Here is a 72,089-nt window from a genome sequence, read left to right as displayed (position 1 = left end):
TCAGAACATTGCAGATATAAAAGCGAGGCTCTGGTCTAAAGTAGTGCACTAAAGAGAGAATGGGGTTCCATTTGGGACCCATCCTAGTTATAAAGAACACAGTGCTGCTGTCTGACCATCATCCTCCTGGGGTTAATTAGTTAGTTATAAAGAACACAGTGCTGCTGTCTCACCATCATCCTCCTGGGGTTAATTAGTTAGTTATAAAGAACACAGTGCTGCCGTCTGACCATCATCCTCCTGGGGTTAATTAGTTAGTTATAAAGAACACAGTGCTGCCGTCTCACCATCATCCTCCTGGGGTTAATTAGTTAGTTATAAAGAACACAGTGCTGCCGTCTCACCATCATCCTCCTGGGGTTAATTAGTTAGTTATAAAGAACACAGTGCTGCCGTCTGACCATCATCCTCCTGGGGTTAATTAGTTAGTTATAAAGAACACAGTGCTGCTGTCTCACCATCATCCTCCTGGGGTTAATTAGTTAGTTATAAAGAACACAGTGCTGCCGTCTGACCATCATCCTCCTGGGGTTAATTAGTTAGTTATAAAGAACACAGTGCTGCCGTCTGCCCATCATCCTCCTGGGGTTAATTAGTTAGTTATAAAGAACACAGTGCTGCCGTCTCACCATCATCCTCCTGGGGTTAATTAGTTAGTTATAAAGAACACAGTGCTGCTGTCTGACCATCATCCTCCTGGGGTTAATTAGTTAGTTATAAAGAACACAGTGCTGCTGTCTGACCATCATCCTCCTGGGGTTAATTAGTTAGTTATAAAGAACACAGTGCTGCCGTCTCACCATCATCCTCCTGGGGTTAATTAGTTAGTTATAAAGAACACAGTGCTGCTGTCTGACCATCATCCTCCTGGGGTTAATTAGTTAGTTATAAAGAACACAGTGCTGCTGTCTGACCATCATCCTCCTGGGGTTAATTAGTTAGTTATAAAGAACACAGTGCTGCCGTCTCACCATCATCCTCCTGGGGTTAATTAGTTAGTTATAAAGAACACAGTGCTGCCGTCTCACCATCATCCTCCTGGGGTTAATTAGTTAGTTATAAAGAACACAGTGCTGCCGTCTCACCATCATCCTCCTGGGGTTAATTAGTTAGTTATAAAGAACACAGTGCTGCCGTCTCACCATCATCCTCCTGGGGTTAATTAGTTAGTTATAAAGAACACAGTGCTGCTGTCTGACCATCATCCTCCTGGGGTTAATTAGTTAGTTATAAAGAACACAGTGCTGCTGTCTGACCATCATCCTCCTGGGGTTAATTAGTTAGTTATAAAGAACACAGTGCTGCCGTCTCACCATCATCCTCCTGGGGTTAATTAGTTAGTTATAAAGAACACAGTGCTGCCGTCTCACCATCATCCTCCTGGGGTTAATTAGTTAGTTATAAAGAACACAGTGCTGCCGTCTCACCATCATCCTCCTGGGGTTAATTAGTTAGTTATAAAGAACACAGTGCTGCTGTCTCACCATCATCCTCCTGGGGTTAATTAGTTAGTTATAAAGAACACAGTGCTGCTGTCTGACCATCATCCTCCTGGGGTTAATTAGTTAGTTATAAAGAACACAGTACTGCCGTCTGACCATCATCCTCCTGGGGTTAATTAGTTAGTTATAAAGAACACAGTGCTGCCGTCTGACCATCATCCTACTGGGGTTAATTAGTTAGTTATAAAGAACACAGTGCTGCTGTCTGACCATCATCCTCCTGGGGTTAATTAGTTAGTTATAAAGAACACAGTGCTGCTGTCTGACCATCATCCTCCTGGGGTTAATTAGTTAGTTATAAAGAACACAGTGCTGCCGTCTGACCATCATCCTCCTGGGGTTAATTAGTTAGTTATAAAGAACACAGTGCTGCCGTCTCACCATCATCCTCCTGGGGTTAATTAGTTAGTTATAAAGAACACAGTGCTGCCGTCTGACCATCATCCTCCTGGGGTTAATTAGTTAGTTATAAAGAACACAGTGCTGCTGTCTGACCATCATCCTCCTGGGGTTAATTAGTTAGTTATAAAGAACACAGTGCTGCTGTCTGACCATCATCCTCCTGGGGTTAATTAGTTAGTTATAAAGAACACAGTGCTGCCGTCTGCCCATCATCCTCCTGGGGTTAATTAGTTAGTTATAAAGAACACAGTGCTGCCGTCTGACCATCATCCTCCTGGGGTTAATTAGTTAGTTATAAAGAACACAGTGCTGCCGTCTCACCATCATCCTCCTGGGGTTAATTAGTTAGTTATAAAGAACACAGTGCTGCTGTCTCACCATCATCCTCCTGGGGTTAATTAGTTAGTTATAAAGAACACAGTGCTGCTGTCTGACCATCATCCTCCTGGGGTTAATTAGTTAGTTATAAAGAACACAGTGCTGCCGTCTCACCATCATCCTCCTGGGGTTAATTAGTTAGTTATAAAGAACACAGTGCTGCCGTCTGCCCATCATCCTCCTGGGGTTAATTAGTTAGTTATAAAGAACACAGTGCTGCCGTCTCACCATCATCCTCCTGGGGTTAATTAGTTAGTTATAAAGAACACAGTACTGCCGTCTGACCATCATCCTCCTGGGGTTAATTAGTTAGTTATAAAGAACACAGTGCTGCCGTCTGACCATCATCCTACTGGGGTTAATTAGTTAGTTATAAAGAACACAGTGCTGCTGTCTGACCATCATCCTCCTGGGGTTAATTAGTTAGTTATAAAGAACACAGTGCTGCTGTCTGACCATCATCCTCCTGGGGTTAATTAGTTAGTTATAAAGAACACAGTGCTGCCGTCTGACCATCATCCTCCTGGGGTTAATTAGTTAGTTATAAAGAACACAGTGCTGCCGTCTCACCATCATCCTCCTGGGGTTAATTAGTTAGTTATAAAGAACACAGTGCTGCCGTCTGACCATCATCCTCCTGGGGTTAATTAGTTAGTTATAAAGAACACAGTGCTGCTGTCTGACCATCATCCTCCTGGGGTTAATTAGTTAGTTATAAAGAACACAGTGCTGCTGTCTGACCATCATCCTCCTGGGGTTAATTAGTTAGTTATAAAGAACACAGTGCTGCCGTCTCACCATCATCCTCCTGGGGTTAATTAGTTAGTTATAAAGAACACAGTGCTGCTGTCTGACCATCATCCTCCTGGGGTTAATTAGTTAGTTATAAAGAACACAGTGCTGCTGTCTGACCATCATCCTCCTGGGGTTAATTAGTTAGTTATAAAGAACACAGTGCTGCCGTCTGACCATCATCCTCCTGGGGTTAATTAGTTAGTTATAAAGAACACAGTGCTGCTGTCTCACCATCATCCTCCTGGGGTTAATTAGTTAGTTATAAAGAACACAGTGCTGCCGTCTGACCATCATCCTCCTGGGGTTAATTAGTTAGTTATAAAGAACACAGTGCTGCCGTCTGACCATCATCCTCCTGGGGTTAATTAGTTAGTTATAAAGAACACAGTGCTGCCGTCTGACCATCATCCTCCTGGGGTTAATTAGTTAGTTATAAAGAACACAGTGCTGCCGTCTCACCATCATCCTCCTGGGGTTAATTAGTTAGTTATAAAGAACACAGTGCTGCCGTCTGACCATCATCCTCCTGGGGTTAATTAGTTAGTTATAAAGAACACAGTGCTGCTGTCTGACCATCATCCTCCTGGGGTTAATTAGTTAGTTATAAAGAACACAGTGCTGCTGTCTGCCCATCATCCTCCTGGGGTTAATTAGTTAGTTATAAAGAACACAGTGCTGCCGTCTGACCATCATCCTCCTGGGGTTAATTAGTTAGTTATAAAGAACACAGTGCTGCTGTCTGACCATCATCCTCCTGGGGTTAATTAGTTAGTTATAAAGAACACAGTGCTGCCGTCTGACCATCATCCTCCTGGGGTTAATTAGTTAGTTATAAAGAACACAGTGCTGCCGTCTGACCATCATCCTCCTGGGGTTAATTAGTTAGTTATAAAGAACACAGTGCTGCCGTCTGACCATCATCCTCCTGGGGTTAATTAGTTAGTTATAAAGAACACAGTGCTGCCGTCTCACCATCATCCTCCTGGGGTTAATTAGTTAGTTATAAAGAACACAGTGCTGCCGTCTCACCATCATCCTCCTGGGGTTAATTAGTTAGTTATAAAGAACACAGTGCTGCTGTCTGACCATCATCCTCCTGGGGTTAATTAGTTAGTTATAAAGAACACAGTGCTGCCGTCTGACCATCATCCTCCTGGGGTTAATTAGTTAGTTATAAAGAACACAGTGCTGCCGTCTCACCATCATCCTCCTGGGGTTAATTAGTTAGTTATAAAGAACACAGTGCTGCCGTCTCACCATCATCCTCCTGGGGTTAATTAGTTAGTTATAAAGAACACAGTGCTGCCGTCTCACCATCATCCTCCTGGGGTTAATTAGTTAGTTATAAAGAACACAGTGCTGCTGTCTGACCATCATCCTCCTGGGGTTAATTAGTTAGTTATAAAGAACACAGTGCTGCTGTCTGCCCATCATCCTCCTGGGGTTAATTAGTTAGTTATAAAGAACACAGTGCTGCCGTCTGACCATCATCCTCCTGGGGTTAATTAGTTAGTTATAAAGAACACAGTGCTGCCGTCTCACCATCATCCTCCTGGGGTTAATTAGTTAGTTATAAAGAACACAGTGCTGCCGTCTCACCATCATCCTCCTGGGGTTAATTAGTTAGTTATAAAGAACACAGTGCTGCCGTCTCACCATCATCCTCCTGGGGTTAATTAGTTAGTTATAAAGAACACAGTGCTGCTGTCTCACCATCATCCTCCTGGGGTTAATTAGTTAGTTATAAAGAACACAGTGCTGCTGTCTGACCATCATCCTCCTGGGGTTAATTAGTTAGTTATAAAGAACACAGTGCTGCCGTCTGCCCATCATCCTCCTGGGGTTAATTAGTTAGTTATAAAGAACACAGTGCTGCCGTCTGACCATCATCCTCCTGGGGTTAATTAGTTAGTTATAAAGAACACAGTGCTGCCGTCTGCCCATCATCCTCCTGGGGTTAATTAGTTAGTTATAAAGAACACAGTGCTGCCGTCTGACCATCATCCTCCTGGGGTTAATTAGTTAGTTATAAAGAACACAGTGCTGCTGTCTCACCATCATCCTCCTGGGGTTAATTAGTTAGTTATAAAGAACACAGTGCTGCTGTCTCACCATCATCCTCCTGGGGTTAATTAGTTAGTTATAAAGAACACAGTGCTGCCGTCTCACCATCATCCTCCTGGGGTTAATTAGTTAGTTATAAAGAACACAGTGCTGCTGTCTGACCATCATCCTCCTGGGGTTAATTAGTTAGTTATAAAGAACACAGTGCTGCTGTCTGACCATCATCCTCCTGGGGTTAATTAGTTAGTTATAAAGAACACAGTGCTGCCGTCTCACCATCATCCTCCTGGGGTTAATTAGTTAGTTATAAAGAACACAGTGCTGCCGTCTCACCATCATCCTCCTGGGGTTAATTAGTTAGTTATAAAGAACACAGTGCTGCCGTCTCACCATCATCCTCCTGGGGTTAATTAGTTAGTTATAAAGAACACAGTGCTGCCGTCTCACCATCATCCTCCTGGGGTTAATTAGTTAGTTATAAAGAACACAGTGCTGCTGTCTGACCATCATCCTCCTGGGGTTAATTAGTTAGTTATAAAGAACACAGTGCTGCTGTCTGACCATCATCCTCCTGGGGTTAATTAGTTAGTTATAAAGAACACAGTGCTGCCGTCTCACCATCATCCTCCTGGGGTTAATTAGTTAGTTATAAAGAACACAGTGCTGCCGTCTCACCATCATCCTCCTGGGGTTAATTAGTTAGTTATAAAGAACACAGTGCTGCCGTCTCACCATCATCCTCCTGGGGTTAATTAGTTAGTTATAAAGAACACAGTGCTGCTGTCTGACCATCATCCTCCTGGGGTTAATTAGTTAGTTATAAAGAACACAGTGCTGCTGTCTGACCATCATCCTCCTGGGGTTAATTAGTTAGTTATAAAGAACACAGTACTGCCGTCTGACCATCATCCTCCTGGGGTTAATTAGTTAGTTATAAAGAACACAGTGCTGCCGTCTGACCATCATCCTACTGGGGTTAATTAGTTAGTTATAAAGAACACAGTGCTGCTGTCTGACCATCATCCTCCTGGGGTTAATTAGTTAGTTATAAAGAACACAGTGCTGCTGTCTGACCATCATCCTCCTGGGGTTAATTAGTTAGTTATAAAGAACACAGTGCTGCCGTCTGACCATCATCCTCCTGGGGTTAATTAGTTAGTTATAAAGAACACAGTGCTGCCGTCTCACCATCATCCTCCTGGGGTTAATTAGTTAGTTATAAAGAACACAGTGCTGCCGTCTGACCATCATCCTCCTGGGGTTAATTAGTTAGTTATAAAGAACACAGTGCTGCTGTCTGACCATCATCCTCCTGGGGTTAATTAGTTAGTTATAAAGAACACAGTGCTGCTGTCTGACCATCATCCTCCTGGGGTTAATTAGTTAGTTATAAAGAACACAGTGCTGCCGTCTGCCCATCATCCTCCTGGGGTTAATTAGTTAGTTATAAAGAACACAGTGCTGCCGTCTGACCATCATCCTCCTGGGGTTAATTAGTTAGTTATAAAGAACACAGTGCTGCCGTCTCACCATCATCCTCCTGGGGTTAATTAGTTAGTTATAAAGAACACAGTGCTGCTGTCTCACCATCATCCTCCTGGGGTTAATTAGTTAGTTATAAAGAACACAGTGCTGCTGTCTGACCATCATCCTCCTGGGGTTAATTAGTTAGTTATAAAGAACACAGTGCTGCCGTCTCACCATCATCCTCCTGGGGTTAATTAGTTAGTTATAAAGAACACAGTGCTGCCGTCTGCCCATCATCCTCCTGGGGTTAATTAGTTAGTTATAAAGAACACAGTGCTGCCGTCTCACCATCATCCTCCTGGGGTTAATTAGTTAGTTATAAAGAACACAGTACTGCCGTCTGACCATCATCCTCCTGGGGTTAATTAGTTAGTTATAAAGAACACAGTGCTGCCGTCTGACCATCATCCTACTGGGGTTAATTAGTTAGTTATAAAGAACACAGTGCTGCTGTCTGACCATCATCCTCCTGGGGTTAATTAGTTAGTTATAAAGAACACAGTGCTGCTGTCTGACCATCATCCTCCTGGGGTTAATTAGTTAGTTATAAAGAACACAGTGCTGCCGTCTGACCATCATCCTCCTGGGGTTAATTAGTTAGTTATAAAGAACACAGTGCTGCCGTCTCACCATCATCCTCCTGGGGTTAATTAGTTAGTTATAAAGAACACAGTGCTGCCGTCTGACCATCATCCTCCTGGGGTTAATTAGTTAGTTATAAAGAACACAGTGCTGCTGTCTGACCATCATCCTCCTGGGGTTAATTAGTTAGTTATAAAGAACACAGTGCTGCTGTCTGACCATCATCCTCCTGGGGTTAATTAGTTAGTTATAAAGAACACAGTGCTGCCGTCTCACCATCATCCTCCTGGGGTTAATTAGTTAGTTATAAAGAACACAGTGCTGCTGTCTGACCATCATCCTCCTGGGGTTAATTAGTTAGTTATAAAGAACACAGTGCTGCTGTCTGACCATCATCCTCCTGGGGTTAATTAGTTAGTTATAAAGAACACAGTGCTGCCGTCTGACCATCATCCTCCTGGGGTTAATTAGTTAGTTATAAAGAACACAGTGCTGCTGTCTCACCATCATCCTCCTGGGGTTAATTAGTTAGTTATAAAGAACACAGTGCTGCCGTCTGACCATCATCCTCCTGGGGTTAATTAGTTAGTTATAAAGAACACAGTGCTGCCGTCTGACCATCATCCTCCTGGGGTTAATTAGTTAGTTATAAAGAACACAGTGCTGCCGTCTGACCATCATCCTCCTGGGGTTAATTAGTTAGTTATAAAGAACACAGTGCTGCCGTCTCACCATCATCCTCCTGGGGTTAATTAGTTAGTTATAAAGAACACAGTGCTGCCGTCTGACCATCATCCTCCTGGGGTTAATTAGTTAGTTATAAAGAACACAGTGCTGCTGTCTGACCATCATCCTCCTGGGGTTAATTAGTTAGTTATAAAGAACACAGTGCTGCTGTCTGCCCATCATCCTCCTGGGGTTAATTAGTTAGTTATAAAGAACACAGTGCTGCCGTCTGACCATCATCCTCCTGGGGTTAATTAGTTAGTTATAAAGAACACAGTGCTGCTGTCTGACCATCATCCTCCTGGGGTTAATTAGTTAGTTATAAAGAACACAGTGCTGCCGTCTGACCATCATCCTCCTGGGGTTAATTAGTTAGTTATAAAGAACACAGTGCTGCCGTCTGACCATCATCCTCCTGGGGTTAATTAGTTAGTTATAAAGAACACAGTGCTGCCGTCTGACCATCATCCTCCTGGGGTTAATTAGTTAGTTATAAAGAACACAGTGCTGCCGTCTCACCATCATCCTCCTGGGGTTAATTAGTTAGTTATAAAGAACACAGTGCTGCCGTCTCACCATCATCCTCCTGGGGTTAATTAGTTAGTTATAAAGAACACAGTGCTGCTGTCTGACCATCATCCTCCTGGGGTTAATTAGTTAGTTATAAAGAACACAGTGCTGCCGTCTGACCATCATCCTCCTGGGGTTAATTAGTTAGTTATAAAGAACACAGTGCTGCCGTCTCACCATCATCCTCCTGGGGTTAATTAGTTAGTTATAAAGAACACAGTGCTGCCGTCTCACCATCATCCTCCTGGGGTTAATTAGTTAGTTATAAAGAACACAGTGCTGCCGTCTCACCATCATCCTCCTGGGGTTAATTAGTTAGTTATAAAGAACACAGTGCTGCTGTCTGACCATCATCCTCCTGGGGTTAATTAGTTAGTTATAAAGAACACAGTGCTGCTGTCTGCCCATCATCCTCCTGGGGTTAATTAGTTAGTTATAAAGAACACAGTGCTGCCGTCTGACCATCATCCTCCTGGGGTTAATTAGTTAGTTATAAAGAACACAGTGCTGCCGTCTCACCATCATCCTCCTGGGGTTAATTAGTTAGTTATAAAGAACACAGTGCTGCCGTCTCACCATCATCCTCCTGGGGTTAATTAGTTAGTTATAAAGAACACAGTGCTGCCGTCTCACCATCATCCTCCTGGGGTTAATTAGTTAGTTATAAAGAACACAGTGCTGCTGTCTGACCATCATCCTCCTGGGGTTAATTAGTTAGTTATAAAGAACACAGTGCTGCTGTCTCACCATCATCCTCCTGGGGTTAATTAGTTAGTTATAAAGAACACAGTGCTGCCGTCTCACCATCATCCTCCTGGGGTTAATTAGTTAGTTATAAAGAACACAGTGCTGCTGTCTGACCATCATCCTCCTGGGGTTAATTAGTTAGTTATAAAGAACACAGTGCTGCTGTCTCACCATCATCCTCCTGGGGTTAATTAGTTAGTTATAAAGAACACAGTGCTGCTGTCTGACCATCATCCTCCTGGGGTTAATTAGTTAGTTATAAAGAACACAGTGCTGCCGTCTGACCATCATCCTCCTGGGGTTAATTAGTTAGTTATAAAGAACACAGTGCTGCCGTCTGACCATCATCCTCCTGGGGTTAATTAGTTAGTTATAAAGAACACAGTGCTGCCGTCTCACCATCATCCTCCTGGGGTTAATTAGTTAGTTATAAAGAACACAGTTCTGCTGTCTCACCATCATCCTCCTGGGGTTAATTAGTTAGTTATAAAGAACACAGTGCTGCCGTCTGACCATCATCCTCCTGGGGTTAATTAGTTAGTTATAAAGAACACAGTGCTGCCGTCTCACCATCATCCTCCTGGGGTTAATTAGTTAGTTATAAAGAACACAGTGCTGCTGTCTGACCATCATCCTCCTGGGGTTAATTAGTTAGTTATAAAGAACACAGTGCTGCCGTCTCACCATCATCCTCCTGGGGTTAATTAGTTAGTTATAAAGAACACAGTGCTGCTGTCTGACCATCATCCTCCTGGGGTTAATTAGTTAGTTATAAAGAACACAGTGCTGCCGTCTGACCATCATCCTCCTGGGGTTAATTAGTTAGTTATAAAGAACACAGTGCTGCCGTCTCACCATCATCCTCCTGGGGTTAATTAGTTAGTTATAAAGAACACAGTGCTGCTGTCTGACCATCATCCTCCTGGGGTTAATTAGTTAGTTATAAAGAACACAGTGCTGCTGTCTCACCATCATCCTCCTGGGGTTAATTAGTTAGTTATAAAGAACACAGTGCTGCCGTCTGACCATCATCCTCCTGGGGTTAATTAGTTAGTTATAAAGAACACAGTGCTGCCGTCTCACCATCATCCTCCTGGGGTTAATTAGTTAGTTATAAAGAACACAGTGCTGCCGTCTGACCATCATCCTCCTGGGGTTAATTAGTTAGTTATAAAGAACACAGTGCTGCCGTCTGACCATCATCCTCCTGGGGTTAATTAGTTAGTTATAAAGAACACAGTGCTGCCGTCTGACCATCATCCTCCTGGGGTTAATTAGTTAGTTATAAAGAACACAGTGCTGCCGTCTGACCATCATCCTCCTGGGGTTAATTAGTTAGTTATAAAGAACACAGTGCTGCCGTCTGACCATCATCCTCCTGGGGTTAATTAGTTAGTTATAAAGAACACAGTGCTGCTGTCTGACCATCATCCTCCTGGGGTTAATTAGTTAGTTATAAAGAACACAGTGCTGCCGTCTGACCATCATCCTCCTGGGGTTAATTAGTTAGTTATAAAGAACACAGTGCTGCTGTCTGACCATCATCCTCCTGGGGTTAATTAGTTAGTTATAAAGAACACAGTGCTGCTGTCTGACCATCATCCTCCTGGGGTTAATTAGTTAGTTATAAAGAACACAGTGCTGCCGTCTGACCATCATCCTCCTGGGGTTAATTAGTTAGTTATAAAGAACACAGTGCTGCCGTCTCACCATCATCCTCCTGGGGTTAATTAGTTAGTTATAAAGAACACAGTGCTGCCGTCTGACCATCATCCTCCTGGGGTTAATTAGTTAGTTATAAAGAACACAGTGCTGCCGTCTGACCATCATCCTCCTGGGGTTAATTAGTTAGTTATAAAGAACACAGTGCTGCCGTCTCAACATCATCCTCCTGGGGTTAATTAGTTAGTTATAAAGAACACAGTGCTGCTGTCTGACCATCATCCTCCTGGGGTTAATTAGTTAGTTATAAAGAACACAGTGCTGCCGTCTCACCATCATCCTCCTGGGGTTAATTAGTTAGTTATAAAGAACACAGTGCTGCCGTCTGACCATCATCCTCCTGGGGTTAATTAGTTAGTTATAAAGAACACAGTGCTGCCGTCTGACCATCATCCTCCTGGGGTTAATTAGTTAGTTATAAAGAACACAGTGCTGCCGTCTGACCATCATCCTCCTGGGGTTAATTAGTTAGTTATAAAGAACACAGTGCTGCTGTCTGACCATCATCCTCCTGGGGTTAATTAGTTAGTTATAAAGAACACAGTGCTGCCGTCTGACCATCATCCTCCTGGGGTTAATTAGTTAGTTATAAAGAACACAGTGCTGCTGTCTGACCATCATCCTCCTGGGGTTAATTAGTTAGTTATAAAGAACACAGTGCTGCTGTCTGACCATCATCCTCCTGGGGTTAATTAGTTAGTTATAAAGAACACAGTGCTGCCGTCTGACCATCATCCTCCTGGGGTTAATTAGTTAGTTATAAAGAACACAGTGCTGCCGTCTCACCATCATCCTCCTGGGGTTAATTAGTTAGTTATAAAGAACACAGTGCTGCCGTCTGACCATCATCCTCCTGGGGTTAATTAGTTAGTTATAAAGAACACAGTGCTGCCGTCTGACCATCATCCTCCTGGGGTTAATTAGTTAGTTATAAAGAACACAGTGCTGCCGTCTCAACATCATCCTCCTGGGGTTAATTAGTTAGTTATAAAGAACACAGTGCTGCTGTCTGACCATCATCCTCCTGGGGTTAATTAGTTAGTTATAAAGAACACAGTGCTGCCGTCTCACCATCATCCTCCTGGGGTTAATTAGTTAGTTATAAAGAACACAGTGCTGCCGTCTGACCATCATCCTCCTGGGGTTAATTAGTTAGTTATAAAGAACACAGTGCTGCTGTCTCACCATCATCCTCCTGGGGTTCTGGTACTGTAGCCCAAAGTAGTCTCCTTCAGACAGGTTCAGATGGACACACACCAGGTCAAACAGAGCCTTGGCCGGGGCACGTTGCTGTGGAGAGACAGAATAGAACAGAAAACATCAGGTTACAGACAGAACAGACACCAGGTTACAGACAGAACAGACACCAGGTTACAGATGGAACAGACACCAGGTTACAGACAGAACAGACGCCAGGTTACAGACAGAACAGACACCAGGTTACAGACAGAACATACACCAGGTTACAGACAGAACAGACACCAGGTTACAGACCGAACAGACACCAGGTTACAGACAGAACAGACACCAGGTTACAGACAGAACAGACACCAGGTTACAGACAGAACAGACACCAGGTTACAGACAGAACAGACACCAGGTTACAGACAGAACAGACATCAGGTTACAGACAGAACAGACACCAGGTTACAGACAGAACAGACACCAGGTTACAGACAGAACAGACACCAGGTTACAGACCGAACAGACACCAGGTTACAGACAGAACAGACACCAGGTTACAGACAGAACAGACACCAGGTTACAGACAGAACAGACACCAGGTTACAGACAGAACAGACACCAGGTTACAGACCGAACAGACACCAGGTTACAGACAGAACAGACACCAGGTTACAGACAGAACAGACACCAGGTTACAGACACCAGGTTACAGACAGAACAGACACCAGGTTACAGACAGAACAGACACCAGGTTACAGACAGAACAGACACCAGGTTACAGACACCAGGTTACAGACAGAACAGACACCAGGTTACAGACAGAACAGACACCAGGTTACAGACAGAACACACACTAGGTTACAGACACCAGGTTACAGACAGAACAGACACCAGGTTACAGACAGAACAGACACCAGGTTACAGACAGAACAGACACCAGGTTACAGACAGAACAGACACCAGGTTACAGACAGAACAGACACCAGGTTACAGACACCAGGTTACAGACAGAACAGACACCAGGTTACAGACAGAACAGACACCAGGTTACAGACAGAACAGACACCAGGTTACAGACAGAACAGACACCAGGTTACAGACAGAACAGACACCAGGTTACAGACAGAACAGACACCAGGTTACAGACAGAACAGACACCAGGTTACAGACACCAGGTTACAGACAGAACAGACACCAGGTTACAGACAGAACAGACACCAGGTTACAGACAGAACAGACACCAGGTTACAGACACCAGGTTACAGACAGAACAGACACCAGGTTACAGACAGAACAGACACCAGGTTACAGACAGAACAGACACCAGGTTACAGACAGAACAGACACCAGGTTACAGACAGAACAGACACCAGTTTACAGACAGAACAGACACCAGTTTACAGACAGAACAGACACCAGGTCAAACAGGGCCTGTGGCTATGGCTCCATCCAATAAATATAGAGCTGAAGGCAGGTTAAGTTCCAATGTACACACTAGCCTCCACCTAGAGACCACCATCCAATACACATAGAGCCAATCACAGTGCTGTGAGAGAAAACAACCTCTCTCTAATTGGCTGTTCCTTCTCCTCAGCTGGAGTTAATGGATGGTAGAGCCACAGTCTACAGCTTCTATCCAGGCTGTAGAAGTTAGTGTGTTGTTAGCAGAGCTACAGTCTACAGCTTCTATCCAGGCTGTAGAAGTTAGTGTGTTGTTAGCAGAGCCACAGTCAACAGCTTCTATCCAGGCTGTAGAAGTTAGTGTGTTGTTAGCAGAGCTACAGTCTACAGCTTCTATCCAGGCTGTAGAAGTTAGTGTGTTGTTAGCAGAGCCACAGTCAACAGCTTCTATTCAGGCTGTAGAAGTTAGTGTGTTGTTAGCAGAGCTACAGTCTACAGCTTCTATCCAGGCTGTAGAAGTTAGTGTGTTGTTAGCAGAGCTACAGTCTACAGGTTCTATCCAGGCTGTAGAAGTTAGTGTGTTGTTAGCAGAGCCACAGTCAACAGCTTCTATCCAGGCTGTAGAAGTTAGTGTGTTGTTAGCAGAGCTACAGTCTACAGCTTCTATCCAGGCTGTAGAAGTTAGTGTGTTGTTAGCAGAGCTACAGTCAACAGCTTCTATTCAGGCTGTAGAAGTTAGTGTGTTGTTAGCAGAGCTACAGTCTACAGCTTCTATCCAGGCTGTAGAAGTTAGTGTGTTGTTAGCAGAGCTACAGTCTACAGCTTCTATCCAGGCTGTAGAAGTTAGTGTGTTGTTAGCAGAGCTACAGTCTACAGCTTCTATCCAGGCTGTAGAAGTTAGTGTGTTGTTAGCAGAGCTACAGTCTACAGCTTCTATCCAGGCTGTAGAAGTTAGTGTGTTGTTAGCAGAGCCACAGTCTACAGCTTCTATCCAGGATGTAGAAGTTAGTGTGTTGTTAGCAGAGCTACAGTCAACAGCTTCTATCCAGGCTGTAGAAGTTAGTGTGTTGTTAGCAGAGCCACAGTCTACAGGTTCTATCCAGGCTGTAGAAGTTAGTGTGTTGTTAGCAGAGCTACAGTCAACAGCTTCTATCCAGGCTGTAGAAGTTAGTGTGTTGTTAGCAGAGCCACAGTCAACAGCTTCTATCCAGGCTGTAGAAGTTAGTGTGTTGTTAGCAGAGCCACAGTCTACAGCTTCTATCCAGGCTGTAGAAGTTAGTGTGTTGTTAGCAGAGCTACAGTCTACAGCTTCTATCCAGGCTGTAGAAGTTAGTGTGTTGTTAGCAGAGCTACAGTCTACAGCTTCTATCCAGGCTGTAGAAGTTAGTGTGTTGTTAGCAGAGCTACAGTCTACAGCTTCTATCCAGGCTGTAGAAGTTAGTGTGTTGTTAGCAGAGCCACAGTCTACAGCTTCTATCCAGGCTGTAGAAGTTAGTGTGTTGTTAGCAGAGCTACAGTCTACAGCTTCTATCCAGGCTGTAGAAGTTAGTGTGTTGTTAGCAGAGCTACAGTCTACAGCTTCTATCCAGGCTGTAGAAGTTAGTGTGTTGTTAGCAGAGCTACAGTCTACAGCTTCTATCCAGGCTGTAGAAGTTAGTGTGTTGTTAGCAGAGCTACAGTCTACAGCTTCTATCCAGGCTGTAGAAGTTAGTGTGTTGTTAGCAGAGCTACAGTCTACAGCTTCTATCCAGGCTGTAGAAGTTAGTGTGTTGTTAGCAGAGCTACAGTCTACAGCTTCTATCCAGGCTGTAGAAGTTAGTGTGTTGTTAGCAGAGCTACAGTCTACAGCTTCTATCCAGGCTGTAGAAGTTAGTGTGTTGTTAGCAGAGCTACAGTCTACAGCTTCTATCCAGGATGTAGAAGTTAGTGTGTTGTTAGCAGAGCTACAGTCTACAGCTTCTATCCAGGCTGTAGAAGTTAGTGTGTTGTTAGCAGAGCTAACAGTCTACAGCTTCTATCCAGGCTGTAGAAGTTAGTGTGTTGTTAGCAGAGCTACAGTCTACAGCTTCTATCCAGGCTGTAGAAGTTAGTGTGTTGTTAGCAGAGCCACAGTCAACAGCTTCTATCCAGGCTGTAGAAGTTAGTGTGTTGTTAGCAGAGCTACAGTCTACAGCTTCTATCCAGGCTGTAGAAGTTAGTGTGTTGTTAGCAGAGCTACAGTCTACAGCTTCTATCCAGGCTGTAGAAGTTAGTGTGTTGTTAGCAGAGCTACAGTCTACAGCTTCTATCCAGGATGTAGAAGTTAGTGTGTTGTTAGCAGAGCTAACAGTCTACAGCTTCTATCCAGGCTGTAGAAGTTAGTGTGTTGTTAGCAGAGCTACAGTCTACAGCTTCTATCCAGGCTGTAGAAGTTAGTGTGTTGTTAGCAGAGCTACAGTCTACAGCTTCTATTCAGGCTGTAGAAGTTAGTGTGTTGTTAGCAGAGCTACAGTCTACAGCTTCTATCCAGGCTGTAGAAGTTAGTGTGTTGTTAGCAGAGCTACAGTCAACAGCTTCTATCCAGGCTGTAGAAGTTAGTGTGTTGTTAGCAGAGCTACAGTCTACAGCTTCTATCCAGGCTGTAGAAGTTAGTGTGTTGTTAGCAGAGCTACAGTCTACAGCTTCTATCCAGGCTGTAGAAGTTAGTGTGTTGTTAGCAGAGCTAACAGTCTGTCCCATGTTAAAGCATTGGTGCCAGAGCTAATAGGACTCAGCCAAGAGAATGGGAAGGATATATCCTCCAGTGTTAAAGCATTGGTGCCAGAGCTAATAGGACTCAGCCAAGAGAATGGGAAGGATCTATCCTCCAGTGTTAAAGCATTGGTGCCAGAGCTAATAGGACTCAGCCAAGAGAATGGGAAGGATATATCCTCCAGTGTTAAAGCATTGGTGCCAGAGCTAATAGGACTCAGCCAAGAGAATGGGAAGGATCTAACCTCCAGTGTTAAAGCATTGGTGCCAGATCCTGGGAACTACAGACATCGTCCAAAGCATTGGTTCCTGTACTCACTGATACGTGGAAGACCTCCGTGACGTCGTCCAGCAGCTGCACCCGGATAGAGACCTGTCGTCCTGGGGCCGTGGTTCGGGGCCGCTGGCCTGGTTCCAGGGTAGACACCCCAAAACTCTCTGGGGCCCCCAGCCTCTGGGCCGCCAGCGCGCTGTCCACCGGCTCCACCATGGCGCCTCAGATCAGTTCCTCAGACAGCAGAGTCAGCCTCTCTACTACACTCACACACCTGAAGACAGACAGGGAGACACGTACAGGATCCACTCTGAAAACAAGGACATATCTGAACAGGAAGGCTCAGAGACTGACCTCCAGAAATGTATTTTGGGGGTATCTTAAGAGCAGCGATTCACAACTGGTGGGTCGTGACCCAAATTTGGGTCGCGGGAGGTTTTGAAATGGGTCATGGGTGATTTATTTATTTATTTGTATTAATAATTTGAAATGAAAATAATACTCCAGTCTGAATTTAACTTAAACCAGGTAGAAAGTGTGTAGAAATGATAATGAATTTACATTTTTTTTATAATTTAATCTCTGAACAATATTTCTTCAATCCCAGTATTTTCCATATTGAGCTATTAGCAGCTATTTAGGCTGATTTTGTCTCAAACCAGGGAGTTTATTCACATTCCTCATCATGAATATTGGCTAAATGTTATTATTGACAATGAAAGAGGTGGGAATGTTGTTCCCTTGTCATATAATTGCTACATTTAATATCAATATAGCATTAAAAATAGTTTTCCAGATTGTATTTCGCTGATTCTTTTTCGCAATGCAAATATTGGGTCGCGACTGAGACAACCTGGTTCAATTTGGGTCCTGTGGCAAAAACCAGTTGAGAACCACCGCTTTAGAGGACAGAGTATTGTTTTCGATACTAACAAGCTAGACATGTTGTTTTGTCCATCTAATTCTCTTGCTGCAGCTTTTTTAGTTCCAGTATTTCCATTGATGTTTCAGTAGGCAAGCAGCCCTCCCAGCCGGAGTGGACAGAGACGGGGAACAGAGAGCCAGCCGGAGTGGACAGAGACGGGGAACAGAGAGCCAGCCGGAGTGGACAGAGACGGGGAACAGAGAGCCAGCCGGAGTGGACAGAGACGGTGAACAGAGAGCCAGCCGGAGTGGACAGAGACTGTGAACAGAGAGCCAGCCAGAGTGGACAGAGACGGGGAACAGAGAGCCAGCCAGAGTGGACAGAGACGGGGAACAGAGAGCCAGCCGGAGTGGACAGAGACGGGGAACAGAGAGCCAGCCAGAGTGGACAGAGACGGGGAACAGAGAGCCAGCCAGAGTGGACAGAGACGGGGAACAGAGAGCCAGCCGGAGTGGACAGAGACGGGGAACAGAGAGCCAGCCAGAGTGGACAGAGACGGGGAACAGAGAGCCAGCCGGAGTGGACAGAGACGGGGAACAGAGAGCCAGCCGGAGTGGACAGAGACGGTGAACAGAGAGCCAGCCGGAGCAGCAAGGACATACAGAACAGACACAGGTTGCCATGGGAATAGAAGTATTCAGCCCAAAAAAGGACAGATAATTACTGTGAGATCCAGGCCAGATCCTGTCTGCCTGTAACAGTAGGAACCAGGCCAGATCCTGTCTGCCTGTAACAGTGTGAACCAGGCCAGATCCTGTCTGCCTGTAACAGTGTGAACCAGGCCAGATCCTGTCTGCCTGTAACAGTATGAACCAGGCCAGATCCTGTCTGCCTGTAACCGTATGAACCAGGCCAGATCCTGTCTGCCTGTAACCGTATGAACCAGGCCAGATCCTGTCTGCCTGTAACAGTGTGAACCAGGCCAGATCCTGTCTGCCTGTAACAGTGTGAACCAGGCCAGATCCTGTCTGCCTGTAACAGTGTGAACCAGGCCAGATCCTGTCTGCCTGTAACAGTGTGAACCAGGCCAGATCCTGTCTGCCTGTAACAGTGTGAACCAGGCCAGATCCTGTCTGCCTGTAACAGTGTGAACCAGGCCAGATCATGTCTGCCTGTAACAGTATGAACCAGGCCAGATCCTGTCTGCCTGTAACAGTGTGAACCAGGCCAGATCCTGTCTGCCTGTAACAGTGTGAACCAGGCCAGATCATGTCTGCCTGTAACAGTGTGAACCAGGCCAGATCCTGTCTGCCTGTAACAGTATGAACCAGGCCAGATCCTGTCTGCCTGTAACAGTGTGAACCAGGCCAGATCCTGTCTGCCTGTAACAGTATGAACCAGGCCAGATCCTGTCTGCCTGTAACAGTATGAACCAGGCCAGATCCTGTCTGCCTGTAACAGTGTGAACCAGGCCAGATCCTGTCTGCCTGTAACAGTGTGAACCAGGCCAGATCCTGTCTGCCTATAACAGTATGAACCAGGCCAGATCCTGTCTGCCTGTAACAGTATGAACCAGCCTAGATCCTGTCTGCCTGTAACAGTATGAACCAGGCCAGATCCTGTCTGCCTGTAACAGTGTGAACCAGGCCAGATCCTGTCTGCCTGTAACAGTATGAACCAGGCCAGATCCTGTCTGCCTGTAACAGAATGAACCAGGCCAGATCCTGTCTGCCTGTAACCGTATGAACCAGGCCAGATCCTGTCTGCCTGTAACCGTGTGAACCAGGCCAGATCCTGTCTGCCTGTAACAGTGTGAACCAGGCCAGATCCTGTCTGCCTATAACAGTATGAACCAGGCCAGATCCTGTCTGCTTGTAACAGTATGAACCAGGCCAGATCCTGTCTACCTGTAACAGTGTGAACCAGGCCAGATCCTGTCTGCCTGTAACAGTGTGAACCAGGCCAGATCCTGTCTGCCTGTAACAGTATGAACCAGGCCAGATCCTGTCTGCCTGTAACAGTATGAACCAGGCCAGATCCTGTCTGCCTGTAACAGTGTGAACCAGGCCAGATCATGTCTGCCTGTAACAGTATGAACCAGGCCAGATCCTGTCTGCCTGTAACAGTGTGAACCAGGCCAGATCATGTCTGCCTGTAACAGTGTGAACCAGGCCAGATCCTGTCTGCCTGTAACAGTATGAACCAGGCCAGATCCTGTCTGCCTGTAACAGTGTGAACCAGGCCAGATCCTGTCTGCCTGTAACAGTGTGAACCAGGCCAGATCCTGTCTGCCTGTAACAGTATGAACCAGGCCAGATCCTGTCTGCCTGTAACAGTGTGAACCAGGCCAGATCCTGTCTGCCTGTAACAGTGTGAACCAGGCCAGATCCTGTTTGCCTATAACAGTATGAACCAGGCCAGATCCTGTCTGCCTGTAACAGTATGAACCAGGCCAGATCCTGTCTGCCTGTAACAGTATGAACCAGGCCAGATCCTGTCTGCCTGTAACAGTGTGAACCAGGCCAGATCCTGTCTGCCTGTAACAGTATGAACCAGGCCAGATCCTGTCTGCCTGTAACAGTATGAACCAGGCCAGATCCTGTCTGCCTGTAACCGTATGAACCAGGCCAGATCCTGTCTGCCTGTAACCGTGTGAACCAGGCCAGATCCTGTCTGCCTGTAACAGTGTGAACCAGGCCAGATCCTGTCTGTCTATAACAGTGTGAACCAGGCCAGATCCTGTCTGCCTGTAACAGTATGAACCAGGCCAGATCCTGTCTACCTGTAACAGTGTGAACCAGGCCAGATCCTGTCTGCCTGTAACAGTGTGAACCAGGCCAGATCCTGTCTGCCTGTAACAGTATGAACCAGGCCAGATCCTGTCTGCCTGTAACAGTATGAACCAGGCCAGATCCTGTCTGCCTGTAACCGTATGAACCAGGCCAGATCCTGTCTGCCTGTAACAGTATGAACCAGGCCAGATCCTGTCTGCCTGTAACAGTATGAACCAGGCCAGATCCTGTCTGCCTGTAACAGTGTGAACCAGGCCAGATCCTGTCTGCCTGTAACAGTATGAACCAGGCCAGATCCTGTCTGCCTATAACAGTATGAACCAGGCCAGATCCTGTCTGCCTGTAACAGTATGAACCAGGCCAGATCCTGTCTGCCTGTAACAGTATGAACCAGGCCAGGTCCTGTCTGCCTGTAACAGTATGAACCAGGCCAGATCCTGTCTGCCTGTAACAGTATGAACCAGGCCAGATCCTGTCTGCCTGTAACAGTATGAACCAGGCCAGATCCTGTCTGCCTGTAACCGTATGAACCAGGCCAGATCCTGTCTGCCTGTAACAGTATGAACCAGGCCAGATCCTGTCTGCCTGTAACAGTATGAACCAGGCCAGATCCTGTCTGCCTGTAACAGTGTGAACCAGGCCAGATCCTGTCTGCCTGTAACAGTATGAACCAGGCCAGATCCTGTCTGCCTGTAACAGTATGAACCAGGCCAGGTCCTGTCTGCCTGTAACAGTATGAACCAGGCCAGATCCTGTCTGCCTGTAACAGTATGAACCAGGCCAGATCCTGTCTGCCTGTAACAGTATGAACCAGGCCAGATCCTGTCTGCCTGTAACCGTATGAACCAGGCCAGATCCTGTCTGCCTGTAACAGTATGAACCAGGCCAGATCCTGTCTGCCTGTAACAGTATGAACCAGGCCAGATCCTGTCTGCCTGTAACAGTGTGAACCAGGCCAGATCCTGTCTGCCTGTAACAGTATGAACCAGGCCAGATCCTGTCTGCCTATAACAGTATGAACCAGGCCAGATCCTGTCTGCCTGTAACAGTATGAACCAGGCCAGATCCTGTCTGCCTGTAACAGTATGAACCAGGCCAGGTCCTGTCTGCCTGTAACAGTATGAACCAGGCCAGATCCTGTCTGCCTGTAACAGTATGAACCAGGCCAGATCCTGTCTGCCTGTAACAGTATGAACCAGGCCAGATCCTGTCTGCCTGTAACAGTATGAACCAGGCCAGATCCTGTCTGCCTGTAACAGTGTGAACCAGGCCAGACACAGTACTTCTCTGCCTAAACCAGGCCAGATGAAATTTCAGAACGCGACACAAACGGACCTCCGTCTGCGCCGTTTGCGTAGAGCCCTTTACCGTCTACAAAACAAAACATTCCAAAGCAGTGATGTCAATCTCAGACCAGATCGGACATGACCGGGCTGAAGTTCCTTCCAACATTGTCCTGTGGACTGATCTAAAGCCTGAATAGGTGACAGCGTTAATTATTAAAATCCAGAAAAGAGCTGTTTAATTCTACAACCACCTAAAATAAAGCGATTCCCAAACCTTCCATAACAAAGCCATCACCTACAGAGAGATGAACTTGGAGAAGAGTCCCCTCAGCAAGCTGGTCCTGGGGCTCTGTTCACAAACACAAACAGACCCCACAGAGCCCCAGGACAGCAACACAATTAGACCCAACCAAATCATGAGAACACAAAAAGATAAATTACTTACATTTAAATTTTAGTCATTTAGCAGACGCTCTTATCCAGAGCGACTTACAGTTAGTGAGTGCATACAAAAAAAACAGAGCAAACTGGAATGCTATCTGTCCCAAACAGAGCGTACACAGTGGCAGCCATTATTAAGGAAAGCTTTGACTATGTACAGACTCAGTGAGCATAGCCTTGCTATTGAGAAAGGCCGCCGTAGGCAGACCTGGCTTTCAAGAGAAGACAGGCTATGTGCACACTGCCCACAAAATGAGGTGGAAACTGAGCTGCACTTCCTAACCTCCTGCCAAATGTATGACCATATTAGAGACACATATTTCCCTCAGATTACACAGATCCACAAAGAATTAGAAAACAAACCCAATTTTGATAAACTTCCTTATCTATTGGGTGAAATACCACAGTGTGCCATCACAGCTGCAAGATTTGTGACCTGTTGCCACAAGAAAAGGGCAACCAGTGAAGAACAAACACCATTGTAAATTCAACCCATATTTGTTTATTTTCCCTTTTGTACTTTTACAAATTTGCATATCGTTACAACACTGTATATAGACATAATATGACATCTGAAATGTCTTTATTCCTTTGAAACTTGTGAGTGTAATGTTTACCGTTCATTGTTTATTAAACTTTTTTTTATCTAGGCTATTTCACTTGCTTTTTCAATGTATACATGTTTCCCATGCCAATAAAGCCCTTTGAATTGAGAGAGAGAGTGAGAGAGACCGGCACAGTGTTTCCACAAAACCTTGTGTGCTAAGTGCTTCGACAAACAGTGCCATAAAGAGGCCTATTCTTCCTGAGGCAGCAGGCCTAACTAACTGAGTACACAGCCAAAGCCTAAGTAGACAGCAACAAAGACAGAGACCACACTGACTAACGTTACTTTAATAGCCTTTAGAGGAAAGCTTAATGAACACAGGTGATACTACTATAGGTAATACAGCCTTTAGAGGAAAGCTTAATGAACACAGGTGATACAGCCTTTAGAGGAAAGCTTAATGAACACAGGTGATACTACTATAGGTGATACAGCCTTTAGAGGAAAGCTTAATGAACACAGGTGATACAGCCTTTAGAGGAAAGCTTAATGAACACAGGTGATACTACTATAGGTGATACAGCCTTTAGAGGAAAGCTTAATGAACACAGGTGATACAGCCTTTAGAGGAAAGCTTAATGAACACAGGTGATACTACTATAGGTAATACAGCCTTTAGAGGAAAGCTTAATGAACACAGGTAATACAGCCTTTAGAGGAAAGCTTAATGAACACAGGTGATACTACTATAGGTAATACAGCCTTTAGAGGAAAGCTTAATGAACACAGGTGATACTACTATAGGTAATACAGCCTTTAGAGGAAAGCTTAATGAACACAGGTGATACTATTATAGGTAATACAGCCTTTAGAGGAAAGCTTAATGAACACAGGTGATACTACTATAGGTAATACAGCCTTTAGAGGAAAGCTTAATGAACACAGGTGATACTACTATAGGTAATACAGCCTTTAGAGGAAAGCTTAATGAACACAGGTGATACAGCCTTTAGAGGAAAGCTTAATGAACACAGGTGATACTACTATAGGTAATACAGCCTTTAGAGGAAAGCTTAATGAACACAGGTGATACTACTATAGGTAATACAGCCTTTAGAGGAAAGCTTAATGAACACAGGTGATACTACTATAGGTAATACAGCCTTTAGAGGAAAGCTTAATGAACACAGGTGATACAGCCTTTAGAGGAAAGCTTAATGAACACAGGTGATACTATTATAGGTAATACAGCCTTTAGAGGAAAGCTTAATGAACACAGGTGATACTACTATAGGTAATACAGCCTTTAGAGGAAAGCTTAATGAACACAGGTGATACAGCCTTTAGAGGAAAGCTTAATGAACACAGGTGATACAGCCTTTAGAGGAAAGCTTAATGAACACAGGTGATACTACTATAGGTAATACAGCCTTTAGAGGAAAGCTTAATGAACACAGGTGATACTACTATAGGTAATACAGCCTTTAGAGGAAAGCTTAATGAACACAGGTGATACAGCCTTTAGAGGAAAGCTTAATGAACACAGGTGATACTACTATAGGTAATACAGCCTTTAGAGGAAAGCTTAATGAACACAGGTGATACTACTATAGGTAATACAGCCTTTAGAGGAAAGCTTAATGAACACAGGTGATACTACTATAGGTAATACAGCCTTTAGAGGAAAGCTTAATGAACACAGGTGATACAGCCTTTAGAGGAAAGCTTAATGAACACAGGTGATACAGCCTTTAGAGGAAAGCTTAATGAACACAGGTGATACTACTATAGGTAATACAGCCTTTAGAGGAAAGCTTAATGAACACAGGTGATACAGCCTTTAGAGGAAAGCTTAATGAACACAGGTGATACAGCCTTTAGAGGAAAGCTTAATGAACACAGGTGATACTACTATAGGTAATACAGCATTTAGAGGAAAGCTTAATGAACACAGGTGATACAGCCTTTAGAGGAAAGCTTAATGAACACAGGTGATACTACTATAGGTGATACAGCCTTTAGAGGAAAGCTTAATGAACACAGGTGATACTACTATAGGTAATACAGCCTTAAGAGGAAAGCTTAATGAACACAGGTGATACTACTATAGGTAATACAGCCTTTAGAGGAAAGCTTAATGAACACAGGTGATACTACTATAGGTAATACAGCCTTTAGAGGAAAGCTTAATGAACACAGGTGATACTACTATAGGTAATACAGCCTTTAGAGGAAAGCTTAATGAACACAGGTGATACAGCCTTTAGAGGAAAGCTTAATGAACACAGGTGATACTACTATAGGTGATACAGCCTTTAGAGGAAAGCTTAATGAACACAGGTGATACAGCCTTTAGAGGAAAGCTTAATGAACACAGGTGATACTACTATAGGTAATACAGCCTTTAGAGGAAAGCTTAATGAACACAGGTGATACAGCCTTTAGAGGAAAGCTTAATGAACACAGGTGATACAGCCTTTAGAGGAAAGCTTAATGAACACAGGTGATACTACTATAGGTAATACAGCATTTAGAGGAAAGCTTAATGAACACAGGTGATACTACTATAGGTAATACAGCCTTTAGAGGAAAGCTTAATGAACACAGGTGATACTACTATAGGTAATACAGCCTTTAGAGGAAAGCTTAATGAACACAGGTGATACTACTATAGGTAATACAGCATTTAGAGGAAAGCTTAATGAACACAGGTGATACTACTATAGGTAATACAGCCTTAAGAGGAAAGCTTAATGAACACAGGTGATACTACTATAGGTAATACAGCCTTTAGAGGAAAGCTTAATGAACACAGGTGATACTACTATAGGTAATACAGCCTTTAGAGGAAAGCTTAATGAACACAGGTGATACTACTATAGGTAATACAGCCTTTAGAGGAAAGCTTAATGAACACAGGTGATACAGCCTTTAGAGGAAAGCTTAATGAACACAGGTGATACTACTATAGGTAATACAGCCTTAAGAGGAAAGCTTAATGAACACAGGTGATACTACTATAGGTAATACAGCCTTTAGAGGAAAGCTTAATGAACACAGGTGATACTACTATAGGTAATACAGCCTTTAGAGGAAAGCTTAATGAACACAGGTGATACTACTATAGGTAATACAGCCTTTAGAGGAAAGCTTAATGAACACAGGTGATACAGCCTTTAGAGGAAAGCTTAATGAACACAGGTGATACTACTATAGGTAATACAGCCTTTAGAGGAAAGCTTAATGAACACAGGTGATACTACTATAGGTAATACAGCCTTTAGAGGAAAGCTTAATGAACACAGGTGATACAGCCTTTAGAGGAAAGCTTAATGAACACAGGTGATACAGCCTTTAGAGGAAAGCTTAATGAACACAGGTGATACTACTATAGGTAATACAGCCTTTAGAGGAAAGCTTAATGAACACAGGTGATACAGCCTTTAGAGGAAAGCTTAATGAACACAGGTGATACAGCCTTTAGAGGAAAGCTTAATGAACACAGGTGATACTACTATAGGTAATACAGCATTTAGAGGAAAGCTTAATGAACACAGGTGATACAGCCTTTAGAGGAAAGCTTAATGAACACAGGTGATACTACTATAGGTGATACAGCCTTTAGAGGAAAGCTTAATGAACACAGGTGATACTACTATAGGTAATAGAGCCTTAAGAGGAAAGCTTAATGAACACAGGTGATACTACTATAGGTAATACAGCCTTTAGAGGAAAGCTTAATGAACACAGGTGATACTACTATAGGTAATACAGCCTTTAGAGGAAAGCTTAATGAACACAGGTGATACTACTATAGGTAATACAGCCTTTAGAGGAAAGCTTAATGAACACAGGTGATACAGCCTTTAGAGGAAAGCTTAATGAACACAGGTGATACTACTATAGGTAATACAGCCTTTAGAGGAAAGCTTAATGAACACAGGTGATACTACTATAGGTAATACAGCCTTTAGAGGAAAGCTTAATGAACACAGGTGATACAGCCTTTAGAGGAAAGCTTAATGAACACAGGTGATACTACTATAGGTAATACAGCCTTTAGAGGAAAGCTTAATGAACACAGGTGATACTACTATAGGTAATACAGCCTTTAGAGGAAAGCTTAATGAACACAGGTGATACAGCCTTTAGAGGAAAGCTTAATGAACACAGGTGATACTACTATAGGTAATACAGCCTTTAGAGGAAAGCTTAATGAACACAGGTGATACTACTATAGGTAATACAGCCTTTAGAGGAAAGCTTAATGAACACAGGTGATACTACTATAGGTGATACAGCCTTTAGAGGAAAGCTTAATGAACACAGGTGATACTACTATAGGTAATACAGCCTTTAGAGGAAAGCTTAATGAACACAGGTGATACAGCCTTTAGAGGAAAGCTTAATGAACACAGGTGATACTACTATAGGTAATACAGCCTTTAGAGGAAAGCTTAATGAACACAGGTGATACTACTATAGGTAATACAGCCTTTAGAGGAAAGCTTAATGAACACAGGTGATACTACTATAGGTAATACAGCCTTTAGAGGAAAGCTTAATGAACACAGGTGATACAGCCTTTAGAGGAAAGCTTAATGAACACAGGTGATACAGCCTTTAGAGGAAAGCTTAATGAACACAGGTGATACAGCCTTTAGAGGAAAGCTTAATGAACACAGGTGATACTACTATAGGTAATACAGCCTTTAGAGGAAAGCTTAATGAACACAGGTGATAAAGCCTTTAGAGGAAAGCTTAATGAACACAGGTGATACTACTATAGGTAATACAGCCTTTAGAGGAAAGCTTAATGAACACAGGTGATACAGCCTTTAGAGGAAAGCTTAATGAACACAGGTGATACTACTATAGGTAATACAGCCTTTAGAGGAAAGCTTAATGAACACAGGTGATACAGCCTTTAGAGGAAAGCTTAATGAACACAGGTGATACTACTATAGGTAATACAGCCTTTAGAGGAAAGCTTAATGAACACAGGTGATACTACTATAGGTAATACAGCCTTTAGAGGAAAGCTTAATGAACACAGGTAATACAGCCTTTAGAGGAAAGCTTAATGAACACAGGTGATACTACTATAGGTAATACAGCCTTTAGAGGAAAGCTTAATGAACACAGGTGATACTACTATAGGTAATACAGCCTTTAGAGGAAAGCTTAATGAACACAGGTGATACAGCCTTTAGAGGAAAGCTTAATGAACACAGGTGATACTACTATAGGTAATACAGCCTTTAGAGGAAAGCTTAATGAACACAGGTGATACAGCCTTTAGAGGAAAGCTTAATGAACTACACTAAACTACACTGTAGCAGTTACAGATCCATACAGCTATGGAGCCTCCATCCTACTAAACTACACTGTAGCAGTTACAGATCCATACAGCTATGGAGCCTCCATCCTACTAAACTACACAGCAGTTACAGATCCATACAGCTATGGAGCCTCCATCCTATTAAACTACACTGTAGCAGTTACAGATCCATACAGCTATGGGGCCTCCATCCTACTAAACTACACTGTAGCAGTTACAGATCCATACAGCTATGGGGCCTCCATCCTACTAAACTGTAGCAGTTACAGATCCATACAGCTATGGAGCCTCCATCCTACTAAACTACACTGTAGCAGTTACAGATCCATACAGCTATGGGGCCTCCATCCTACTAAACTACACTGTAGCAGTTAGATCCATACAGCTATGGGGCCTCCATCCTACTAAACTACACTGTAGCAGTTACAGATCCATACAGCTATGGGGCCTCCATCCTACTAAACTACACTGTAGCAGTTACAGATCCATACAGCTATGGGGCCTCCATCCTACTAAACTACACTGTAGCAGTTACAGATCCATACAGCTATGGGGCCTCCATCCTACTAAACTACACTGTAGCAGTTACAGATCCATACAGCTATGGTGCCTCCATCCTACTAAACTGTAGCAGTTACAGATCCATACAGCTATGGGGCCTCCATCCTACTAAACTACACTGTAGCAGTTACAGATCCATACAGCTATGGTGCCTCCATCCTACTAAACTACACTGCAGCAGTTACAGATCCATACAGCTATGGAGCCTCCATCCTACTAAACTACACTGTAGCAGTTACAGGTCCATACAGCTATGGGGCCTCCATCCTACTAAACTACACTGTAGCAGTTACAGATCCATACAGCTATGGTGCCGCCATCCTACTAAACTACACTGTAGCAGTTACAGATCCATACAGCTATGGAGCCTCCATCCTACTAAACTACACTGTAGCAGTTACAGATCCATACAGCTATGGGGCCTCCATCCTACTAAACTACACTGTAGCAGTTACAGATCCATACAGCTATGGGGCCTCCATCCTAATAAAACTACACTGTAGCAGTTACAGATCCATACAGCTATGGTGCCTCCATCCTACTAAACTACACTGTAGCAGTTACAGATCCATACAGCTATGGGGCCTCCATCCTACTAAACTACACTGTAGCAGTTACAGATCCATACAGCTATGGGGCCTCCATCCTACTAAACTACACTGTAGCAGTTACAGATCCATACAGCTATGGGGCCTCCATCCTACTAAACTACACTGTTACAGATCCATACAGCTATGGGGCCTCCATCCTACTAAACTACACTGTAGCAGTTACAGATCCATACAGCTATGGTGCCTCCATCCTACTAAACTACACTGTAGCAGTTACAGATCAATACAGCTATGGAGCCTCCATCCTACTAAACTACACTGTAGCAGTTACAGATCCATACAGCTATGGTGCCTCCATCCTACTAAACTACACAGCAGTTACAGATCCATACAGCTATGGAGCCTCCATCCTACTAAACTACACTGTAGCAGTTACAGATCCATACAGCTATGGGGCCTCCATCCTACTAAACTACACTGTAGCAGTTACAGATCCAAACAGCTATGGGGCCTCCATCCTACTAAACTACACTGTAGCAGTTACAGATCCATACAGCTATGGCGCCTCCATCCTACTAAACTACACTGTAGCAGTTACAGATCCATACAGCTATGGGGCCTCCATCCTACTAAACTACACTGTAGCAGTTACAGATCCATACAGCTATGGGGCCTCCATCCTACTAAACTACACTGTAGCAGTTACAGATCCATACAGCTATGGTGCCTACATCCTACTAAACTACACTGTAGCAGTTACAGATCCATACAGCTATGGGGCCTCCATCCTACTAAACTACACTGTAGCAGTTACAGATCCATACAGCTATGGTGCCTCCATCCTACTAAACTACACTGTAGCAGTTACAGATCCATACAGCTATGGGGCCTCCATCCTACTAAACTACACTGTAGCAGTTACAGATCCATACAGCTATGGGGCCTCCATCCTACTAAACTACACTGTAGCAGTTACAGATCCATACAGCTATGGTGCCTCCATCCTACTTAACTACACTGTAGCAGTTACAGATCCATACAGCTATGGAGCCTCCATCCTACTAAACTACACTGTAGTTACAGATCCATACAGCTATGGGGCCTCCATCCTACTAAACTACACTGTAGCAGTTACAGATCCATACAGCTATGGAGCCTCCATCCTACTAAACTACACTGTAGCAGTTACAGATCCATACAGCTATGGTGCCTCCATCCTACTAAACTGTAGCAGTTACAGATCCATACAGCTATGGGGCCTCCATCCTACTAAACTACACTGTAGCAGTTACAGATCCATACAGCTATGGTGCCTCCATCCTACTAAACTGTAGCAGTTACAGATCCATACAGCTATGGGGCCTCCATCCTACTAAACTACACTGTAGCAGTTACAGATCCATACAGCTATGGGGCCTCCATCCTAATAAAACTACACTGTAGCAGTTACAGATCCATACAGCTATGGGGCCTCCATCCTACTAAACTGTAGCAGTTACAGATCCATACAGCTATGGCGCCTCCATCCTACTAAACTACACTGTAGCAGTTACAGATCCATACAGCTATGGGGCCTCCATCCTACTAAACTACACTGTAGCAGTTACAGATCCATACAGCTATGGTGCCTCCATCCTACTAAACTACACTGTAGCAGTTACAGATCCATACAGCTATGGGGCCTCCATCCTACTAAACTACACTGTAGCAGTTACAGATCCATACAGATCCATACAGCTATGGAGCCTCCATCCTACTAAACTACACTGTAGTTACAGATCCATACAGCTATGGGGCCTCCATCCTACTAAACTACACTGTAGCAGTTACAGATCCATACAGCTATGGAGCCTCCATCCTACTAAACTACACTGTAGCAGTTACAGATCCATACAGCTATGGTGCCTCCATCCTACTAAACTGTAGCAGTTACAGATCCATACAGCTATGGGGCCTCCATCCTACTAAACTACACTGTAGCAGTTACAGATCCATACAGCTATGGAGCCTCCATCCTACTAAACTACACTGTAGCAGTTACAGATCCATACAGCTATGGGGCCTCCATCCTACTAAACTACACTGTAGCAGTTACAGATCCATACAGCTATGGTGCCTCCATCCTACTAAACTACACTGTAGCAGTTACAGATCCATACAGCTATGGTGCCTCCATCCTACTAAACTGTAGCAGTTACAGATCCATACAGCTATGGGGCCTCCATCCTACTAAACTACACTGTAGCAGTTACAGATCCATACAGCTATGGGGCCTCCATCCTAATAAAACTACACTGTAGCAGTTACAGATCCATACAGCTATGGGGCCTCCATCCTACTAAACTGTAGCAGTTACAGATCCATACAGCTATGGCGCCTCCATCCTACTAAACTACACTGTAGCAGTTACAGATCCATACAGCTATGGGGCCTCCATCCTACTAAACTACACTGTAGCTGTTACAGATCCATACAGCTATGGGGCCTCCATCCTACTAAACTGTAGCAGTTACAGATCCATACAGCTATGGCGCCTCCATCCTACTAAACTACACTGTAGCAGTTACAGATCCATACAGCTATGGCGCCTCCATCCTACTAAACTACACTGTAGCAGTTACAGATCCATACAGCTATGGCGCCTCCATCCTACTAAACTACACTGTAGCAGTTACAGATCCATACAGCTATGGGGCCTCCATCCTACTAAACTACACTGTAGCAGTTACAGATCCATACAGCTAAGGGGCCTCCATCCTACTAAACTACACTTCTCCAGTTAGTTTACACCAAGTTGTTGGAGCACGCTAGATTCAGTAGCTAATTAGCACAGGTGGTCACCTCATGTCTTCTGTCTGTTTTCCATAAACAAGCGCTGTAACATGGAGATATGGCCTTGTGGGAACCCTCACCCTATCAAGGTGTGTATCAATTTAACCTTTCGTTTTTTTGAATAAAATAAAATAAATAAATAAATCACCTGATATGAATGATAAGGTCCTTATGCACTTCCAAAACTGTACCTGAAGCGACGCGTGTTAATCTTCAGATTGAGATTAGGGACTCGTAACAATACTCCCCCATACAGAAGACCCCTTCATCCTTAGCGCTTGATCATCACTCTTCCATTACACATAAGAGTCATCGGAGGAAGGCGTCTTCTGTAGGGGGGAGTTTTGTTAAGATCCCCGACGCCCGATCTGAACAGTAACATGCATCGCTTGCGGTACGGTTTTGGAAGCATAAGGACCATATCTTTCATATCAACCAGGTTCAATTGATACACACCTTGAAAGGGTTAGGGTTCCCACAAGGCCATATCTCCATGTTACAGCGCTTGTTTAAGTTACACAAGAGGCGGTCACCTGTGCTAATTAGCTATCTAGCATGCTCCCAACACCTGTGCTAATTAGCTATCTAGCATGCTCCCAACACCTGTGCTAATTAGCTATCTAGCATGCTCCCAACACCTGTGCTAATTAGCTATCTAGCATGCTCCCAACACCTGTGCTAATTAGCTATCTAGCATGCTCCCAACACCTGTGCTAATTAGCTATCTAGCATGCTCCCAACACCTGTGCTAATTAGCTATCTAGCATGCTCCCAACACCTGTGCTAATTAGCTATCTAGCATGCTCCCAACACCTGTGCTAATTAGCTATCTAGCATGCTCCCAACACCTGTGCTAATTAGCTATCTAGCATGCTCCCAACACCTGTGCTAATTAGCTATCTAGCATGCTCCCAACACCTGTGCTAATTAGCTATCTAGCATGTTCCCATCACCTGTGCTAATTAGCTATCTAGCATGCTCCCAACACCTGTGCTAATTAGCTATCTAGCATGTTCCCAACACCTGTGCTAATTAGCTATCTAGCATGCTCCCAACACCTGTGCTAATTAGCTATCTAGCATGCTCCCAACACCTGTGCTAATTAGCTATCTAGCATGCTCCCAACACCTGTGCTAATTAGCTATCTAGCATGCTCCCAACACCTGTGCTCATTAGCTATCTAGCATGTTCCCAACACCTGTGTGTAAACTTAACTCGGGAAGTGTAGTTTCATCGGATGGAGGCATCCACAGCTGTATGGATCTGTAACTGCTACACTAGGTATCTTTTTTTATTTGAAGGATTCTTTCTCGCTGTTGTTTCGAAAGCCATAAATCAAGCTATGATGGACGTTTCTAAATGATTATTGACTTTTCAAAACATTTAAAACACAGCGTCGGGATTGTAGTTGACATGAGGCAGTCCCGGGTGAAGCTGGTGGCTGAGAACTGGAGGGAGAAGGCGGAATGCCTCCTGGAGTTTAACAGATACTCCGTCCAATGACTCTTCTGTTTACTGGACCTGAGAACTGGAGGGAGAAGGCGGAATGCCTCCTAGAGTTTAACAGCTACTCCGTCCAATGACTCTTCTGTTTACTGGACCTGAGAACTGGAGGGAGAAGGCGGAATGCCTCCTGGAGTTTAACAGATACTCCGTCCAATGACTCTTCTGTTTACTGGACCTGAGAACTGGAGGGAGAAGGCGGAATGCCTCCTAGAGTTTAACAGATACTCCGTCCAATGACTCTTCTGTTTACTGGACCTGAGAACTGGAGGGAGAAGGCGGAATGCCTCCTAGAGTTTAACAGCTACTCCGTCCAATGACTCTTCTGTTTACTGGACCTGAGAACTGGAGGGAGAAGGCGGAATGCCTCCTAGAGTTTAACAGCTACTCCGTCCAATGACTCTTCTGTGTACTGGACCTGAGAACTGGAGGGAGAAGGCGGAATGCCTCCTAGAGTTTAACAGATACTCCGTCCAATGACTCTTCTGTGTACTGGACCTGAGAACTGGAGGGAGAAGGCGGAATGCCTCCTAGAGTTTAACAGATACTCCGTCCAATGACTCTTCTGTTTACTGGACCTGAGAACTGGAGGGAGAAGGCGGAATGCCTCCTAGAGTTTAACAGATACTCCGTCCAATGACTCTTCTGTTTACTGGACCTGAGTCCCGATCAAGGGCTAGGGGAAAACACAGCTGCAAACACATGGTGTTAGCCAAAGCCCCGAAACAAATATTATTTTATAGGCTAACTCTGTCTTGGATAACTTGGCTATTCACTATAACTCTGTCTTGGATAACTTGGCTATTCACTATAACTCTGTCTTGGATAACTTGGCTATTCACTATAACTCTGTCTTGGATAACTTGGCTATTCACTATAACTCTGTCTTGGATAACTTGGCTATTCACTATAACTCTGTCTTGGATAACTTGGCTATTCACTATAATCCTGTTGGACGATGATCTTATCTATACGTCTATTCTATTCCAACTGGAGGAGATCTGTAAATTCAGACAATGCAAAGGAGATAGAGAATTAACTGGCAAACCGCTGGAATTAGAGGTAAAGGAAAAATACAGGATATGATCGAAATTGGTTTTCCACTTGCATTTAAACTAGTATGGCTATCTTCCATCTAGCCTACACGGTTAGGGTGCTCGGGTAGCCTAAACTAAATAAAGACGCCCGTTCCTTTCTTACCCTTTTCTTTCAGATCGGGAGAGATTGTCCACGTCTATATTTTCCAACAGTGAGTTGACCGAGGTTTTATTCCTTTACGAACCAAACTCCGCTGATTTTAAACATTTGAAAGTTTCAGAGAGGAGAAGCGGCTCTTGAAACGCAGATTCTTCCTGGTCGCCATATCCGCTCGACTGACTGAAGGCTAACACTGCGTTACACTGTTATAAAATGTGGCAGACCATTGATTTTGTTACCCGGACAATAAAATCAGCACAGTAGTGCCTCCTGCACTCGGAACTGGCACTACACCTCAGCTGGTGTCGTCTGTATCAGGCCTCTAGAGTGGGAGCAATAGTACCACCTAGCGGCTTCACTTAAGCATGACCACGGTTGGGGCCGTTCAAAGTCGACCACTAGAATAGAATAGCCCCATATCATATGGGACCAGTAGAATAGAATGACTGGAACGAACTGCAAAAATCTCTGAAGCTGGAGACTCTTATCTCCCTCACTAACTTTAAGCATCAGTTGTCAGAGCACCTTACCGATCACTGCACCTGTACACAGCCCATCTGAAATTAGCCCACCCAACTACCTCATCCCCATATTGTTATTTATTTTGCTCATTTGCACCCCAGTATCTCTATTTGGACATCATCTCTTGCACATCTAGCATTCCAGTGTTAATACTAATTGTAATTATTTTGCACTATGGCCTATTTATTGCCTTACCTCCATAACTTGCTACATTTGCACACACTGTATATTATATGTATTTCTGTTGTATTTTTGACTTTGTTTTGTTTTACCCCATATGTAACTCTGTGTTGTTGTTTTTATCGCACTGCTTTGCTTTATCTTGGCCAGGTCGCAGTTGTAAATGAGAACTTGTTCTCAACTGGCTTCTTACCTGGTTACATAAAGGTGAAATAAAAAAATAAAAAGAATAGAATAGAATAGGTCCAACTTTATCTAGAGACGCGTAACATAAACTTAGCCTATTTGCCTTATCAACAGCCAAAAGGGCTTTGGCCAGTACGGGTATCGAACCCGCGACCTTCGCGTTATTAGCACGACGCTCTAACCAACTGAGCTAACCGGCCGCTGAACTCTCCTCACGAAATGGAGTAATTTATCCCGGGGAAGAACAGCCGTTTTGTTTTTATGAATGCCACAACAGTATTGCGCTCATTTGGATTTTCAACGTCTTCTCCAAACAGCTACAAAATATCACCAAATATATAATTCAATAATGTTATGTAGCTCAATTGGTAGAGCGCGGCGCTTGCAACGCCAGGGTAGTGGGTTCGATCCCCGGGACCACACATACGTAAAAATGTATGCACACATGACTGTAAGTCGCTTTGGATAAAAGCGTCTGCTAAATGGCATATTATTATTATTATTATCACATGTACTAAAATGCTCGGTGCAAATGTAGTGAACCGTGTCCTTGCGCCCTCCGCCGTTCACAGACTGTCACATCCAGTCCGGAGACGCGCTCTGCTTCGCGCCAATTGTGACAGCGCTGACAAGATGGCGGACAGTACAGGAGGACAGTGAGAAAGGACAACACAGCATCATATTTAGAGTTGTCAGCGTGTTTTTAAATGGCCTTTTTAGATTTTAAGATAGCCAATGACTGCAAGGTCGGAGCGTATCATATCCACTGAAACGGCTTTTATGTTTGCGAGATGCAGGACAAAATGTGCTCTTTATCTGGCTGCGTTGAAAAGTCTGACAGTGCGGTTGGATGAAAGACTAGTAGGCTACAGTACAGCTAGCGAAGTGTCAGCCAGTAGTTCGATAACTAATCAGTGAAATAAGATCGTGAATGCTTTGCGGTCAAAATAAATGTAACTGTTCGCTAGTACAGTCCAGCTAGCTATTTGTATTCATGTTGATGTGTTGGCACTGTGCAGCTAGCTAGCTAGGTAGGGTACGATGCTAGCGAAAAAGCTAAATAGGCAGTTTGCAAGCTAGCTAATTTTCTCAAGTAAATATTCCTCAGATGATTTGCTAGTGACAGTAGTTATGTTAACACAAGGACAACGATCGACGGACTAGCTTGCTAACACCATAAGGTTTTCGTGGCCGAGTCAACATGTTTTGAGCTTGTTCAGAAGGGGAAGGATTCACAAAACGCATCGATACGGACGCAAGACGCCATCCCCAGTCGGACCGACGCACGACCTGTGTCGTGTATTCTGCGTTCTAACTAGTGACCAGCTGAAGCTAGTTACCTGTAATAACCGGTCACTCTGTCGACAGGCGACATGGCTCACTCTCCGGTTCAGAGTAGCCTGCCAGGGATGCAGGTACGCTTGTTTTCACCTCATTTCTAGTAGCTAGCTGGCTAACGTCCACCTTACCAGAGCTCTCTATAGTTACATCACCTGCTGTCAGTTGCAGTTAACAATACTAAAGGCATGCACTGTAATCACAGAATGCTGCAGATTTCTACTGTACTCATTTCTACTGTACAGTAATCCTTTCTACTGTACTCTACTGTACTGATTACTACTGTACTCATTTCTACTGTACTCATTTCTACTGTACAGTAATCCTTTCTACTGTACTCTACTGTACTGATTACTACTGTACTGATTTCTACTGTACTGATTACTACTGTACTGTGATGTCCAAACTTCTGAAACATAGACATGTATGATTGGTTCAGATTTGGTCTTGCCCGGACCAACCATGTGGTCTTATTTGGGGGCGGCGCTCATTAGAATAGTAGCCAAAATAAGAACATTTGCATATTTCTACCTTTTGTGTACCTATTTAGGTTACATAACCAGGAAGAGAATGATATTCATATCCAGAATTATGCATTTCTGTAAAGTACAGATCAGGGACCCATGATGTAATTCCGTTACCGTAATTCCGTTACCGGATGTAAATCCTACTATAGTTCAATATGCTTAACCAAACATTTTGTATTTTTCAGACTCAAGGTGTCATGTCATATAGTTGATACCCCATTCTTTCTGCAGACATCTTTGAATCTTAATTCGGAGCAGATGTTTAAGAGTTTTTGGAAAACGTGATCGCATATAAACTGAGGGAGATTTTAGGATAATTCTGTTACCAAACTTTGTATCTGCACAGTTCTTCCAGTAAATGTGTTTTTGTGACATTTCTAGCTGGGTTTATACACCATGATATCTCTGGCTGGGAGAGTTCACACAGGGAGGCTGGTTCTGTGTTTGGGCCTGGTTGGGAGGCTGGTTCTGTGTTTGGGCCTGGTTGGGAGGCTGGGACTGCTCTACCCTGGAGTTTCCTTCTGGAGAACCCCTTGGGAGTTAGGGTTAGGGCTCCCTGAGTGTTTCACTGTTGTTTCTCCTCTGATAAAGCTGCAGCTATAGAAGACTTGAAGTCTTGTCATTATACGGCAAGGTATATGAAAGGACCTTGAAACAAGACTGAGATAAAGCCAGGGCCAGGGAAGAGTACTGTAGGGTTAGGGTCACAGGTCAGGACCAGGGAAGAGTACTGTAGGGTTAGGGTCACAGGTCAGGACCAGGGAAGAGTACTGTAGGGTTAGGGTCACAGGTCAGGACCAGGGAAGAGTACTGTAGGGTTAGGGTCACAGGTCAGGACCAGGGAATAGTACTGTAGGGTTAGGGTCACAGGTCAGGACCAGGGAAGAGTACTGTAGGGTTAGGGTCACAGGTCAGGACCAGGGAAGAGTACTGTAGGGTTAGGGTCACAGATCAGGGTTAGGGTCACAGGTCAGGACCAGGGAAGAGTACTGTAGGGTTAGGGTCACAGGTCAGGACCAGGGAAGAGTACTGTAGGGTTAGGGTCATAGGTCAGGACCAGGGAAGAGTACTGTAGGCTTAGGGTCACAGGTCAGGACCAGGGAAGAGTACTGTAGGGTTAGGGTCACAGGTCAGGGTTAGGGTCACAGGTCAGGACCAGGGAAGAGTACTGTAGGGTTAGGGTCACAGGTCAGGACCAGGGAAGAGTACTGTAGGGTTAGGGTCACAGGTCAGGGTTAGGGTCACAGGTCAGGACCAGGGAAGAGTACTGTAGGGTTAGGGTCACAGGTCAGGACCAGGGAAGAGTACTGTAGGGTTAGGGTCACAGGTCAGGACCAGGGAATAGTACTGTAGGGTTAGGGTCACAGGTCAGGACCAGGGAAGAGTACTGCAGGGTTAGGGTCACAGGTCAGGACCAGGGAAGAGTACTGTAGGGTTAGGGTCACAGGTCAGGACCAGGGAAGAGTACTGCAGGGTTAGGGTCACAGGTCAGGACCAGGGAAGAGTACTGTAGGGTTAGGGTCACAGGTCAGGACCAGGGAAGAGTACTGTAGGGTTAGGGTCACAGGTCAGGACCAGGGAAGAGTACTGTAGGGTTAGGGTCACAGGTCAGGACCAGGGAAGAGTACTGTAGGGTTAGGGTCACAGGTCAAGACCAGGGAATAGTACTGTAGGGTTAGGTTCAGAGCTGAGTGATATCCTAGCCCTAGGTTATGTCAGGGAAACAGAATAGAATATAACTCCTTTATTCAATATTCTGTTAGACATAAAGAGGACTTTTTGGCTTCATCATTAATGCTGCCTGATATTGCTTAACTCTTATCACATGTCATGTAATCATCTTCTAAGCATTGCTGCTCTCTCTCCCTCCTCACCCCTCACCCCTCTCCCTCCTCCCCCCCTCTCTCTCCCTCTCTCCCTCCTCCCCCCTCTCTCCCCCTCTCTCCCTCCTCCCCCCTATCTCTCCCTCCTCCCCCCTCTCTCTCTCACTCCTCCCCCCTCTCTCCCTCCTCCCCCCTCTCTCTCCCTCCTCCCCCTCTCTCTCCCTCCTCCCCCCTCTCCCTCCTCCCCCCCTCTCTCTCCCTCTCTCCCTCCTCCCCCCTCTCTCCCCCTCTCTCCCTCCTCCCCCCTATCTCTCCCTCCTCCCCCCTCTCTCTCTCACTCCTCCCCCCTCTCTCCCTCCTCCCCCCTCTCTCTCCCTCCTCCCCCTCTCTCTCCCTCCTCCCCTCTATCTCTCCCTCCTCCCTCCACCCCCTCTCTCTCTCCCTCTCCCTCCCTTCTCCCCTCTCTCCCTCCCTCCCTTCTCCCCCTCTCTCTCTCCCTCCTCCCCCTCTCTCTCTCTCCCTCTTTCCCCCTCTCTTTCCCCCCCTCTTTCCCACCCACCCTCCCACCCTCCCACCCTCTCACCCTCTCACCCTCCCACCCTCCCACCTTCCTCGCCCTCTCGCCCTCCCTCCTCCCCTCCCCCCTCCCTCCCTCCCTCCTCCCCCTCCTCTCTCCCTCTCTCCCTCCCTCGCCCCCTCCTCCTCTCCCTTCTCCTCCTGTAGAACCTGAAAGCGGACCCAGAGGAGCTGTTCACTAAGTTGGAGAGGATAGGGAAAGGCTCGTTTGGTGAGGTGTTTAAAGGAATAGACAACAGGACTCAGAAGGTGGTGGCCATTAAGATCATTGACCTGGAGGAGGCTGAGGACGAGATAGAGGACATCCAGCAAGAGATCACTGTGCTGAGTCAGTGTGACAGCCCCTTCATCACCAAGTACTATGGATCATACCTGAAGGTAGGTTATAGGGTTAAAGGTCAGGAGATCACCGTGCTGAGTCAGTGGGACAGCCCCTTCATCACCAAGTACTATGGATCATACCTGAAGGTAGGTTATAGGGTTAAGGGTCAGCCTTATAGATCAGGAGATCACTGTGCTGAGTCAGTGTGACAGCCCCTTCATCACCAAGTACTATGGATCATACCTGAAGGTAGGTTATAGGGTTAAGGGTCAGCCTTATAGATCAGGAGATCACCGTGCTGAGTCAGTGTGACAGCCCCTTCATCACCAAGTACTATGGATCATACCTGAAGGTAGGTTATAGGGTTAAGGGTCAGCCTTATAGATCAGGAGGTCACCGTGCTGAGTCAGTGTGACAGCCCCTTCATCACCAAGTACTATGTCTCCTATCTCAAAGTGAGCACCACTATCCCATAATACCCCCCTGCTGTACCACTGTCCCCTGCAACACAACACTATTGATCCAGTCTGTCAGTCAGTACCATGTACAGTTCTGAACAGATGACCTCCATGTCGCTGGAGTGAATTCCCTGTCGGAGGGCAAACTGGGCCATGTCGCTGTCTCTGGAGTGAATTCCCTGTTGGAGGGCAAACTGGGCCATGTCGCTGTCTCTGGAGTGAATTCCCTGTTGGAGGGCAAACTGGGCCATGTCGCTGTCTCTGGAGTGAATTCCCTGTTGGAGGGCAAACTGGGCCATGTCGCTGTCTCTGGAGTGAATTCCCTGTTGGAGGGCAAATTGGGCCATGTCGCTGTCTCTGGAGTGAATTCCCTGTTGGAGGGCAAACTGGGCCATGTCGCTGTCTCTGGAGTGAATTCCCTGTTGGAGGGCAAACTGGGCCATGTCGCTGTCTCTGGAGTGAATTCCCTGTTGGAGGGCAAACTGGGCCATGTCGCTGTCTCTGGAGTGAATTCCCCGTTGGAGGGCAAACTGGGCCATGTCGCTGTCTCTGGAGTGAATTCCCTGTTGGAGGGCAAACTGGGCCATGTCGCTGTCTCTGGAGTGAATTCCCTGTTGGAGGGCAAACTGGGCCATGTCGCTGTCTCTGGAGTGAATTCCCTGTTGGAGGGCAAACTGGGCCATGTCTCTGTCTCTGGAGTGAATTCCCTGTTGGAGGGCAAACTGGGCCATGTCTCTGTCTCTGGAGTGAATTCCCTGTTGGAGGGCAAACTGGGCCATGTCTCTGTCTCTGGAGTGAATTCCCTGTTGGAGGGCAAACTGGGCCATGTCGCTGTCTCTGGAGTGAATTCCCTGTTGGAGGGCAAACTGGGCCATGTCTCTGTCTCTGGAGTGAATTCCCTGTTGGAGGGCAAACTGGGCCATGTCTCTGTCTCTGGAGTGAATTCCCTGTTGGAGGGCAAACTGGGCCATGTCTCTGTCTCTGGAGTGAATTCCCTGTTGGAGGGCAAACTGGGCCATGTCTCTGTCTCTGGAGTGAATTCCCTGTTGGAGGGCAAACTGGGCCATGTCTCTGTCTCTGGAGTGAATTCCCTGTTGGAGGGCAAACTGGGCCATGTCTCTGTCTCTGGAGTGAATTCCCTGTTGGAGGGCAAACTGGGCCATGTCGCTGTCTCTGGAGTGAATTCCCTGTTGGAGGGCAAACTGGGCCATGTCGCTGTCTCTGGAGTGAATTCCCTGTTGGAGGGCAAACTGGGCCATGTCTCTGTCTCTGGAGTGAATTCCCTGTTGGAGGGCAAACTGGGCCATGTCTCTGTCTCTGGAGTGAATTCCCTGTTGGAGGGCAAACTGGGCCATGTCGCTGTCTCTGGAGTGAATTCCCTGTTGGAGGGCAAACTGGGCCATGTCTCTGTCTCTGGAGTGAATTCCCTGTTGGAGGGCAAACTGGGCCATGTCTCTGTCTCTGGAGTGAATTCCCTGTTGGAGGGCAAACTGAAGGCTTTTACAGGTTGTTTTCTAAACATACCGTACTTCAGCCTAGTGTCCTCGTTTCTGGCCTAGATATTAAACAGTTAGAGCCACTAGATGGAAGATACTAAGTGAAAAGCAAAGTGGTTCTCCCCTGCAGACATCTGGTCCACAGGCTGATATTCAGGACCATTATCATGTTAGTAGGAAGGGATTTAACCGCATTTTAATCTCTCTTCCCACTTCTCTCCATTTTAATCCCAAATTAAACCAGGATAAAAGACTCCTGACTCCCACCTGACCGAGCGTCTCATGGCACCAGCACTTATTTAGAAAGATTTGGAGGAACCAGCCCCTGTCCTAACACACCTGTAACGGGTCTCTCCGCTCTGTTTTAGGAGGCCAAGCTATGGATCATCATGGAGTATCTAGGGGGAGGCTCAGCATTAGATCTGGTGAGTGATGTTACCAGGAGTCGCCCAATTTGTGTACGTTGTGCTAGCTAACAGTGGTGGTTGTGTGAGTTGTGCTAACTAACTGTGGTGGTTGTGTGAGTTGTGCTAGCTAACAGTGGTGGTTGTGTGAGTTGTGCTAACTAACAGTGGTGGTTGTGTGAGTTGTGCTAACTAACAGTGGTGGTTGTGTGAGTTGTACTAACTAACAGTGGTGGTTGTGTGAGTTGTGCTAACGAACAGTGGTGGTTGTGTGAGTTGTGCTAACTAACAGTGGTGGTTGTGTGAGTTGTGCTAACTAACAGTGGTGGTTGTGTGAGTTGTGCTAACTAACAGTGGTGGTTGTGTGAGTTGTGCTAGCTAACAGTGGTGGTTGTGTGAGTTGTGCTAGCTAACAGTGGTGGTTGTGTGAGTTGTGCTAGCTAACAGTGGTGGTTGTGTGAGTTGTACTAGCTAACAGTGGTGGTTGTGTGAGTTGTGCTAGCTAACAGTGTTGGTTGTGTGTTTGTTCCAGTTGGAGCCGGGGTTGCTGGATGAGACTCAGATCGCTACCATCCTCAGAGAGATTCTGAAGGGTCTGGAATACCTTCACTCAGAGAAGAAGATACACAGAGATATCAAAGGTACTAACTAACAGGGATACTAGTAGGGGCTAACCTAACTAACAGGGATACTAGTAGGGGCTGACCTAACTAACAGGGATACTAGTAGGGGCTGACCTAACTAACAGGGATACTAGTAGGGGCTAACCTAACTAACAGGGATACTAGTAGGGGCTAACCTAACTAACAGGGATACTAGTAGGGGCTAACCTAACTAACAGGGATACTAGTAGGGGCTGACCTAACTAACAGGGATACTAGTAGGGGCTGACCTAACTAACAGGGATACTAGTAGGGGCTAACCTAACTAACAGGGATACTAGTAGGGGCTAACCTAACTAACAGGGATACTAGTAGGGGCTGACCTAACTAACAGGGATACTAGTAGGGGCTAACCTAACTAACAGGGATACTAGTAGGGGCTGACCTAACTAACAGGGATACTAGTAGGGGCTAACCTAACTAACAGGGATACTAGTAGGGGCTGACCTAACTAACAGGGATACTAGTAGGGGCTGACCTAACTAACAGGGATACTAGTAGGGGCTGACCTAACTAACAGGGATACTAGTAGGGGCTAACCTAACTAACAGGGATACTAGTAGGGGCTGACCTAACTAACAGGGATACTAGTAGGGGCTGACCTAACTAACAGGGATACTAGTAGGTGCTAACCTAACTAACAGGGATACAAGTAGGGGCTGATCTAACTAACAGGGATACTAGTAGGGGCTGACCTAACTAACAGGGATACTAGTAGGGGCTAACCTAACTAACAGGGATACTAGTAGGGGCTAACCTAACTAACAGGGATACTAGTAGGGGCTAACCTAACTAACAGGGATACTAGTAGGGGCTAACCTAACTAACAGGGATACTAGTAGGGGCTGACCTAACTAACAGGGATACTAGTAGGGGCTAACCTAACTAACAGGGATACTAGTAGGGGCTAAACTAACTAACAGGGATACTAGTAGGGGCTGACCTAACTAACAGGGATACTAGTAGGGGCTGACCTAACTAACAGGGATACTAGTAGGGGCTAACCTAACTAACAGGGATACTAGTAGGGGCTAACCTAACTAACAGGGATACTAGTAGGGGCTAACCTAACTAACATGGATACTAGTAGGGGCTGACCTAACTAACAGGGATACTAGTAGGGGCTGACCTAACTAACAGGGATACTAGTAGGGGCTGACCTAACTAACAGGGATACTAGTAGGGGCTGACCTAACTAACAGGGATACTAGTAGGGGCTAAACTAACTAACAGGGATACTAGTAGGGGCTGACCTAACTAACAGGGATACTAGTAGGGGCTAACCTAACTAACAGGGATACTAGTAGGGGCTGACCTAACTAACAGGGATACTAGTAGGGGCTGACCTAACTAACAGGGATACTAGTAGGGGCTAACCTAACTAACAGGGATACTAGTAGGGGCTGACCTAACTAACAGGGATACTAGTAGGGGCTAACCTAACTAACAGGGATACTAGTAGGGGCTAACCTAACTAACAGGGATACTAGTAGGGGCTGACCTAACTAACAGGGATACTAGTAGGGGCTAACCTAACTAACAGGGATACTAGTAGGGGCTGACCTAACTAACAGGGATACTAGTAGGGGCTGACCTAACTAACAGGGATACTAGTAGGGGCTAACCTAACTAACAGGGATACTAGTAGGGGCTAACCTAACTAACAGGGATACTAGTAGGGGCTAACCTAACTAACAGGGATACTAGTAGGGGCTGACCTAACTAACAGGGATACTAGTAGGGGCTAACCTAACTAACAGGGATACTAGTAGGGGCTAACCTAACTAACAGGGATACTAGTAGGGGCTGACCTAACTAACAGGGATACTAGTAGGGGCTAACCTAACTAACAGGGATACTAGTAGGGGCTAACCTAACTAACAGGGATACTAGTAGGGGCTGACCTAACTAACAGGGATACTAGTAGGGGCTAACCTAACTAACAGGGATACTAGTAGGGGCTAACCTAACTAACAGGGATACTAGTAGGGGCTAACCTAACTAACAGGGATACTAGTAGGGGCTAACCTAACTAACAGGGATACTAGTAGGGGCTAACCTAACTAACAGGGATACTAGTAGGGGCTGACCTAACTAACAGGGATACTAGTAGGGGCTGACCTAACTAACAGGGATACTAGTAGGGGCTGACCTAACTAACAGGGATACTAGTAGGGGCTGACCTAACTAACAGGGATACTAGTAGGGGCTGACCTAACTAACAGGGATACTAGTAGGGGCTAACCTAACTAACAGGGATACTAGTAGGGGCTGACCTAACTAACAGGGATACTAGTAGGGGCTGACCTAACTAACAGGGATACTAGTAGGGGCTAAACTAACTAACAGGGATACTAGTAGGGGCTAACCTAGCTAACAGGGATACTAGTAGGGGCTAACCTAACTAACAGGGATACTAGTAGGGGCTGACCTAACTAACAGGGATACTAGTAGGGGCTGACCTAACTAACAGGGATACTAGTAGGGGCTAAACTAACTAACAGGGATACTAGTAGGGGCTGACCTAACTAACAGGGATACTAGTAGGGGCTGACCTAACTAACAGGGATACTAGTAGGGGCTGACCTAACTAACAGGGATACTAGTAGGGGCTAACCTAACTAACAGGGATACTAGTAGGGGCTAACCTAACTAACAGGGATACTAGTAGGGGCTAACCTAACTAACAGGGATACTAGTAGGGGCTAAACTAACTAACAGGGATACTAGTAGGGGCTAACCTAACTAACAGGGATACTAGTAGGGGCTAACCTAACTAACAGGGATACTAGTAGGGGCTGACCTAACTAACAGGGATACTAGTAGGGGCTGACCTAACTAACAGGGATACTAGTAGGGGCTAACCTAACTAACAGGGATACTAGTAGGGGCTGATCTAACTAACAGGGATACTAGAAGGGGCTGACAGGGTTAATGTAGAGGGGGAATACCTCCACTCAGAGAAGGTACAAGGAGACATCAACACTACTGACAGGGTTAATGTAGAGGGGGAATACCTCCACTCAGAGAAGGTACAAGGAGACATCAACACTACTGACAGGGTTAATGTAGAGGGGGAATACCTCCACTCAGAGAAGGTACAAGGAGACATCAACACTACTGACAGGGTTAATGTAGAGGGGGAATACCTCCACTCAGAGAAGGTACAAGGAGACATCAACACTACTGACAGGGTTAATGTAGAGGGGGGAATACCTCTACTCAGAGAAGGTACAAGGAGACATCAACACTACTGACAGGGTTAATGTAGAGGGGGAATACCTCCACTCAGAGAAGGTACAAGGAGACATCAACACTACTGACAGGGTTAATGTAGAGGGGGGATACCTCCACTCAGAGAAGGTACAAGGAGACATCAACACTACTGACAGGGTTAATGTAGAGGGGGAATACCTCCAATCAGAGAAGGTACAAGGAGACATCAACACTACTGACAGGGTTAATGTAGAGGGGGAATACCTCCACTCAGAGAAGGTACAAGGAGACATCAACACTACTGACAGGGTTAATGTAGAGGGGGAATACCTCCACTCAGAGAAGGTACAAGGAGACATCAACACTACTGACAGGGTTAATGTAGAGGGGGAATACCTCCACTCAGAGAAGGTACAAGGAGACATCAACACTACTGACAGGGTTAATGTAGAGGGAGAATACCTCCACTCAGAGAAGGTACAAGGAGACATCAACACTACTGACAGGGTTAATGTAGAGGGGGAATACCTCCACTCAGAGAAGGTACAAGGAGACATCAACACTACTGACAGGGTTAATGTAGAGGGAGAATACCTCCACTCAGAGAAGGTACAAGGAGACATCAACACTACTGACAGGGTTAATGTAGAGGGGGAATACCTCCACTCAGAGAAGGTACAAGGAGACATCAACACTACTGACAGGGTTAATGTAGAGGGGGAATACCTCCACTCAGAGAAGGTACAAGGAGACATCAACACTACTGACAGGGTTAATGTAGAGGGGGAATACCTCCACTCAGAGAAGGTACAAGGAGACATCAACACTACTGACAGGGTTAATGTAGAGGGGGAATACCTCCACTCAGAGAAGGTACAAGGAGACATCAACACTACTGACAGGGTTAATGTAGAGGGGGAATACCTCCACACAGAGAAGGTACAAGGAGACATCAACACTACTGACAGGGTTAATGTAGAGGGGGAATACCTCCACTCAGAGAAGGTACAAGGAGACATCAACACTACTGACAGGGTTAATGTAGAGGGGGAATACCTCCACTCAGAGAAGGTACAAGGAGACATCAACACTACTGACAGGGTTAATGTAGAGGGGGAATACCTCCACTCAGAGAAGGTACAAGGAGACATCAACACTACTGACAGGGTTAATGTAGAGGGGGAATACCTCCACTCAGAGAAGGTACAAGGAGACATCAACACTACTGACAGGGTTAATGTAGAGGGGGAATACCTCCACTCAGAGAAGGTACAAGGAGACATCAACACTACTGACAGGGTTAATGTAGAGGGGGAATACCTCCACTCAGAGAAGGTACAAGGAGACATCAACACTACTGACAGGGTTAATGTAGAGGGGGAATACCTCCACTCAGAGAAGGTACAAGGAGACATCAACACTACTGACAGGGTTAATGTAGAGGGGAATACCTCCACTCAGAGAAGGTACAAGGAGACATCAACACTACTGACAGGGTTAATGTAGAGGGGGAATACCTCCACTCAGAGAAGGTACAAGGAGACATCAACACTACTGACAGGGTTAATGTAGAGGGGGAATACCTCCACTCAGAGAAGGTACAAGGAGACATCAACACTACTGACAGGGTTAATGTAGAGGGGGAATACCTCCACTCAGAGAAGGTACAAGGAGACATCAACACTACTGACAGGGTTAATGTAGAGGGGGGAATACCTCCACTCAGAGAAGGTACAAGGAGACATCAACACTACTGACAGGGTTAATGTAGAGGGGGAATACCTCCACTCAGAGAAGGTACAAGGAGACATCAACACTACTGACAGGGTTAATGTAGAGGGGGAATACCTCCACTCAGAGAAGGTACAAGGAGACATCAACACTACTGACAGGGTTAATGTAGAGGGGGAATACCTCCACTCAGAGAAGGTACAAGGAGACATCAACACTACTGACAGGGTTAATGTAGAGGGGGAATACCTCCACTCAGAGAAGGTACAAGGAGACATCAACACTACTGACAGGGTTAATGTAGAGGGGGAATACCTCCACTCAGAGAAGGTACAAGGAGACATCAACACTACTGACAGGGTTAATGTAGAGGGGAGAATACCTCCACTCAGAGAAGGTACAAGGAGACATCAACACTACTGACAGGGTTAATGTAGAGGGGAATACCTCCACTCAGAGAGAAGGTACAAGGAGACATCAACACTACTGACAGGGTTAATGTAGAGGGGGGAATACCTCCACTCAGAGAAGGTACAAGGAGACATCAACACTACTGACAGGGTTAATGTAGAGGGGGAATACCTCCACTCAGAGAAGGTACAAGGAGACATCAACACTACTGACAGGGTTAATGTAGAGGGGGAATACCTCCACTCAGAGAAGGTACAAGGAGACATCAACACTACTGACAGGGTTAATGTAGAGGGGGAATACCTCCACTCAGAGAAGGTACAAGGAGACATCAACACTACTGACAGGGTTAATGTAGAGGGGGAATACCTCCACTCAGAGAAGGTACAAGGAGACATCAACACTACTGACAGGGTTAATGTAGAGGGGGAATACCTCCACTCAGAGAAGGTACAAGGAGACATCAACACTACTGACAGGGTTAATGTAGAGGGGGAATACCTCCAATCAGAGAAGGTACAAGGAGACATCAACACTACTGACAGGGTTAATGTAGAGGGGGAATACCTCCACTCAGAGAAGGTACAAGGAGACATCAACACTACTGACAGGGTTAATGTAGAGGGGGGAATACCTCCACTCAGAGAAGGTACAAGGAGACATCAACACTACTGACAGGGTTAATGTAGAGGGGGAATACCTCCACTCAGAGAAGGTACAAGGAGACATCAACACTACTGACAGGGTTAATGTAGAGGGGGAATACCTCCACTCAGAGAAGGTACAAGGAGACATCAACACTACTGACAGGGTTAATGTAGAGGGGGAATACCTCCACTCAGAGAAGGTACAAGGAGACATCAACACTACTGACAGGGTTAATGTAGAGGGGGAATACCTCCACTCAGAGAAGGTACAAGGAGACATCAACACTACTGACAGGGTTAATGTAGAGGGGGAATACCTCCACTCAGAGAAGGTACAAGGAGACATCAACACTACTGACAGGGTTAATGTAGAGGGGGAATACCTCCACTCAGAGAAGGTACAAGGAGACATCAACACTACAGACAGGGTTAATGTAGAGGGGAATACCTCCACTCAGAGAAGGTACAAGGAGAATCAACACTACTGACAGGGTTAATGTAGAGGGGGAATACCTCCACTCAGAGAAGGTACAAGGAGACATCAACACTACTGACAGGGTTAATGTAGAGGGGGAATACCTCCACTCAGAGAAGGTACAAGGAGACATCAACACTACTGACAGGGTTAATGTAGAGGGGGGAATACCTCCACTCAGAGAAGGTACAAGGAGACATCAACACTACTGACAGGGTTAATGTAGAGGGGGAATACCTCCACTCAGAGAAGGTACAAGGAGACATCAACACTACTGACAGGGTTAATGTAGAGGGGGAATACCTCCACTCAGAGAAGGTACAAGGAGACATCAACACTACTGACAGGGTTAATGTAGAGGGGGAATACCTCCACTCAGAGAAGGTACAAGGAGACATCAACACTACTGACAGGGTTAATGTAGAGGGGGGATACCTCCACTCAGAGAAGGTACAAGGAGACATCAACACTACTGACAGGGTTAATGTAGAGGGGGAATACCTCCACACAGAGAAGGTACAAGGAGACATCAACACTACTGACAGGGTTAATGTAGAGGGGGAATACCTCCACTCAGAGAAGGTACAAGGAGACATCAACACTACTGACAGGGTTAATGTAGAGGGGGAATACCTCCACTCAGAGAAGGTACAAGGAGACATCAACACTACTGACAGGGTTAATGTAGAGGGGGAATACCTCCACTCAGAGAAGGTACAAGGAGACATCAACACTACTGACAGGGTTAATGTAGAGGGGGGAATACCTCCACTCAGAGAAGGTACAAGGAGACATCAACACTACTGACAGGGTTAATGTAGAGGGGGAATACCTCCACTCAGAGAAGGTACAAGGAGACATCAACACTACTGACAGGGTTAATGTAGAGGGGGAATACCTCCACTCAGAGAAGGTACAAGGAGACATCAACACTACTGACAGGGTTAATGTAGAGGGGAATACCTCCACTCAGAGAAGGTACAAGGAGACATCAACACTACTGACAGGGTTAATGTAGAGGGGGAATAACTCCACTCAGAGAAGGTACAAGGAGACATCAACACTACTGACAGGGTTAATGTAGAGGGGGAATACCTCCACTCAGAGAAGGTACAAGGAGACATCAACACTACTGACAGGGTTAATGTAGAGGGGGAATACCTCCACTCAGAGAAGGTACAAGGAGACATCAACACTACTGACAGGGTTAATGTAGAGGGAGAATACCTCCACTCAGAGAAGGTACAAGGAGACATCAACACTACTGACAGGGTTAATGTAGAGGGGGAATACCTCCACTCAGAGAAGGTACAAGGAGACATCAACACTACTGACAGGGTTAATGTAGAGGGGAATACCTCCACTCAGAGAAGGTACAAGGAGACATCAACACTACTGACAGGGTTAATGTAGAGGGGGAATACCTCCACTCAGAGAAGGTACAAGGAGACATCAACACTACTGACAGGGTTAATGTAGAGGGGGAATACCTCCACTCAGAGAAGGTACAAGGAGACATCAACACTACTGACAGGGTTAATGTAGAGGGGAATACCTCCACTCAGAGAAGGTACAAGGAGACATCAACACTACTGACAGGGTTAATGTAGAGGGGGAATAACTCCACTCAGAGAAGGTACAAGGAGACATCAACACTACTGACAGGGTTAATGTAGAGGGGGAATACCTCCACTCAGAGAAGGTACAAGGAGACATCAACACTACTGACAGGGTTAATGTAGAGGGGGAATACCTCCACTCAGAGAAGGTACAAGGAGACATCAACACTACTGACAGGGTTAATGTAGAGGGAGAATACCTCCACTCAGAGAAGGTACAAGGAGACATCAACACTACTGACAGGGTTAATGTAGAGGGGGAATACCTCCACTCAGAGAAGGTACAAGGAGGACATCAACACTACTGACAGGGTTAATGTAGAGGGGGAATACCTCCACTCAGAGAAGGTACAAGGAGACATCAACACTACTGACAGGGTTAATGTAGAGGGGGAATACCTCCACTCAGAGAAGGTACAAGGAGACATCAACACTACTGACAGGGTTAATGTAGAGGGGGAATACCTCCACTCAGAGAAGGTACAAGGAGACATCAACACTACTGACAGGGTTAATGTAGAGGGGGAATACCTCCACTCAGAGAAGGTACAAGGAGACATCAACACTACTGACAGGGTTAATGTAGAGGGGGAATAACTCCACTCAGAGAAGGTACAAGGAGACATCAACACTACTGACAGGGTTAATGTAGAGGGGGAATACCTCCACTCAGAGAAGGTACAAGGAGACATCAACACTACTGACAGGGTTAATGTAGAGGGGAATACCTCCACTCAGAGAAGGTACAAGGAGACATCAACACTACTGACAGGGTTAATGTAGAGTTCCTATTCTATGAAGTGAACAGAGAGTTGTCCAGATTAGAATTAGTGACCTTAGCCCACAGCTAGTGACCTCGTCAAGGGGTTTGGCTCTCTGGGCGTAACGGTTAAGGTGTTGGGTTGACGGTGGCTGGACCAGGGTTTGAGTCCTGGTCGGGGCGACCCCCCTGATCCAAACTGCTCTCTTCCCTCCCTCAGCTGCCAACGTCCTGCTGTCGGAGCATGGGGAGGTGAAGCTGGCAGACTTCGGGGTGGCCGGACAGCTAACAGACACCCAGCTCAAACGCAGCACCTTCGTTGGCACGCCCTTCTGGATGGCTCCAGAGGTCATCAAGCAGTCAGCCTACGACTGTAAGGTGAGAGGTCAGGGGTCATACGGGAAGTTCTGTTTATAATGACAACAAAGAAGTTATCCCAAATGCCACACAAGGCTACATCTGAAATGGCACCCTATTCCCTATAAAGTGCACTAGCCCATAGGGCTCTGGTCAAAAGGAATGACTTATATAATAAGGATGGGTGTCATTTTGGATGTACCTAAGTTCCCTCAAGGTGAAAACATCTCTCTCCCTGTCCCCTCTGTGTGTTGCAGGCAGACATCTGGTCCCTGGGTATAACCTGTATAGAGCTGGCCAAAGGAGAACCTCTATCTCTCTCTCCCTGTCCCCCTCCCTCCTAGGCAGACATCTGGTCCCTGGGTATAACCTGTATAGAGCTGGCTAAAGGAGAACCTCTATCTCTCTCTCCCTGTCCCCCTCCCTCCTAGGCAGACATCTGGTCCCTGGGTATAACATGTATAGAGCTGGCTAAAGGAGAACCTCTATCTCTCTCTCCCTGTCCCCCTCCTAGGCAGACATCTGGTCCCTGGGTATAACCTGTATAGAGCTGGCTAAAGGAGAGCCTCTAACTCTCTCTCCCTGTCCCCTCTGTGTGTTGCAGGCAGACATCTGGTCCCTGGGTATAACCTGTATAGAGCTGGCCAAAGGGGAACCCCCCCACTCTGAGCTACACCCTATGAAGGTGCTGTTCCTCATCCCAAAGAACACCCCTCCTACCCTGGAGGGGAACTACAGCAAGCCCCTCAAGGAGTTTGTGGAGGCCTGCCTGAACAAGGAGCCAAGCTTCGTAAGTGTTCCTTTAGAGTTCGGGTTCAGAAGTGTTCTGTTAGGGAACACTTTACTTCCATTTGAAGTGTTCTGTTAGGGTTTGAAAGTGTTCCCTGGCTGGTTTCAACTGATTTTACTTCCATTTGAAGTGTTCTGTTAGGGTTTGAAAGTGTTCCCTGACTGGTTTCAACTGATTTTACTTCCATTTGAAGTGTTCTGTTAGGGTTTGAAAGTGTTCCCTGACTGGTTTCAACTGATTTTACTTCCATTTGAAGTGTTCTGTTAGGGTTTGGAAGTGTTCCCTGACTGGTTTCAACTGATTTTACTTCCATTTGAAGTGTTCTGTTAGGGTTTGGAAGTGTTCCCTGACTGGTTTCAACTGATTTTACTTCCATTTGAAGTGTTCTGTTAGGGTTAGGGTTTGGAAGTGTTCCCTGACTGGTTTCAACAGATTTTACTTCCATTTGAAGTGTTCTGTTAGGGTTTGAAAGTGTTCCCTGACTGGTTTCAACTGATTTTACTTCCATTTGAAGTGTTCTGTTAGGGTTAGGGTTTGGAAGTGTTCCCTGACTGGTTTCAACAGATTTTACTTCCATTTGAAGTGTTCTGTTAGGGTTTGAAAGTGTTCCCTGACTGGTTTCATCTGATTCTACTTCCATTTGAAGTGTTCTGTTAGGGTTTGGAAGTGTTCCCTGGCTGGTTTCATCTGATTTTACTTCCATTTGAAGTGTTCTGTTAGGGTTTGGAAGTGTTCCCTGGCTGGTTTCAACTGATTTTACTTCCATTTGAAGTGTTCTGTTAGGGTTTGAAAGTGTTCCCTGACTGGTTTCAACTGATTTTACTTCCATTTGAAGTGTTCTGTTAGGGTTAGGGTTTGGAAGTGTTCCCTGGCTGGTTTCAACTGATTTTACTTCCATTTGAAGTGTTCTGTTAGGGTTTGGAAGTGTTCCCTGACTGGTTTCATCTGATTCTACTTCCATTTGAAGTGTTCTGTTAGGGTTTGAAAGTGTTCCCTGGCTGGTTTCAACTGATTTTACTTCCATTTGAAGTGTTCTGTTAGGGTTTGAAAGTGTTCCCTGACTGGTTTCAACTGATTTTCATTCCATTTGAAGTGTTCTGTTAGGGTTTGAAAGTGTTCCCTGACTGGTTTCAACTGATTTTACTTCCATTTGAAGTGTTCTTTTAGGGTTTGAAAGTGTTCCCTTACTAGTTTCAACTGATTTTACTTCCATTTGCTGGTCTGGCAATATCAGAGAGCATTTTGGAAGTTATTTGTGCATCTGTGCCTGCATTTTTTTCCTCTTTCTGTTTCCAGTCCTATCTCTCCGCTCCTCACCTTGCTTACACTTCCTTTTTCTTCTCATTCCTTCTGCTTCCCTCCTCCCCCCCCCGTCTCTCTGCAGAGGCCTACTGCCAAAGAACTGTTGAAACACAAGCTGATTGTGCGTTACGCCAAGAAGACGTCGTACCTGACAGAGCTGGTGGATAAATACAGGAGGTGGAAGGCTGAGCAGACCAGACAGCAGGCGGAGTCCAGCTCAGACGAGTCTGACTCGTAAGTCAGGATCAGAATTAGGCAGACCAGACAGCAGGTGGAGTCCAGCTCAGACGAGTCTGACTCGTAAGTCAGGATCAGAACTAGGCAGACCAGACATCAGGCAGAGTCCAGCTCAGACGAGTCTGACTCGTAAGTCAGGATCAGAACTAGGCAGACCAGACAGCAGGCGGAGTCCAGCTCAGACGAGTCTGACTCGTAAGTCAGGATCAGAACTAGGCAGACCAGACAGCAGGCAGAGTCCAGCTCAGACGAGTCTGACTCGTAAGTCAGGATCAGAACTAGGCAGACCAGACAGCAGGCAGAGTCCAGCTCAGACGAGTCTGACTCGTAAGTCAGGATCAGAACTAGGCAGACCAGACAGCAGGCGGAGTCCAGCTCAGACGAGTCTGACTCGTAAGTCAGGATCAGAACTAGGCAGACCAGACAGCAGGCGGAGTCCAGCTCAGACGAGTCTGACTCGTAAGTCAGGATCAGAACTAGGCAGACCAGACAGCAGGCGGAGTCCAGCTCAGACGAGTCTGACTCGTAAGTCAGGATCAGAACTAGGCAGACCAGACAGCAGGCGGAGTCCAGCTCAGACGAGTCTGACTCGTAAGTCAGGATCAGAACTAGGCAGACCAGACAGCAGGCGGAGTCCAGCTCAGACGAGTCTGACTCGTAAGTCAGGATCAGAACTAGGCAGACCAGACAGCAGGCGGAGTCCAGCTCAGACGAGTCTGACTCGTAAGTCAGGATCAGAACTAGGCAGACCAGACAGCAGGCGGAGTCCAGCTCAGACGAGTCTGACTCGTAAGTCAGGATCAGAACTAGGCAGACCAGACAGCAGGCGGAGTCCAGCTCAGACGAGTCTGACTCGTAAGTCAGGATCAGAACTAGGCAGACCAGACAGCAGGCGGAGTCCAGCTCAGACGAGTCTGACTCGTAAGTCAGGATCAGAACTAGGCAGACCAGACAGCAGGCGGAGTCCAGCTCAGACGAGTCTGACTCGTAAGTCAGGATCAAAACTAGGCAGACCAGACAGCAGGCGGAGTCCAGCTCAGACGAGTCTGACTCGTAAGTCAGGATCAGAACTAGGCAGACCAGACAGCAGGCGGAGTCCAGCTCAGACGAGTCTGACTCGTAAGTCAGGATCAGAACTAGGCAGACCAGACATCAGGCAGAGTCCAGCTCAGACGAGTCTGACTCGTAAGTCAGGATCAGAACTAGGCAGACCAGACATCAGGCTCAGACGAGTCTGACTCGTAAGTCAGGATTAGAACTAGGCTGCATACTAAATGAGACCCTCTTCCCTTTAAAATGCACTACTTTAACCAGGGCTATGGAGTCATACTGTCATGTTGAGCTGAGCCAATTGGAGTCCTGACTGGTCTCTCTTGTCCAATCAGGGAGCAGGATGGGCAGGCGTCGGGCGGGAACAACTTTGGGAGTGATGACTGGATCTTCACCATCAGAGAGAAGGATCCTAAGAAACTCCAGAACGGGGGAGAGGGACCGGCAGGGGAGAGTGGAGACATTTCAAAGAGGCCGTATTCCACCAGCCTGTCCTCCATCATCTCTCCTTCGCTGGCCGAGGTAAGAAGCTCTCTGCTGTCATATAGTGTAGTCGGACCAACCCGGCCCTCGGCCACGCGCAGTCCGTCGCCTGCTGGCCGAGGTAAGAAGCTCTCTGCTGTCATATAGTGTAGTCGGACCAACCCGGCCCTCGGCCACGCGCAGTCCGTCGCCTGCTGGCCGAGGTAAGAAGCTCTCTGCTGTCATATAGTGTAGTCGGACCAACCCGGCCCTCGGCCACGCGCAGTCCGTCGCCTGCTGGCCGAGGTAAGAAGCTCTCTGCTGTCATATAGCGTAGTCGGACCAACCCGGCCCTTGGCCACGCGCAGTCCGTCGCCTGCTGGCCGAGGTAAGAAGCTCTCTGCTGTCATATAGCGTAGTCGGACCAACCCGGCCCTCGGCCACGCGCAGTCCGTCGCCTGCTGGGTGTTGATGAAGGTGGGGATTCAACATGTAGAATCGTTGTGAAGTTAATAGGAAACAGCGTCTGATATCATGGTCAGAGGCGTTAGGAAGGTCACCCACTGCTTAATAGGAAACAGCGTCTGATATCGTGGTCAGAGGCGTTAGGAAGGTGTCTGATATCGTGGTCAGAGGCGTTAGGAAGGTCACCCACTGCTTAATAGTAAACAGCGTCTGATATCGTGGTCAGAGGCGTTAGGAAGGTCACCCACTGCTTAATAGTAAACAGCGTCTGATATCGTGGTCAGAGGCGTTAGGAAGGTCACCCACTGCTTAATAGAAAACAGTGTCTGATATTGTGGTCAGAGGCGTTAGGAAGGTCACCCACTGCTTAATAGGAAACAGCGTCTGATATCGTGGTCAGAGGCGTTAGGAAGGTCACCCACTGCTTAATAGGAAACAGTGTCTGATATTGTGGTCAGAGGCGTTAGGAAGGTCACCCACTGCTTAATAGGAAACAGTATGAATATAGACAAATCTAATGAATATCAGTGTTCAGGTGGTTTATGCCTACTGGTTGAAGATGCTTGTCGTCATCTTACATAAACAACACATGATGCCTTTATGAGTTGCCTAGCATGTGCACAATACTAAAATGTCAAATGATATTTGATTCCTGGAGCATTTAATATCCAATGCTTATTTGTGTGACTTATTCCAAGCTGTCCGTGAATGCCTGAAGACTAGATGACAATCTGCTCCTACACCCTAACCTCCTGAAGACTAGATGACATTAATCTGCTCCTACACCCTAACCTCCTGAAGACTAGATGACATTAATCTGCCCCTACACCCTAACCTCCTGAAGACTAGATTACATTAATCTGCCCCTACACCCTAACCTCCTGAAGACTAGATTACATTAATCTGCCCCTACACCCTAACCTCCTGAAGACTAGATGACATTAATCTGCCCTACACCCTAACCTCCTGAAGACTAGATTACATTAATCTGCTCCTACACCCTAACCTCCTGAAGACTAGATTACATTAATCTGCCCCTACACCCTAACCTCCTGAAGACTAGATGACATTAATCTGCTCCTACACCCTAACCTCCTGAAGACTAGATTACATTAATCTGCTCCTACACCCTAACCTCCTGAAGACTAGATTACATTAATCTGCTCCTACACCCTAACCTCCTGAAGACTAGATTACATTAATCTGCTCCTACACCCTAACCTCCTGAAGACTAGATTACATTAATCTGCTCCTACACCCTAACCTCCTGAAGACTAGATTACATTAATCTGCCCCTACACCCTAACCTCCTGAAGACTAGATGACATTAATCTGCTCCTACACCTTAACCTCCTGAAGACTAGATGACAAACTGCTCCTACAGGTGTGGTGTGAGTAGAGGGTCAAATGCGCGTCTCTCTGCCAATGCGTGAGAGTTGGCAGCTCAGCCTCAATCTACTGTAGTAAAAAGCGTCTGAAGGACAAACTGACTGCACCCCCCCCCCCCCTCCTTAACCCCCCCCCCCCTCCTCCCTCCTCCCCCCTCCTCCCTCCCCCCCCTCCTAACCCTGTTCTGTTCTCCTCCAGTTGAAGCAGCGTCAGGAGGCCCCCCCCCCCCACCCCTCCTAACCCTGTTCTGTTCTCCTCCAGTTGAAGCAGCGTCAGGAGGCCCCCCCCCCCCACCCCTCCTAACCCTGTTCTGTTCTCCTCCAGTTGAAGCAGCGTCAGGAGGCCCCCCCCCCCCCCCCCCCTCCTTAACCCTGTTCTGTTCTCCTCCAGTTGAAGCAGCGTCAGGAGGCCCCCCCCCCCCACCCCTCCTAACCCTGTTCTGTTCTCCTCCAGTTGAAGCAGCGTCAGGAGGCCCCCCCCCCCCCCCCCCCTCCTTAACCCTGTTCTGTTCTGTTCTCCTCCAGTTTAAGCAGCGTCAGGAGGCCCCCCCCCCCCCTCCTAACCCTGTTCTGTTCTCCTCCAGTTGAAGCAGCGTCAGGAGGCCCCCCCCCCCCTCCTAACCCTGTTCTGTTCTCCTCCAGTTGAAGCAGCGTCAGGAGGCAGTGAATGGGAACCCCATGGCTCTGGATGAACTGAGAGAAGCTATTCTCCTTGCTGAGGAGGCCTACCCTGGGATCTCTGACTCCCTGGTCACCCAGCTGGTTAACAGGCTGCAGAGGTGAGGCTACTAACCCCTAGTACCCTAGTACCCTACCACTAACCCCTACCCTGGGATCTCTGACTCCCTGGTCACCCAGCTGGTTAACAGGCTGCAGAGGTGAGGCTACTAACCCCTAGTACCCTAGTACCCTACCACTAACCCCTACCCTGGGATCTCTGACTCCCTGGTCACCCAGCTGGTTAACAGGCTGCAGAGGTGAGGCTACTAACCCCTAGTACCCTAGTACCCTACCACTAACCCCTACCCTGGGATCTCTGACTCCCTGGTCACCCAGCTGGTTAACAGGCTGCAGAGGTGAGGCTACTAACCCCTAGTACCCTAGTACCCTACCACTAACCCCTACCCTGGGATCTCTGACTCCCTGGTCACCCAGCTGGTTAACAGGCTGCAGAGGTGAGGCTACTAACCCCTAGTACCCTAGTACCCTACCACTAACCCTACCCTGGGATCTCTGACTCCCTGGTCACCCAGCTGGTTAACAGGCTGCAGAGGTGAGGCTACTAACCCCTAGTACCCTAGTACCCTACCACTAACCCCTACCCTGGGATCTCTGACTCCCTGGTCACCCAGCTGGTTAACAGGCTGCAGAGGTGAGGCTACTAACCCCTAGTACCCTACCACTAACCCCTACCCTGGGATCTCTGACTCCCTGGTCACCCAGCTGGTTAACAGGCTGCAGAGGTGAGGCTACTAACCCCTAGTACCCTAGTACCCTACCACTAACCCCTACCCTGGGATCTCTGACTCCCTGGTCACCCAGCTGGTTAACAGGCTGCAGAGGTGAGGCTACTAACCCCTAGTACCCTAGTACCCTACCACTAACCCCTAGTACCCTAGTACCCTACCACTAACCCCTAGTACCCTAGTACCCTACCACTAACCCCTAGTACCCTACCACTAACCCCTAGTACCCTACCACTAACCCCTACCCAGCTGGTTAACAGTCGTTGGTACCCAATGCGTATGAATTGGTCTGCTCTACATCTAAACCCACACCTGTCCACAGCTTGATTACTGACTGGAACTTAGTTTATCCTCACCTCTCTCCATCTTCTCTCTCCTAGATTTTCTGAAGGCAGGACGTCTCCCTAGTGATTGGCTCTCTGCCCCAGCCCGCCTCTCCCAGGTCCCGCCCCCCTGTCTGTGGTCAAGCCAGAGGTTAGAGGTCATCTTGGCTAACACCGTAGGTGTCCGTCACATATTCCTGCTGGAGAACACTCAACACAACAGGCGCTTGGTGAAGAACTCCAAGGCCTCTTTTAGTAACTTGATAAACCTGTGGAGATCAGAAGGGGGCAGTAGAGCCCAGTCACTCAGTTAACACTGCTGGAATATTAACCCCAGAGCAAGGAGGAGACACTGCTTCTCAGAGGGAGACCCATCAGCATGGACCCAGTCGGACTGGAACCAGAGGGAGACCCATCAGCATGGACCCAGTCTGTCTGGAACCAGAGGGAGACCCATCAGCATGGACCCAGTCTGGCTGGAACCAGAGGGAGACCCATCAGCATGGACCCAGTCGGACTGGAACCAGAGGGAGACCCATCAGCATGGACCCAGTCTGTCTGGAACCAGAGGGAGACCCATCAGCATGGACCCAGTCTGGCTGGAACCAGAGGGAGACCCATCAGCATGGACCCAGTCGGACTGGAACCAGAGGGAGACCCATCAGCATGGACCCAGTCGGACTGACTGGAACCAGAGGGAGACCCATCAGCATGGACCCAGTCTGTCTGGAACCAGAGGGAGACCCATCAGCATGGACCCAGTCGGACTGGAACCAGAGGGAGACCCATCAGCATGGACCCAGTCGGACTGGAACCAGAGGGAGACCCATCAGCATGGACCCAGTCTGTCTGGAACCAGAGGGAGACCCATCAGCATGGACCCAGTCGGACTGGAACCAGAGGGAGACCCATCAGCATGGACCCAGTCGGACTGGAACCAGAGGGAGACCCATCAGTATGGACCCAGTCGGACTGGAACCAGAGGGAGACCCATCAGCATGGACCCAGTCGGACTGGAACCAGAGGGAGACCCATCAGCATGGACCCAGTCGGACTGGAACCAGAGGGAGACCCATCAGTATGGACCCAGTCGGACTGGAACCAGAGGGAGACCCATCAGCATGGACCCAGTCGGACTGGAACCAGAGGGAGACCCATCAGCATGGACCCAGTCTGTCTGGAACCAGAGGGAGACCCATCAGCATGGACCCAGTCGGACTGGAACCAGAGGGAGACCCATCAGCATGGACCCAGTCGGACTGGAACCAGAGGGAGACCCATCAGCATGGACCCAGTCGGACTGGAACCAGAGGGAGACCCATCAGCATGGACCCAGTCTGTCTGGAACCAGAGGGAGACCCATCAGCATGGACCCAGACTGACTGGAACCAGAGGGAGACCCATCAGCATGGACCCAGTCGGACTGGAACCAGAGGGAGACCCATCAGCATGGACCCAGTCGGACTGACTGGAACCAGAGGGAGACCCATCAGCATGGACCCAGTCGGACTGGAACCAGAGGGAGACCCATCAGCATGGACCCAGTCGGACTGGAACCAGAGGGAGACCCATCAGCATGGACCCAGTCTGTCTGGAACCAGAGGGAGACCCGTCAGCATGGACCCAGTCGGACTGACTGGAACCAGAGGGAGACCCATCAGCATGGACCCAGTCGGACTGGAACCAGAGGGAGACCCATCAGCATGGACCCAGTCGGACTGGAACCAGAGGGAGACCCATCAGCATGGACCCAGTCGGACTGGAACCAGAGGGAGACCCATCAGCATGGACCCAGTCGGACTGACTGGAACCAGAGGGAGACCCATCAGCATGGACCCAGTCGGACTGGAACCAGAGGGAGACCCATCAGCATGGACCCAGTCGGACTGGAACCAGAGGGAGACCCATCAGTATGGACCCAGTCGGACTGACTGACTGGAACTAGAGTTAACTAACCTGTGTCCTGGTGATGGGTTAACTAACCTGTGTCCTGGTGATGGGTTAACTAACCTGTGTCCTGGTGATGGGTTAACTAACCTGTGTCCTGGTGATGGGTTAACTAACCTGTGTCCTGGTGATGGGTTAACTAACCTGTCTCTGCAGCACCACGCCTGAAGGGGAGAGAACCAAACGCAACCCAGCCAGACCTCCCCACTACCACCCCAACCTGACCCCAACCCCCACCTGAGCCAACCCCCACTACCACCCCAACCCCCACCTGACCCCAACCCCAACCCCCACCTGACCCAACCCCCACCTGACCCCAACCCCCACTCCACCCCAACCCCCACCTGACCCCAACCCCCACTACCACCCCAACCCCCACTACCACCCCCACTCCACCCCAACCCCCAATACCACCCCAACCCCCACTACCACCCCAACCCCCACCCCCACTCCACCCCAACCCCCACTACCACCCCAACCCCCACCTGACCCCAACCCCCACTACCACCCCAACCCCCACCCCCACCTGACCCCAACCCCCACTACCACCCCAACCCCCACCCCCACTCCACCCCAACCCCCACTACCACCCCAACCCCCACTACCACCCCAACCCCCACTCCACCCCAACCCCAACCCCCACTACCACCCCAACCCCCACTACCACCCCAACCCCCACCCCCACTACCACCCCAACCCCCACTACCACCCCCAACTGACCCAACCCCCACTACCACCCCAACCCCCACTCCACCCCAACCCCCACCTGACCCAACCCCCACCTGACCCAACCCCCACTACCACCCCAACCCCCACCCCCACTACCACCCCAACCCCCACTACCACCCCAACCCCCACCTGACCCCAACCCCACCTGACCCCAACCCCAACTACCACCCCAACCCCCACTCCACCCCAACCCCCACTACCACCCCAACCACCACCCCCACTCCACCCCAACCCCCACTACCACCCCAACTACCACTACCACCCCAACCCCCACCTCCACCCCAACCCCCACTACCACCCCAACCACCACCCCCACTCCACCCCAACCCCCACTCCACCCCAACCCCCACTCCACCCCAACCCCCACTACCACCCCAACCCCCACTACCACCCCAACTCCCACCTGACCCAACCCCCACTACCACCGCCAACCCCCAACTGACCCCAACCCCCACTACCACCCCAACCCCCACCTGACCCAACCCCCACTCCACCCCAACCCCCACTACCACCCCAACCCCCACCTGACCCAACCCCCACTACCACCCCAACCCCCACCTGACCCCAACCCCCACTACCACCCCAACTCCCACCTGACCCCAACCCCCACCTGACCCCAACCCCCACTACCACCCCAACCCCCACCTGACCCAACCCCCACTACCACCCCAACCCCCACTACCACCCCAACCCCCACTACCACCCCAACCCCAGTCTCCTGACTGTGTGATGTTCTGCCTGCTCCTCTGTGGTCTCCTGACTCCTCCCTGCTCCTCAAGGCTGTTGCGGCATTCTTTATGAACCTCAGGTAAAGTGCTTTAGATGGACGGCTCCTCCAAGCCACTGGGGGCACTGTGATATGTAGGATTTATTTGTATACAAACCAACCTGTATATATGTTCAGCTGTCACTGATGTTGCAAACATCAATCACTGTGTACAAACGGTCATGATGCGCTGTTGTAGATAATGTTAAAGGTGAATATTAAAGATTCAAGTCACTCTAAAGGACAAAATGCCTTGTCTTTTTTTTTTACATGCGTTGTCAACATTTGTTCAGCGGTTTTACTGAGCAGAGAAACTCTTTTGTTTGTGAGTTTGACCCCGTTGGGCTAGGTCAGTAACCACAGTAACCAACCACAGCCTAATGGAAGCCTGAACAGGAAGTTCACTACAGAGGGACTGAGTTGACGTCTAATAGTCTACTGACAGATGTGTTCTCACCGTCTGATCTTGTCCTTATAACGATCCACTGCTTTTAAACCCATGAAGGGTAGTGAGTTCACCCAGCTCCTCTCGGCTCAGTGTGTATATAGACACTCTGTTCTGTTGAAGGGTAGTGAGTTCACCCAGCTCCTCTCGGCTCAGTGTATATATAGACCCTCTGTTCTGTTGAAGGGTAGTGAGTTCACCCAGCTCCTCTCAGCTCAGTGTGTATATAGACCCTCTGTTCTGTTGAAGGGTAGTGAGTTCACCCAGCTCCTCTCAGCTCAGTGTGTATATAGACCCTCTGTTCTGTTGAAGGGTAGTGAGTTCACCCAGCTCCTCTCGGCTCAGTGTATATATAGACCCTCTGTTCTGTTGAAGGGTAGTGAGTTCACCCAGCTCCTCTCAGCTCAGTGTGTATATAGACCCTCTGTTCTGTTGAAGGGTAGTGAGTTCACCCAGCTCCTCTCAGCTCAGTGTGTATATAGACCCTCTGTTCTGTTGAAGGGTAGTGAGTTCACCCAGCTCCTCTCAGCTCAGTGTATATATAGACCCTCTGTTCTGTTGAAGGGTAGTGAGTTCACCCAGCTCCTCTCAGCTCAGTGTATATATAGACCCTCTGTTCTGTTGAAGGGTAGTGAGTTCACCCAGCTCCTCTCAGCTCAGTGTATATATAGACCCTCTGTTCTGTTGAAGGGTAGTGAGTTCACCCAGCTCCTCTCGGCTCAGTGTGTATATAGACACTCTGTTCTGTTGAAGGGTAGTGAGTTCACCCAGCTCCTCTCAGCTCAGTGTATATATAGACCCTCTGTTCTGTTGAAGGGTAGTGAGTTCACCCAGCTCCTCTCAGCTCAGTGTGTATATAGACCCTCTGTTCTGTTGAAGGGTAGTGAGTTCACCCAGCTCCTCTCAGCTCAGTGTATATATAGACCCTCTGTTCTGTTGAAGGGTAGTGAGTTCACCCAGCTCCTCTCAGCTCAGTGTATATATAGACCCTCTGTTCTGTTGAAGGGTAGTGAGTTCACCCAGCTCCTCTCAGCTCAGTGTATATATAGACCCTCTGTTCTGTTGAAGGGTAGTGAGTTCACCCAGCTCCTCTCGGCTCAGTGTGTATATAGACACTCTGTTCTGTTGAAGGGTAGTGAGTTCACCCAGCTCCTCTCAGCTCAGTGTATATATAGACCCTCTGTTCTGTTGAAGGGTAGTGAGTTCACCCAGCTCCTCTCAGCTCAGTGTATATATAGACCCTCTGTTCTGTTGAAGGGTAGTGAGTTCACCCAGCTCCTCTGGGCTCAGTGTATATATAGACCCTCTGTTCTGTTGAAGGGTAGTGAGTTCACCCAGCTCCTCTCGGCTCAGTGTATATATAGACCCTCTGTTCTGTTGAAGGGTAGTGAGTTCACCCAGCTCCTCTCAGCTCAGTGTATATATAGACACTCTGTTCTGTTGAAGGGTAGTGAGTTCACCCAGCTCCTCTCGGCTCAGTGTATATATAGACCCTCTGTTCTGTTGAAGGGTAGTGAGTTCACCCAGCTCCTCTCAGCTCAGTGTATATATAGACCCTCTGTTCTGTTGAAGGGTAGTGAGTTCACCCAGCTCCTCTCAGCTCAGTGTATATATAGACCCTCTGTTCTGTTGAAGGGTAGTGAGTTCACCCAGCTCCTCTCAGCTCAGTGTGTATATAGACACTCTGTTCTGTTGAAGGGTAGTGAGTTCACCCAGCTCCTCTCAGCTCAGTGTGTATATAGACACTCTGTTCTGTTGAAGGGTAGTGAGTTCACCCAGCTCCTCTCAGCTCAGTGTATATATAGACACTCTGTTCTGTTGAAGGGTAGTGAGTTCACCCAGCTCCTCTCGGCTCAGTGTATATATAGACACTCTGTTCTGTTGAAGGGTAGTGAGTTCACCCAGCTCCTCTCAGCTCAGTGTGTATATAGACACTCTGTTCTGTTGAAGGGTAGTGAGTTCACCCAGCTCCTCTCAGCTCAGTGTATATATAGACCCTCTGTTCTGTTGAAGGGTAGTGAGTTCACCCAGCTCCTCTCAGCTCAGTGTATATATAGACCCTCTGTTCTGTTGAAGGGTAGTGAGTTCACCCAGCTCCTCTCAGCTCAGTGTATATATAGACACTCTGTTCTGTTGAAGGGTAGTGAGTTCACCCAGCTCCTCTCAGCTCAGTGTATATATAGACACTCTGTTCTGTTGAAGGGTAGTGAGTTCACCCAGCTCCTCTCGGCTCAGTGTATATATAGACCCTCTGTTCTGTTGAAGGGTAGTGAGTTCACCCAGCTCCTCTCGGCTCAGTGTATATATAGACCCTCTGTTCTGTTGAAGGGTAGTGAGTTCACCCAGCTCCTCTCAGCTCAGTGTGTATATATAGACCCTCTGTTCTGTTGAAGGGTAGTGAGTTCACCCAGCTCCTCTCGGCTCAGTGTGTATATAGACCCTCTGTTCTGTTGAAGGGTAGTGAGTTCACCCAGCTCCTCTCAGCTCAGTGTATATATAGACACTCTGTTCTGTTGAAGGGTAGTGAGTTCACCCAGCTCCTCTCAGCTCAGTGTATATATAGACACTCTGTTCTGTTGAAGGGTAGTGAGTTCACCCAGCTCCTCTCAGCTCAGTATATATAGACCCTCTGTTCTGTTGAAGGGTAGTGAGTTCACCCAGCTCCTCTCAGCTCAGTGTATATATAGACACTCTGTTCTGTTGAAGGGTAGTGAGTTCACCCAGCTCCTCTCAGCTCAGTGTATATACAGTGCCCTCCACTATTATTGGCACCCCTGTTTAAGATGTGGTTGAGGACTTCCAAAAATTCTCCTTTTTTTTTTAACAACATAGAACCCAAATGCAAAAAAAGAGAAAAATCCAACCTTTTATTTAAGTACATTACTTTGGTGGTAAAAAAAAAATTACACATTTAGAAAAACAAATACTTGAAATCATGTGTCCCACAATTATTGGCACCCCTAACAATTCCGCTGAAAATTTTAATTGATTTTTTTTTATATATATTTTTCTGTAGTTGCTAAAGTTGGTCAGGGTATCTAGGAACGTTTAATTAGTAATTCATGACTTCCTGTTTCCCTGGGGTATAAATATGACGTGACACAGAGGCCTAATTCTCTTACCCATTTGTCAACATGGCAAAGACAAGAGAACACACCATTCAAGTAAGGCAGATTTGTGTCGACCTTCATAAGTCAGGCAATGGCTACAAGAAAATAGCCACTCGCCTTAACTTGCCCGTATCTACAGTCAGAGGAATCATTAAGAAGTTTAAAACAACTGGAACAGTGACAAACAAGGCTGGAAGAGGTCCCAAGTTTATCTTGCCACAACGCACAGTGAGGAGGATGGTAAGAGAAGTAAAAAAAAGTCCTAAGCTCACTGTCACAGAATTGCATCAAAGAGTGGCATCTTGGGGTCACAAAGTCTCCAAAACAACCATCAGGCGCTCTCTACATGCCAACAAGCTGTTTGGGAGGCATGCAAGGAAAAAGCCTTTTCTCACTAACACTCACAAACGTAAACGTCTGGAGTTTGCTAAGCGGCACTGGGACTTCAACTGGGATCGTGTGCTTTGGTCAGATGAGACTAAGATTGAGCTTTTTGGCAACAAACACTCTAAGTGGGTCTGGCGTAAAACAAAAGATGAGTATGCCGAAAAGCACCTCATGCCCACCGTGAAGTATGGTGGAGGATCTGTGATGCTGTGGGCCTGTTTCTCTTCCAAAGGCCCTGGGAACCTTGTTAGGGTGCATGGCATTATGAACGCTTTGAACTACCAGGACATTTTAAATAAAAACCTGATGGCCTCTGCCAGAAAGCTGAAGATGGGTCGTCATTGGGTCTTTCAGCAGGATAATGATCCAAAACATGTGGCAAAATCTACACAAAAATGGTTCAGCAGTCACAAACTCAAGGTCCTCCCATGGCCATCTCAGTCCCCAGACCTCAACCCAATCGAAAACCCGTGAGGCGAGCTAAAGAGGAGAGTGCATAAGAGAGGACCCAGGACACTGGATGATCTAGAAAGATTGTGCAAAGAAGAATGGTCAAAGATCCCTCACTCTGTGTTCTCCAATCTTGTGAAATGTTATAGGAGGAGATTAAGTGCTGTCTTGTTGGCAAAAGGGGGTTGTACAAAGTATTAACATCAGGGGTGCCAATAATTGTGGGACACATGATTTCAAGTTTGTTTTTTTTCTAAATGTGTGATTTTTTTTTACACCAAAGTAATGTACTTAAATAAAATATTGGATTTTTCTCTTTTTTTGCATTTGGGTTCTATGTTGTTTAAAAAAAAAAAGAGAATTTTTGGAAGTCCTCGACCACATCTTAAACAGGGGTGCCAATAATAGTGGAGGGCACTGTATAGACACTCTGTTCTGTTGAAGGGTAGTGAGTTCACCCAGCTCCTCTCGGCTCAGTGTATATATAGACCCTCTGTTCTGTTGAAGGGTAGTGAGTTCACCCAGCTCCTCTCAGCTCAGTGTATATATAGACCCTCTGTTCTGTTGAAGGGTAGTGAGTTCACCCAGCTCCTCTCAGCTCAGTGTATATATAGACACTCTGTTCTGTTGAAGGGTAGTGAGTTCACCCAGCTCCTCTCAGCTCAGTGTATATATAGACACTCTGTTCTGTTGAAGGGTAGTGAGTTCACCCAGCTCCTCTCAGCTCAGTGTATATATAGACACTCTGTTCTGTTGAAGGGTAGTGAGTTCACCCAGCTCCTCTCAGCTCAGTGTGTATATAGACACTCTGTTCTGTTGAAGGGTAGTGAGTTCACCCAGCTCCTCTCAGCTCAGTGTGTATATAGACCCTCTGTTCTGTTGAAGGGTAGTGAGTTCACCCAGCTCCTCTCAGCTCAGTGTATATATAGACCCTCTGTTCTGTTGAAGGGTAGTGAGTTCACCCAGCTCCTCTCAGCTCAGTGTATATATAGACACTCTGTTCTGTTGAAGGGTAGTGAGTTCACCCAGCTCCTCTCAGCTCAGTGTATATATAGACACTCTGTTCTGTTGAAGGGTAGTGAGTTCACCCAGCTCCTCTCAGCTCAGTGTATATATAGACACTCTGTTCTGTTGAAGGGTAGTGAGTTCACCCAGCTCCTCTCGGCTCAGTGTATATATATAGACACTCTGTTCTGTTGAAGGGTAGTGAGTTCACCCAGCTCCTCTCGGCTCAGTGTATATATAGACACTCTGTTCTGTTGAAGGGTAGTGAGTTCACCCAGCTCCTCTCAGCTCAGTGTATATATAGACACTCTGTTCTGTTGAAGGGTAGTGAGTTCACCCAGCTCCTCTCAGCTCAGTGTGTATATAGACACTCTGTTCTGTTGAAGGGTAGTGAGTTCACCCAGCTCCTCTCGGCTCAGTGTATATATAGACCCTCTGTTCTGTTGAAGGGTAGTGAGTTCACCCAGCTCCTCTCAGCTCAGTGTATATATAGACCCTCTGTTCTGTTGAAGGGTAGTGAGTTCACCCAGCTCCTCTCAGCTCAGTGTGTATATAGACACTCTGTTCTGTTGAAGGGTAGTGAGTTCACCCAGCTCCTCTCAGCTCAGTGTATATATAGACCCTCTGTTCTGTTGAAGGGTAGTGAGTTCACCCAGCTCCTCTCAGCTCAGTGTATATATAGACCCTCTGTTCTGTTGAAGGGTAGTGAGTTCACCCAGCTCCTCTCAGCTCAGTGTATATATAGACACTCTGTTCTGTTGAAGGGTAGTGAGTTCACCCAGCTCCTCTCAGCTCAGTGTGTATATAGACACTCTGTTCTGTTGAAGGGTAGTGAGTTCACCCAGCTCCTCTCAGCTCAGTGTGTATATAGACCCTCTGTTCTGTTGAAGGGTAGTGAGTTCACCCAGCTCCTCTCAGCTCAGTGTATATATAGACCCTCTGTTCTGTTGAAGGGTAGTGAGTTCACCCAGCTCCTCTCAGCTCAGTGTATATATAGACACTCTGTTCTGTTGAAGGGTAGTGAGTTCACCCAGCTCCTCTCAGCTCAGTGTATATATAGACACTCTGTTCTGTTGAAGGGTAGTGAGTTCACCCAGCTCCTCTCAGCTCAGTGTATATATAGACCCTCTGTTCTGTTGAAGGGTAGTGAGTTCACCCAGCTCCTCTCAGCTCAGTGTGTATATAGACACTCTGTTCTGTTGAAGGGTAGTGAGTTCACCCAGCTCCTCTCAGCTCAGTGTATATATAGACACTCTGTTCTGTTGAAGGGTAGTGAGTTCACCCAGCTCCTCTCAGCTCAGTGTATATATAGACCCTCTGTTCTGTTGAAGGGTAGTGAGTTCACCCAGCTCCTCTCGGCTCAGTGTATATATAGACCCTCTGTTCTGTTGAAGGGTAGTGAGTTCACCCAGCTCCTCTCAGCTCAGTGTATATATAGACACTCTGTTCTGTTGAAGGGTAGTGAGTTCACCCAGCTCCTCTCAGCTCAGTGTATATATAGACACTCTGTTCTGTTGAAGGGTAGTGAGTTCACCCAGCTCCTCTCAGCTCAGTGTATATATAGACCCTCTGTTCTGTTGAAGGGTAGTGAGTTCACCCAGCTCCTCTCAGCTCAGTGTGTATATAGACACTCTGTTCTGTTGAAGGGTAGTGAGTTCACCCAGCTCCTCTCAGCTCAGTGTATATATAGACCCTCTGTTCTGTTGAAGGGTAGTGAGTTCACCCAGCTCCTCTCAGCTCAGTGTGTATATAGACACTCTGTTCTGTTGAAGGGTAGTGAGTTCACCCAGCTCCTCTCAGCTCAGTGTATATATAGACCCTCTGTTCTGTTGAAGGGTAGTGAGTTCACCCAGCTCCTCTCAGCTCAGTGTGTATATAGACCCTCTGTTCTGTTGAAGGGTAGTGAGTTCACCCAGCTGTGTCGAGTGTTTAAAGAAAAAAAAACTGTTACTAATAACCATCTTCTACTGTACGTTGACAAATGGCCGGGATTCAATCCAATCCCGGTTTATAGGCATTGCTGCTTTTAAATGGGCACATTTTCAGTTGAGCCGACCGTGGTCTCCACAAACGGCAGAACATTGTCTTTTAACCCTTTAAATGGCACACCAAGAGAAAAATATCAGGAAAAGGGTTCTGCAAAATATGTGTATTTAGCCTCAATATAGGTCATAAATGAAGAGTTTTTGTTTGCATGACTCAAACTGATAGATAATGCATCGCAAAGATCTCAACCAGCCGGTTGCCCAATTAGGGTAAACTCCATCTAAAAAAATGATACATTCATTTACATTGTCTGCTTCGTTTACTTATATTGGAAGATAGGCCTAGATAAATTAGGACTGATATCAAATATTAATAAAATATTATAGATTTGTGTGTCAAAATATGAATATTCACATGCATGTCAATTAATGCGTTTACAATTTTATACGCTTAGAATACGATAAAATGACATGTAATGAATGATATAGTGAAACATATTGAAGATAACAGGCAGACAGTAAATCATTATATGGATTTGAAAGGATTTTTGTATTTGCAGACAAACGTCCCGTAGCTATATTTCTCTATGGCCCATTATCACCAGCTTGGACTTCACAGCAGTCCTTTAATGGGCAACTCAATCACCTGGTACGGCAGATTATCACCAGCTTGGACTTCACAGCAGTCCTTTAATGGGCAACTCAATCACCTGGTACGGCAGATTATCACCAGTTTGGACTTCACAGCAGTCCTTTAATGGGCAACTCAATCACCTGGTACGGCAGATTTCTCAAGAGTTCTTCAAATTGTAAAACAACATATTAGTAATTAAATTCATTCTTAAATGATGTTTTAGCGATTCAACAACATTTTACAACCTTGTCATTTCCCATTTTTTAAACACATAATTAATACAATGTGTGGTAAATGATGTTCGGTTTGGCTCACGTTCACTTTCTGGTTTTCAACTATCTTTGAATGGGTGTTTTAAAAAAAATATGGGAGTACCGTAATTATCATTTTTACTAAATGGCTTGGTTGGTTGAGATGATAAAATATGCAAACAAAAGTAATGTTTAATTTCATTTTTAAAAATGAGTTTGCTGCCTGTTAAAGGGTTAAAATGTGCGGATGGTATTGAATCCCAGCCGATGTGTTGACGATATGGTTCAGATGGACTACTGTGCTACTGCAGCCTAATGTTGAGGGGTTCATCATCTACACAGGGACGAACTGAAGAGAGATCCGATCTAATGTTGAGGGGTTCATCATCTACACAGGGACGAACTGAAGAGAGAGCTGATCTAATGTTGAGGGGTTCATCATCTACACAGGGACGAACTGGAGAGAGATCTGATCTAATGTTGAGGGGTTCATCATCTACACAGGGACGAACTGGAGAGAGATCTGATCTAATGTTGAGGGGTTCATCATCTACACAGGGATGAACTGAAGAGAGAGCTGATCTAATGTTGAGGGGTTCATCATCTACACAGGGACGAACTGAAGAGAGATCTGATCTAATGTTGAGGGGTTCATCATCTACACAG

The 72,089-nt window shown here is 46.7% G+C and overlaps 2 protein-coding genes across 2 annotated transcripts; both read left to right on the top strand.

Annotated features, from left to right (window-relative positions):
- Positions 1 to 36,033: 36,033 nt before the first annotated feature.
- Positions 36,034 to 59,121, top strand: LOC311123031 (serine/threonine-protein kinase 24-like). The gene is made up of 9 exons (XM_084197320.1): positions 36,034 to 36,824; positions 39,821 to 40,051; positions 42,318 to 42,374; positions 42,886 to 42,994; positions 52,095 to 52,252; positions 52,836 to 53,021; positions 54,406 to 54,557; positions 55,946 to 56,132; positions 58,568 to 59,121. The coding sequence occupies exons 1-9, from the start codon at positions 36,783 to 36,785 to the stop codon at positions 58,706 to 58,708; spliced, it is 1,263 nt and encodes a 420-aa protein (XP_084053446.1). The 5' UTR covers positions 36,034 to 36,782; the 3' UTR covers positions 58,709 to 59,121.
- Positions 59,122 to 59,159: 38 nt separating this feature from the next.
- Positions 59,160 to 61,832, top strand: LOC311123030 (uncharacterized protein). The gene is made up of 2 exons (XM_084197319.1): positions 59,160 to 59,487; positions 59,772 to 61,832. The coding sequence occupies exon 2, from the start codon at positions 60,135 to 60,137 to the stop codon at positions 61,647 to 61,649; it is 1,515 nt and encodes a 504-aa protein (XP_084053445.1). The 5' UTR covers positions 59,160 to 59,487; positions 59,772 to 60,134; the 3' UTR covers positions 61,650 to 61,832.
- Positions 61,833 to 72,089: the final 10,257 nt, after the last annotated feature.

The sequence above is a fragment of the Coregonus lavaretus genome (assembly GCF_964263955.1).
Source record: "Coregonus lavaretus genome assembly, contig: HAP1_SCAFFOLD_1851, whole genome shotgun sequence".
Taxonomy (NCBI): domain Eukaryota; kingdom Metazoa; phylum Chordata; class Actinopteri; order Salmoniformes; family Salmonidae; genus Coregonus; species Coregonus lavaretus.
This window is presented reverse-complemented; position numbering and strand designations above follow the sequence as displayed.

Coding starts and splice junctions, on each gene's coding strand:
- LOC311123031 (XM_084197320.1), top strand. CDS start 36,783: ATGGCTCACTCTCCGGTTCAGAGTAGCCTGCCAGGGATGCAG. Junction 52,253..52,835: donor AGTCAGCCTACGACTGTAAG/GTGAGAGGTCAG, acceptor TGTGTGTTGCAG/GCAGACATCTGGTCCCTGGG. Junction 53,022..54,405: donor TGAACAAGGAGCCAAGCTTC/GTAAGTGTTCCT, acceptor GTCTCTCTGCAG/AGGCCTACTGCCAAAGAACT.
- LOC311123030 (XM_084197319.1), top strand. CDS start 60,135: ATGGACCCAGTCTGTCTGGAACCAGAGGGAGACCCATCAGCATGGACC.